Source organism: Argiope bruennichi, chromosome 8 (assembly GCF_947563725.1).
Source record: "Argiope bruennichi chromosome 8, qqArgBrue1.1, whole genome shotgun sequence".
Lineage (NCBI taxonomy): Eukaryota > Metazoa > Arthropoda > Arachnida > Araneae > Araneidae > Argiope > Argiope bruennichi.
Window position 1 is genome coordinate 2,924,584 of NC_079158.1, and position 72,089 is coordinate 2,996,672.

A 72,089-nucleotide genomic window follows, 5' to 3' on the forward strand; every position below is an offset into this window, starting at 1 on the left:
AATTCGATTATAGATATTATTATGCGCTATTTTATTGCTTTAAAATTTCTTATAATATCTATCAACAAATGCAAAATCTATTAAAATGACTTTTTATTAAATCTTTGCTGATTGTAGTAATACAAATTTTAATTAATTTTCTTTTTTTTCGGAATTTTATTTTACATCACAATTAGGGATTGCAATACCGGTATGCCGAATACCGGCATTTTGAGCCATTTGAACAAATTTGTAATACCGGTATTCACTAGTTTAAATACCGATTTTTCGGTATTTATTAGAATTTTTTTAAATTGTCTCCACTGCTTGTTCAGGGATCGCCAACATAGCAAAATAGTATAAGTTTTTGTTTTTATGTCTCCCTAACGGGCGAAATTAATTAGCTAATTAATGGCTTAATTAATTGCTTAAATCTAAATGAGCGAAACATGGATTATCCCTGAAAGACGATACTGTATCCATAACGACTCAGGGGGCAGCAATTATGAAAAAAGTTGGAAAGTTGATTGGTGCAAATCAGCAATTGTGTTATGCTCATGGAATTCAATTAGGAGTAATAGATGTATTATATCGAAAAAAAAGAAAGAACAGAAGAATTCAAATAATGTGGATATAGAAAATTCGGATTCCAAATTTGAAGAGAGTAAGAGTGAGTGATATCGACCATGAAGATAATAACAATGTAATTGTTGAAGAAGATATTGCTAATAAGAATGAAATATTTACCCATCAAGAATGCCTTCCTATAATTTATAAAGTTAGAAAAATTGATGAGATATTTAAACGTTTCCCTATAAAAAATGACATATTACTAAAATATATACTAATTGAAAATAAAACAGAATATATGTTAATATTAGATTCTAAAACACGTTGGAACAGTTTACTCCAAATGATGGAACGATTTTTGAAACTGAGAAATTCAATCCAAAAAGCAATGATCGACTTAAACATGTAAATTAATTTTTCAGAGAGTGAATTCGACTTAATATCCAGAACTATATCAGCTCTACTTCCAATAAAACTGACTATTGAGGCATTATGTCGGAGAGATTCTAATTTATTAACAGCTAATGCAACAATAAATTTCAAGTTGCAGTCACTGAAAGAACAGCGCACATCACTATTTGAAGAATTATCTATTACATTGAAAAATCGCACAGAAGAAAAGCATACCGAAATAGAAAATGTCTTATGGTATTTACATAATTATAATGATTTTAAAAATGAAAATGAAAAAGAAAAGAAAATGACCAATTCAAATCTGATTAAGTTTAGAGTAAATTTTCTTAAAACTTTTTACCCACAACCCTATCCACATTCAGAAGAATTCGGTTCAATTATCTAAGATTATGATGTCACTACTGTCGATAGTGAAAAGGAATTGTCTCTTGAACAAAAATTAGAATTAGCGATAAATAAAAAAATTTCAACGAACCAAAATACAATACAGAAATCAGCTATATCCAAAACCATCCGACGAGAAATCGATTTATTTGAAGATGAGGGATTTAGAGGTAAATACTTAGGAAAAGTATATTGCGCATTGCTAACAGTACCACCAACTAGCGTGCATTATGTTTTTTAAGATCAGATTTCAAAAAGTTGTAATAGTACTCCAGACTGAATAGTGATATTTACACTTTCTTGTGATTTAAATAAATAAGATGTTTCTTTACTTTTTGGCGATTATATACTGTTATAATTTATAAGTTAAAAATTATTTTTTGTGATATTTACACTCTCTAACAAAACTGGCAAATAAAACAAAGAAACACCTGTGTTTTCTTTCTTTTTCTAAATTTTCTAATACCGGTATTAAAACCGGTATCCTGGTATTAAGATTTAAAAAATACCGAATAATGGTATTGCAATCCCTAATTATAATTAAGAGATAGAAAAGAAAGGATAATCTAATTAAATAGGTGGTCCGAATATTTGGTTTGGGCCGTGGCAGCTGTGTATGCTTTATGAGTTCATATTGAGTAACAGTTAAAAATACACAATGCAAACAAAGCAAATTCGAACATAATGCAATCCAAATAAAAACTCTTTGTATTCCATTTTGTGTGTGTGTGTGTGTGACTAAAATATCATTTGCTGTGTACACACACACTGTTTGCTGTGTTCAAAGGATTTCATTATTGTGCATGGAATTCAATAAAGAATTTTACGAAAATGAAAACATATTAGATGTAAAATATATTACTTGCTTTAAGTTTTTCTTTTTAAATGTGGTATTCAAATGACTGTTTAATAGCACTTAAAATTACTTATTTTTTAAAATTATTAAAAAATCAGAATTCTATATTAATTATTTCAAATAGTGCATAATTAAACTAACATATTAAAATTAAATCCCAACTACAATTTCTTTAGTTTTAATTATTTTTCCTCTTGTATTCATTTCAGTCAATTTTGTTTAGTAAGGCAAATAAAGTTTTAATTATGACCTCGTCAGCTTCGAATCAACCGTATTTCTTCAAACAGGAAGCTGCATTTTAAAGGGAATCTCTATTGCAAAGTAATAGAGCATAATTCTTCTTTGAGAACTATAACATTTTAAGTTCTTTTTTATCGATAAAAATTACACATAAAGATTGAAAACTGATAAATAATTCAACACCAATTGCAATTTCGATTGATTGCAATTAAGTCAACAATTACTATTTTTATTTATGAACTAGCCGCCTTTGGCGAGCAGCCGGTTCGCCAATCTTAATGTTCTTTTATAATTTTAATAATTATATATTTTACGCTATTCCTATTTTAATAGATTCTTCATCAAAATATTAAAGCTTCAAATTTTGATAGTCATATAATTCACTCATAATATTATAAAGGCCTTCAGTTATCACGTAATATGTATAAGTCTCATTTTCTGTTAGCTCCCGTAGAATTTATGCTTTAAATTAAAGTGGAAAGAATTAATCTGCAAATAATATAATATTTTTTACTGAAACAAAGCACTTTTTTATAATATAATTACTGATAACAGAGTCACTGAGCGTTTAAACTTTAGGGCACTAAAGAATATCTTTCTTAATTTATGTAATATCTCAAGAATTTGTCAACAAAATTTCCTCAGATTCATCATGAACGGATCGATTCATTAACAATGTTTAATTTTAAATGCATCAAACAATAAGAAAATAAAATGAATCGTTTAAAATAATCGGTCGAAAACAGGTTTAAAAAACTACTTAAAAAACGATGTACTACTTAAAATTATAAGCATATGCAAATAATATATAACTAACATAAATACAATTTAATTACAAAAGCATGAAACTAACCTAAAAATAATTTAAATCAAGAATCATCCGTTGATAATATTGTCAACAATCAGAACGCAATGCGCATGCGTGAATTTTCAACGCCAGTTACGGTAACGCAAATGCGTGAATTTTTCTACGCCAGTTGGGGTAACGCTATACAGATTAGAAATTTTTAATTTCCTTTATTCTGTATTTAGAAATTATTCTGTACTTTATTCTGTAATTAAATTATTTGGAATTACCACAAAAACTAACATTTTTTACTTTAAATCTTTGAATTAAAACACCAAATACGAGTTTTATTCTTTAACTAGTTTATTAACTCTTAAAATAGAATTTCAACGAAATCATTTCAGGTATGCAGATAATACTTAAATCCCACTTCCAAAAAGACGGAGTGTGATTTCACGTCATGAATTTAAAATATTTCTACAGATTCAAATGATACTGATGAGTCGGAACCAGAAATTTTTTATGACCACGTGATATTTGCAAGAACTTTTTATTCCAAGTAGAATGTTTTGAAATTTTTATAAAAACATTGTAATTTTTTTTCCTACCAGACTTCTAGATCGCGGTTAAATATTGAAAGTATAGTAAAATTCTCAGATGAAACATTAATTATGAGAAAAATGAATTCTGTACAAATTTCTGTAGCATTTCCATAATTATGATACAAAAGAAATTTACATGAATATTTCAGTAGAATGCCTTTTGGGACCCTTCAATAAAGGCGACTCTTGCATTTCAAATGACATTCCAACAGAAAAAAAGTTACATCTAAATCTCAGAATTAAAAACCCCTGGAATATCCTTAAAAGCATATAGATTACAATTTTTCAACATTTTTGAATTAAATTCATACATTCAAAAGCAGAATTCCATTTCCAAATATTAAGGAATGAACTCTCCAATGAAAGCAATTCAATCTTATTAGTCGAAATGAATATTTGGATATATTAACATAGTCGCAAACATATTTTGAGTATTGTTTATATACATTTATTAACACTTTCAATAAAATAGTAAGCCTATATAAGAAATTGAAATGCAAAGCAGATGATATAGATAGTATTTACAATATCGTATTATTGTAGGTTAAAAGAAATAAATATGCAGGCGTTACTCATTCTAAAATTATAAACAGATTAACTCATTCAAAAAGTTGAGATTCTTAGAAACAAGATAGTTTACGTCTGAAATTCATACATTGTTAATCTTAATGATCCCGTATAGTTTAGGCAGTCATTGCAAGAATAATTAATCAAAAGAACATTTATAAATTAAAAATCGTCTGCAACCATGAAATTAAATGTTTTTAGTTGAAAATTCAATAGAAACTCATTTTATTATAATCGAATCACAAATTTGCATTTTGGAAATAATAATTTATCAAAACATGCAATACAAAAACCTTAAACAAGTAGCACAACATTCTGTTTTTTACTTGGATAATTCGATTCTCAAATATACTCATTAAAGTTTAATTTTGATAACATTATCGATTTCAAAACTTTTTTTATACGTATTATCTACGTGTACTATGAAAAGATTTTGAAATTTATTTACTTACATTGAATTGTAAACTTTTTGTGACAAATCAAATAAATATACGATAGTCGCTTATAAACAATTCCAAGGAAAAGGTTGAAAAGTGGGAAACGATAAAGTGACGAAATAGCATTTGCATACTAGAATGTCAGGTTATTCTAAAAAGATTCTGGCGTGAAATATCAGCAAATGGAAGTAAAGGTTACAGATTTTATATGATAAAATGATAATAATTTTCCTGTAATTGAGTTTAAAAAAATATTTGCCTCAGAATTAGATGAATCTGAATTACTTGCAAAAATTGCTTCAAATATTCTCTGAAAGCAGAACTATTTGATCAAAGATTTTTTTTATTATAGTGTTTGATTATAAAGTCTAAGTTTCGCGAAAAAAATACCCCCCCCCCTTTCATGATATAGAAAGTTGCCAGATGAAAATTCAACATTTTAAAGTAATTCTTATGTTTGAACGTCATAGAAGATGCTGTAAAAGATGTATCTCCAACAACTCTAACAAGATTCAAAATGACTGATGCTCAAAATTTACTCTGACAAGTAAAAATGGATACTGAGAGGGATGAAACTGATATCTAAAACAATGAAATATTATCATAAATTTTCAGACATAGTATTTTTAAAAATATTTTATTTTTCGGTACTTTTAAGATAGCCCTTTTAAAATCGATAATCTGTTCGATGTTTTGTAAATAGAAGAAATGAGTCATATCAAATTTAAGTAAACTTCCCGTAGGAAACTGGAATCTTATATGGATAATATGGCATTATAATTTTAGAGGATAAAATTTCATCTTCGCCATCGTAGAATGACAAGTGCAATTCAATTTATGATCCTGATGAATCCAATCCACCTGGGTTAAGCGTCTTCAGCTTGTGTTGGATTCAGTTTCTGCTAAAAGGATGCTTGGATCCTGTCTGCTGAACAATACTCACGATTTTGAGGTCCCAACAAAAAAGTTCATGCCTTCAAACTAGAGCTTAGATTCATTTCCATCGAGTCTAGTATTTACTTAAGAGTCATTATTTTTCTGGTGTATCGAAATTTTCAAATAAATGCAATAAATGTAAATTCTCAGAATAAAACACTTTTTCCGCGAGATAGAATATATTTTTAACACATTTTTTTTTCTTTTTTGTTTATAATAATCACTGAGGCGGGAGTGTGCGTAATTATTATATTATTATATTAATTATAATTATTATATTATTATTAATTATTATATAATTATTATATATTTATTAATATTAATTATTATATTATATACCCTTCAATATTTATAAGAATCCATTTGGGATAGTTGAACTATTCGAAATTCCTGTACACAAATAGACATTCTGCAATCAGCACATGAATAGCAGATTTGAAATAAAATATTTAAACATTTATATTTACACGATTACTCATAATAAAATGTTGTAATTATTTTTTTTATTAAAATCACGCAATCAATAACTTCCAGAGAAACTTCCAGGCAGGAACGTCATCCTCATTATAAGACCAAATTTATAAAATCAGTCCTAAAATAAGTCTCGTGTTGCATTAAAATAGTACTTCATATAATTAAATTACGGAACAGAAAAGTTAAAATAATGTATCGTCAGTTCTGTATTCTTACATTTCTTATATTTTCGATCAAATATTGGCGGTCTTCGGCTTCCTACTTTTTTGTTGGAAATATTGTGTGGCTTAGTATTAATTACATCACTTTTGTATGATCCATTCGGGAAACGGAAGAAAGAAGACGAGTAACAAAATCCAGCTAGGACGAAGACTACATAACCAGCTCTTTGAAGTATTTAATAAAGTTTTTCCGGAACATGTCAGAAAATATTAGTTAGGATTCGGAGCCAAACAGTATCATGGTGTACCTTCATTGACGCCTATGCTACTGAGTCCTCACTTTTTGATGTTCCTTAAGTGAAAATCCGCTTATAGCACATGGAATGATCACCTGTGATTGCTAGCCATTTTACAGGCTACCTTTGTTTCACTTTGCCCTCATTTTCTACAAAATCCGAAAGATTTCTTTTCAAATATATCGAAATTATTCTTGCCTATTTAAAAATATTTATATTTACTGCGTTTGCCTCTTTAGGGTTCAAATTTGGATAATTATTTTTGTAGCCCTTTTTTAATATCGGCTTGTTGAGTAGCCACCTTGCATTTATCTTTGGAAGAAGAGAAGGATTGATGAGACATTTCAAGACTCTCAAAAACCGATAAATATTCTGAAGATTTGCTACTTCTCATTTTGTTGTTCCTTGTATAAGGTTGAAGACTGATTTTGTAAATTATAGAAAATGTCTGTATATATTCGAACTCGAAAGATAATGCAATTTATTAATGTCTATGGTACTACTGAATGTTTTAAATATCCCGAAGTCTTCAGTACTAGCAGGTACCATTTTTAAAACCTGTTCACTATAGATGCTGGACTAGATGATAATGGGTAAGCTGTGTTTTTTTTCCCGAGTTCACATGAATATAATAAAGAAATACGAGTATTTTATTTACTGAAGATTCGAACACTTTTTCGACTGAAATATCCATTCTCAATAAATTTCTTTTTTCTGAACAGGTTTATTGCATTATTTTGAATGTGTATCACAATTTATATAATTAATGAGTATACCATGACTGCTGTCATTTACTAAATTGAAATGAATCAATTTAAAATGTGAAAGTTGTTCATTAACTTTATGGAATTTAATTACTATGAAGTGTAATAATATTACATAGTTTAAATTTTTGTTGAATTAGTTTCTGGATTCGGGAAATTCAACTAAAAATTCGACAATACTATTCTACTAGGATAAAGTCAAGCGTTTCAGTTTTTCTTGGGAATATTTAATTCAAAATTCTATCAAAAACGAAGAATGTTCGAGATTCATCTTATAAATAAGTGTACAAAAAATTCATATAATAGAAAATTTTAGAACTTTCTTTTTATAAAAAAATATCAGATTTGAAAAAGCACCAAACTTGACAGAGTTCTTAGTTTTCATAAAACGGAAGAAATCTGAATGGAAAGTAAATAAAAAAATCATTCAAGCTAGTTTTGTGTATAACTGTTATTGAAGTTCACGAATACTTTCAAATAACTAATTTCTATTAAAGAAATAATTTATTTTCATGACTTTGAATATGATTTAGATACAAAAAATGAGAATAATCCAGTTCATCATTTCACCATTGTCCAAGTAGTTTTACTTGTTTATTTAACTTTTTAGTGAATAATTCGTATTCTTTTCAAAGTTAAAAAAATCTATAATGTTGCAGATAGTTGTAGTTTCACTTCTATTCGAAATTACTTTGCTTTGGCACATTATTGCCTCTCGTTCAATATAAGTGTAAAAAAAAGTGGACTGTAAAATTCCCCTGAATTCAAGTCTTTTCCGCATTTCAAGTCTTTTCCGCATTTCAAGTCTTTTCCGCATTTCAAGTCTTTTCCGCATTTCAAGTCTTTTCCGCATTTCAAGTCTTTTCCGCATTTCAAGTCTTTTCCGCATTTCAAGTCTTTTCCGCATTTCAAGTCTTTTCCGCATTTCAAGTCTTTTCCGCATTTCAAGTCTTTTCCGCATTTCAAGTCTTTTCCGCATTTCAAGTCTTTTCCGCATTTCAAGTCTTTTCCGCATTTCAAGTCTTTTCCGCATTTCAAGTCTTTTCCGCATTTCAAGTCTTTTCCGCATTTCAAGTCTTTTCCGCATTTCAAGTCTTTTCCGCATTTCAAGTCTTTTCCGCATTTCAAGTCTTTTCCGCATTTCAAGTCTTTTCCGCATTTCAAGTCTTTTCCGCATTTCAAGTCTTTTCCGCATTTCAAGTCTTTTCCGCATTTCAAGTCTTTTCCGCATTTCAAGTCTTTTCCGCATTTCAAGTCTTTTCCGCATTTCAAGTCTTTTCCGCATTTCAAGTCTTTTCCGCATTTCAAGTCTTTTCCGCATTTCAAGTCTTTTCCGCATTTCAAGTCTTTTCCGCATTTCAAGTCTTTTCCGCATTTCAAGTCTTTTCCGCATTTCAAGTCTTTTCCGCATTTCAAGTCTTTTCCGCATTTCAAGTCTTTTCCGCATTTCAAGTCTTTTCCGCATTTCAAGTCTTTTCCGCATTTCAAGTCTTTTCCGCATTTCAAGTCTTTTCCGCATTTCAAGTCTTTTCCGCATTTCAAGTCTTTTCCGCATTTCGAATACATCTGTTTTTGAGCAAATTAAAAACTTGTGCATGTCTTTCGCAAGATAAAATGAGAAATAATGTTAGGTTCTTGTATCAAGGATTTGATATCCACCAGCATTCAAATGAATTCCTTAATTCAAAATAATTTAGATGACAATTATCTGTATTTATACTACTAATAAAGATGAAAATCATTAGTAAGCTGAATTAGTATACAGAAAAGAAGCGTTGTTACTATTTCTTAAAACTAAAAAAAACTTGAAAAAATGAAACACGCTGAAAAAATAGAGTATCATTGAAAAAAAAAAATTTTGATTTCGTATAAAAATAGGTTTGTTATTTGTTCCAGAATGGCTGAAGAAACATTTTTTTATTAGTAGAAATAAATATGGGAATAAATTTAAATTTTAGTTAAAAATCTAAAATATGGGGGGGGGGAGAATGAATCTTTTTGTAAATGCCACGCCTCGGTAAGTTACTATTAGCCAAATTTAATCATTTCAGGTCCAAATGTCTGCACGAAGAGCTTTACATTCAATGCATAATGAGCGTCATCAATCCTCACAATTTATGGAAAGCTTACTGGAAAATTTCTAATGAGCAGCATAATGTAGGATGTAAATTTTAACAGTCCATGCTTCTAATAGCACTAAATTAATACGTTGTATGACATGGGATTAGAGGTGACAGATCCTCGACTTGGCTGCGATGCTAAGACTGGCTCGAAGAGGTTTTCTGAAATACAAGATTTGAAAGAATATGAATCTTTATAAATTTTTACCGTTTACCATCGTAAATACAAAGCTGTGAAAAAAAAGTAATGCTATATAAAACATATCAAAGTTTTGTTTATGTTTAAAATATAAACCCTTAATTTTTTGCATTTGCATTCTATAGTTTTATTTTTTTGATAGCACATCATGCAAAACCGTTTCGTGTCGTAGTTTTCTTTAAAAAAAACACTTGAAATTGAGATTTCTATTTCTTCAATTCTATTACTATAACATTTTGTAAACGCATTCAGAGCCGTAGGCGTGACCGATGAATCTTGTGCAATAAAATTATATTATTACCACAGCTTACTTTGAAATATTATTTACAACAAGTAACATTTGTGGCATAAAACAGCTCACTGTGGTGCCACAGAAAAACCCTGTAAAACTAGTAACGCTTTCAAAGGTGCTAAGAAGAAACTCTTTAAATGTACATATGCGAAAATATATGTAGTAATGCCAATGAAAGTTATATTTCCTTCATCTTACGTAAAATGTTATTAAACGCACAGGACTGTAACATCGTTATGTTAGGGCAAGATCACGTTTTCTGCCATGCAGTGGGATGTTCATATATTTTAATATTCTATTGCGTCTTTAACATGCACGTTGCATTCTCATTTGGTGCAGCTTGGTCAGCTCTAGCCCTTGTGCAATGAAAAATTATTCATTCATTCTGTCACATTTCCTATGTTATTGTAAAGCTAAATAAAGCAACTCGAGGAGGAATGTTTACTATTATAAATAGTGGTTCGGTGGCCTAGATAAGAGACAGTGAAATTGCACTTTCTCAAGTTTAGTTCATTCCAAAATTTTATTCGTAATGCGAAATGACCGTAAAGCGAAAAAGAATTTTCGATATGAATCAATATAAAATATGTTCCAATTCGAAAAAAAATAGAAAAAATTTTCTGCAGTTTGTTTATAATTTGCGTAAATATTATAAATTGCATTTTCTCTTATAGCTCATCATTCCGCAAAGATTAAGTGTGAAGTAGAAGCGACACCTTCATCTTTATACCCAACTCTCCTGATGTGATGGATTTCATATATCGAAGTTATCGTCGCTGCCAAGTGTCGTCCTTTCGATTTCTTTTTGAAAATACAATACTGGATCCAAGCTGGTTTCGGAAAAGATCCCCATCTGAATCGCACCACACTGAACCAAGCCATTTTTAGATGGAAGAGGAAGATATTTTCTCTTGGATTTCCCATTCTATCACATTAGACTAACCAGGTATGTCTATATAATTGTGGCATCTTACCCGCTTAGAGATTACATGCATCGAATATTCAGAAAGTATCAATGTTTCTTCCCTATTCTTTCAAAATACTAGATTCAGATTTTGTTGCCTTCCAAGAATTTACAAATCGAGCAAATTTAATTCCAATCAAGATAATTTTAAAAGAACACGAAAGGCAGTTTGAATACGGAGCAATCGAATTCTTTCAAAAATGAATGAACCGCAAAGCAAGAGTAACCTGGCAATAATTAAAATTCCCAGAAGTTAAAAACGAAAATTAAATATTTTCTGATACAATAATTATTAAAATCATTAAAGGGAATTTTCCAAAATCACAGAAAATGTTGTTCATTTTTATGCCAGTAATTTTCGCTATTTTTTTCTTATTCGGATATCAAACGCTCTCTAAATATGGATTCTTCATAAAATGCTTTCATTTAAATCCCGGTTTAGTTTCATTTCGGTATATTTCTAATTAATAATTCCTGTAGTTTCTACCTAATATTCAAACGTGATCTAGGTTTGCTGATTATATGCTGTTATTCCAACTTTTGCTTATGCATTGTGATATGGTAAATCGCGGATTGAGCAGTAAAAATTAAATTTTTCATCTGGATAAATTTGTTGTCAAAGTAAATTAATATTTAATCGAAAGGGGAATTTTGATGTTGTTGCGCTTAAAATTTAATTTCATAGTTGATACTTGATGTTAGGGCCAAAGCAGAATTTAATTGAATCCAAGATTAATTGTTTTGTAAGAAAAGGAATAAAATGTTGGTACATATTTTAAAACTCCAAGCATTAAAACGATTTCCTGCACTATAGAACTGAAAAATTTCAAATTTCCTATGTTTAGAGAAATGATTTAGTGTTAAATGCTTAAGAACATTTCGAAAATTCAAGGTAAAAATATGCGTGTTGTAAATGAAACTTTTCTTCTGAATGGTAAAAATATAAAAGCAAATTGGAAAAAATACTTTAACCGATTTTTTTTTTTTTTTTTTGAAATGATAAATTTCTGAGTGATAAGGCCATTTTCCAATTCTGTTCTATTGAAATTCTGATTTCCCTAACATTTCATAGGATGTCAAATAGCATTACTTTGTAGTAGGTGTTATTGAGGATGAATGAAGTGCTTTTCGTTAATTTCGAATCCGTAGTGCCTGATATTGCCGATCGTTACCTTCAACATTCTCTCTCTGTTCGAACTAATTCTTTCTCTTTAAATTTTCTTCAATGGCACACTACTGTTTCACATTAAAATGAAATAATTCCTTTTTATTAGTAGTGTAGGTCTCCCCTTTTTATTTTGATATCATTCATGTAAGTTTATATTAATGGAAAAAATCTAAATTGCATCAACATATTTGATATTTTTGAATATTTATATACTAAGAGCTATTTGGTTAATATTGTCCGCTTTCATTTCGTTGGAATTGTCTTTATTCAATCAAATCATGAATTCTCGGACATGCTATTACTTGAAATGAGATGTTTTAACATTTCAGAGGGTGTATTTTTATCGTTTTCCGCCTGAAAATTACTTTGTTAAATAAACGTTAAAATTCAATGTTATTAGCTGAAATTTTAAAAAATACTTTGTCTTGTCATTTAAGTGCCACTAATATCTGAAATTTCAGTTTGTATGTTTTAAAGTGTAATTTTAAAGCAATTCCAAGGAAAATGTTAATAGTGCTCCATGCTTTACGTCAGATTCGTGCATCCAAATACGTGCTTTTAAATTTAAGTGTCGAACCATTCGTGTATTATCCAAAGCAAACAGCATTTTAATTAAAATTTGATTTATTCATAATGTAATTTGATTGCAATGAGCCGAATTTTTCTGAGTTCAGAGACATAATCGGGAATTGATGGAGATCAGATTTGGAGAAGCTGGTATTGAGAGAAATCCAATATTAAAATTCATAAATTGTCTGGGAAAGCCGTATAGAGTATAGGAAATATTTTTATGGAATTTCGAAAGTTAATACTCATTTGCATATGACGAATCCTGTTTTATTTACTACTAGCCACCTTTGGCGGTCAGCCGGTTCGCCAATCTTAATGTTCGTTAAAATTTAATAATTAAATATTTTATCCAATTCCTACTTTAATAGCTTCTTCATCAAAATATTTTAAAACTTCAAATTTTGATAGTCATATAATTCACTCGTAATATTATAAAGGCCTTCAGTCATAATGTAATATATATCTCTCTAATTTTCTGTTAGCTCCTCTAGAATTTATGCCTTAAATTAAACTGGAAAGGATTAATTGGCAATTAATATAACAATATTTTTTACTGAAACGAAGCATTTTTTTTATAATATGATTACTAAAAACAGTCACTGAGGGTTTAAAATTTAATGGACACTAAAAAAATACCTTTCTTAATTTATGTAATATCTCAAGAATTTGTCAACAAAATGTTCTCAGATTCATCATGAGCAAATTAATTAACAGTGCTTAATTTTAAATGCATCAAACATTAAGAAAATAAAATGAATCGTTTGAAATAATCGGTCGAAAAATCTTTAGCCTAGCCTCATTAGCATGGGAAAACTTAAGCCTTACTCATTTGGAGGTGGGGAAAATGAGAATTTTTTTTGGCGGGAAAGCAAGTTTTTAATTAATAATTAAAATTCTAATTAAAAATTCAAAAACGGGACTTCAGGTGCATACACCAAGGTATACATGTACCAAATTTGGTAGTTGTAGGTCAAACGGTCTGGCCTATAGAGCGCCAACACGCACACACACATTGAGCTTTATATAAGTATAGATTTCCCTGCTTTAGTAAATATGTAGCTCATCAAAACCATCATAAAGAAACCCTGGGTTCGGTATTTTTTAAATTCTGTTTTCGTGTTCATTTCAATGCAAAATATTTGATCTCCTTGACGCAATGAGGAGTATTGTCGTTCGTTTTGTTCTCATTTTGAAATGCATAATGCGAATGAGAAAATTGCCTAGTGCTGCACATTTTTCACGTCTCATGTTACGCACAGATATATTGTGAGGAAGAGAATTAATGCACTTTATTGGAGTATATTGTGTCTGAAGCCTAATCTTTGCAATGGCGAATTATGCAGTGAATGGAGAAAGCAATGAATACAACATAATCGAATGTGGAAAGGGTCAATGGGAAATATGAAAGCGTGGCAAGTCATTTCGCCATCTATTGTGTTGTAAAACAGAAATGATTCACTCGTCCTTATTCGGATGATGTATGTAAAATTGAGAAGCGGAAATTTATGGAGTTATCGGCATGAGTAATGGCGTGTGTGAGAGTATGGGAATTGTGGCCTGAGGCTGGTGTTAGCAGTACGTGTTGCTTTGAGAGAATCATGGAGCGGTGGAGTAGCTTGCGAATTCTGGTTTCGGAACACGGGGGGGGGGGGGGGGTGACGGCGTAGATGTGTGTGGGATTGCAATCTATTTCGAGGGTGGTGCTAGAAGCGGGTTGTGTAATTTCGAGGGTGGTGTTGGAAGCGGCGTGGGTAATGTGTGTGACTGTGGATTGTAATGTCGAGGGTGGAGTTGGAAGCGGCGTGGGTAATGTGTGTGACTGTGGATTGTAATGTCGAGGGTGGAGTTGGAAGCGGCGTGGGTAATGTGTGTGACTGTGGATTATAATGTCGAGGGTGGAGTTGGAAGCGGCGTGGGTAATGTGTGTGAGTGTGGATTGTAATGTCGAGGGTGGAGTTGGAAGCGGCGTGGGTAATGTGTGTGAGTGTGGATTGTAATGTCGAGGGTGGTGTTGGAAGCGGCGTGGGTAATGTGTGTGAGTGTGGACTGTAATGTCGAGGGTGGTGTTGGAACCGGCGTGGGTAATGTGTGTGAGTGTGGATTGTAATGTCGAGGGTGGTGTTGGAAGCGGCGTGGGTAATGTGTGTGAGTGTGGATTGTAATGTCGAGGGTGGTGTTGGAAGACTCGTGGGTAATGTGTGTGAGTGTGGATTGTAATGTCGAGGGTGGTGTTGGAAGCGGCGTGGGTAATGCGTGTGAGTGTGGATTGTAATGTCGAGGGTGGTATTGGAAGCGGCATGGGTATTGCGTGTGTAAATTGTGATTTTGAAGTTTTGGCGCAGTGTATGAAATGTGTGTGTCAGAATTGTGAAAATAGAAAATGTTAAATGGAAAAATGGTGCCGATATTGTGTATTTCATAAGAATAAGCTACTTCATCTATTTCAGCGTAGCTTAGTTTGACATTACGAACAATATTTCGATAGAACGCAAGACAATTCGAAGTAGAAAAGTAATGCGAAATGAAGCTTAACAGAATGCTTAGTCAATTCTTAAATGTTAAATCCAGTTCATTTCTGAAGGCCTTTGTTAATAATTAAAACAAAAACATTTTGAATTTGAATTCCACCAATCCAGCAGTTATGGATTTTTTTATGGGTATATGACTGATTAATAATGCCGAGTTCCCACTCTGCCTTGGAATATTCTCCCGTCAGAAGAAAGATTGAACAATCAATTAACAGATAAATCGAGTGAACTAATGAAATTTGCTTCGTGACATTATTTCCGAAAATCTCTCATAATGAGAACTCTCAGCTCAAGACAACAAATGCAATTCATAAAGATTGTAGCCAATAAATGTAGTAAATTTTTAATGGTTGAGTAGTATCGACACATAGCATTTTAATGCTTACATTCTGAGGAGCAGAAATAAATTAAATTCATATTTCGTTAAATTTGATAGGAGTCCTAAAAAAATTCGCTCTTTTCCCCATAAAATTTCAAATACTATTAAAATAAAAATATTTATTTCATGGACGTTACAGATTTTCTAGAAAATTTCTTCGAATAATACTTATTCTCATTTGGAAGGGCTTAAGAGGACTTTTAACTGGAATGAAGCTTAGGTTAATTTCAAAATTTCTATACTTTCAAGTAAGTTTATTTTAATTGTATTTTAAATTTAAACGCGCAGTTCTTGCAATATAGAACAATAATTGCTCCTTTTCCATAATGTTCAATTATGAAACATTTCGCTCTTTTAACCACCCTTCTTTCTCCGTCTTGGAATTAAAATCCCTATCTAATATGAAAAGTAATCTTGTGGGCCTCGGCTATTTAATATTCTATATATTCATTATTCTTCTAATTGATATAACAATTTCACATCCCATGAAAAAAAGTTTTGATTGAGGCTTGCATTGTCGATCAACCGTAAACTGATAAGCTATTTCTGATGTTGAAGGCATGTCATTTCTTCTGAATAGAGTAGCTCGGCTTATTTGAACTTCTCTCCTCCCAGAATTTAGAAACAATTTAGTTCGCTCCATATCGCAACAGAAAGGAAGTTTGAATAACCTCATATATCGAATGCGGGGAGAATTTCACTAACTTTCAATGAAAATAAGTAATTGGCTGGAGCATCGATAGGAAAACTTGGGTAATCGAGCTTTAGAGATAAAAAATAAACATTTTTAAATGTAGCTATTCTAATTTTATTTATACAAATTTGGTATTGAACCTCTTTGAACTTAAACATGTAAAAAAAATCATTTTCATAAAATTTTTAAAAATATGAAATGTTTTAAGACAAAGACGTAGTTTGAAAGCAACGTTGCTTGTTGTAAACAAAAAAAGCACAATTTGATCACTTTTCTGCAATTCACCTTCAAAAATTTAAAAACGGTAATCTTTACTTTCTGAATTGAATTACAGTTATGTTTTGAACCTTGAGCTTCAGCGCAGATTATCCTACAAAAGTATCTTGTACTAGAATAATATCTATATAAAAACGGTAATCGCTAGCAATGAGTTGCCGCTGAACTATTTTTAACTATTTGAAACTTTCTAAGATGAATTAAAATATACACGCTTGATGGACGCTTAGATAGAATGAGGAAGAAACATTAATAGTCTCTGGATATTCCATGCATGTGGCTTCTAAACGACGTGAGTGCCAGAATTATATGGGTTTTACATGGTAAAGGCTAATGACAGAGACAAGAACCATGGTGATTGTTTTCTTGTGCCTTTTTCTACAAATGTGCCGATTGAATGAATGTTAAGTTGGCATCTTCAATGTGTAAAAATGATTGGAACATTAGATCTTGAATTTAAACTGTTTCACTAAACCACATAGTTTCTGTTAGATTCATTACATTTTTTAATCATTTGAGTGAAATGGAAAGTCACAGAAATCATTAAAGAAGCAGATTAGCCGTTTAATGGGAACAATTGCACAACGTCATTCACCATAAGAAGAGGGAGGGACTGCCTTTACAGCTTTTGGCAAAAAGCACGGATAGTAGCTGTCCAGATGGCCAAAAAAAAATTTTGTTTCACACAAAGTAATATCGGTAAGTTATGCTATTTATGATAATTGTTATATCGAAATGAAGATTAAATAAAATCGTTTGATTTTATGCAATGGTAAAAGGAACTATAAAAATGTATTCATTTTATTGCATCATTTATTCATAGGCTGGATAACTTTTGACGCTTAATAGATACTAATTTGCGTGATAAAGATATGATGCCAAACACCGTATTTTCTCAGTTCCATACACATGTCATCTATATCAATTTTGCTGGATGCGAGGAAGTATTCGCTTAAGATACGTCTATGTATCCAAAGGCACAGTAAGTACTCGAATTTTATTAATGAAACTGACAAAACGATATGGCATTTGGAAGTTATTTTAATTTGTTCATCAAGAAAGCAAGTTTCTGGTGGGAAAAAAGATGCGAAATATAATTATTTGAAAGCATTTATCAAAATTGATTCCTCCTAGTATAAGAACTACAAGAATTTGAATATTAAATGCGTGTAATCCATGAGCCAAATTTCGATAGTTGTGTTTCCAAGTAATTACTCGCCTGAAAGGGGAGTCTGCTTGGAATGGTCATCTGCATGTCATCATCGCTAGAAAAATATTGCTTGGCCAGGAACCCTTTCAAATAACCGGTTCCAGCACCTATGAAAAGGTAAAAATATTTGTAGGTAATTTTGTATTGTTTCTGTATGGGCCAAAGTGAAACTTTCTTTCTAGTATGACCAAACGTATTGCTATTAAGAAAAATATATTAATTTTCTTTCAGATTCTTCATTTGTTGTAACAGTAGATGTTTAAGATCATTAAATTCTTGTTTAAGCATCTATTTAAGAAATTTTATAAAATTAAAATTGCAGCCTTACAAAATTAAAATTGATTTGTTTTTAAATGAAATTTCATATTTTATCTCGATGCATAATATGGCTTTTTATTAGAAGAGCATTCTAACTAAAATTCGTTTTCATATAAACCTTATGATATAAAGTATAATCAATAATTCTGCTTGAAGAATAATTAATAAACTGGATGCTCCATTTATTTTCTCTAAATGAATAGGCGTATCGCTAGAAAAAAAATAATTAGAATCGTCTTTTTTAAAAGAATAAATGAAATGGGTGGGTGAAATGTTTTACTAATGTATTTCAAATACGAAAAGATTTAAAAATTTTCAAGTCATTTTTCCTTTAACTAAAATTTTCTTAGTTAAAAAACAGTTAATTTTTTTCCATAAATAAACTCGCTGGCAAATTCTTTTCGAGAGTTTGAATTACCGGTGCAGATTAAAAGTGCAAAATTGTAATTGCATATACTCCTGCATTTCATGGTATTCTTGATGGATGGTTTCATATCTGTTGATTTAAATTATTTAATTTTTTCAGATTGACATGTTTTGACCGAAATGACCATGGCTCAACAGGAAATATCTGGAACCTACAAGTGGATTTTGGAATTTGGACCCTTTTCAAATTAAATTATGGTCAGAGATCCAACAGATATAATTGATAGTTTCAAAAGCTAGGAATATTAAACCAAGTTCAAAATGCATCGCCTTTAATACTCGCAAATTATCAAGACTTAAATTCAGTCTGCACAGTGGATTGAAAGTGAAAGGTTTATGATCTCTCCATATACCAGACAAGTGGTTTCAAAGAAACGAGGGCAAAATCATGTGGATTTAACATGTGTAATCCGTGATAGAAGAAAATAACCATGAAGATTTCTTCTTATTAAACTATGGAATCAATGTTAATTTGGAGGATTTTTTTTTTTGTGCAATGACAGCAAGAACTTGTGAGATAACATCCGTTTGCTCCAGTTTACTTGTACTTAAATACTTGGGTGAAATAGAACGTCATATAAAGCAAACAAAGATCAACTAATCTGCATTTGATTCTACAGCAGCGCACTGTGCAAAGAATACATCTGATGTCATCTATTTGAATAACGAAACCCCATCTGTGGAATGAAAGGCCTTTTCAGTTCCAGCTACAAACTCTATATACAAAGGATGTCTGGATGCACAGGAAAGAACGGTACTGAAGTGATTTCGGTAAGTTTTGCAAATTAAGATAACTGTCGTATTAAAATGAAGATTGTATCCAATCATTTGAATCGACTGTCAAATAACTAACAATGTACTTTTTCATTTTGTTAGTTATTTTAATAGGTTAGACAATTTACCGATGCAATTTTTCTGGGAAAAAACGCATCCGCACTTGGTATGTTACGACTTTTTCGATTCCATACTCACGCCCTCAATACACATTAATTGTGCTTATTTCATGGAAAATATTCTCAAGATGACATGCTAAATTCCTGAATTATAATAGAAATCTCAGATTTGACATTTGATCATTTTATTTGAGATTTTCAAGAGATATGTTGCATGGCCAGAAATCTCTTCAAACCTACGGATGTGATAAATAAGTAAAATATGTTCCAGTGTAATTTTGTTTCAAGTCTTATTTCATCCTCCAATTTAGAACGAACGAACCTCCAATTTAGAACGAATCAAACATATTGCAGTTGATATTTAAAATATTATCTTAGTTAATCGTAGTAAGTAATCGGTACATACTTGTATCAGTTAGGTTATTTTCAAGTATTTAAATAAACCAGAAAATTTCATCTACAAACCTACGAAAGAAATACTTTTCAAGCAAAACTTTGGACTATGTTTTGTCTTATGCACGAAAGCGTCTGCTTTGGAGCCTAAGTGGCTTTTGAGAACATTTTGACGACTTTGCAAAATAACCTACTGTATTCAGAAGAATAACCAGTGACGGCAGTTATTGGACGGTTGTTTCAGCATCCATTATTAGCGCCACTTCTAATCCTTGGAGAATAAACTTTTTCGGAAAATTCAGGAACGAAATATTTTTTATTTAGCTAATGATTTAAGTGAAACTTTAATATAAATGTAAATTTCAAAAAGCGAAATGGTAAGTAAGCCGAAGTGTTAATTAATCTACATTTTAAAATTTTTATTTTCATTTCTATGTATAACAAAATTGTAAGCAAATTCTTTTATGGAACAACTGGATAATTGATTTAAAATGCAAAATTAAGTCACTTCTACTCCAGAATTTAAAGATATTCTAGATATTTTCAGATATATATTAATTCAAATATTTAATATTTTCAGATATTAACAGGAGTTGGCCGAAATGATAGCGGTAAAACGGATGGCATTCAGAATCTTCATCAAGCGAATATTAGAACTCGGTGCCTTTAAAAGGAAATATTGGATGGCGATCCAACAGATGCAGCTTGTGTCTTTGGTCTGATATTAGAGCAAACCCAAAATGAGTATTTTGTGCCAATATATTATCAATGATATGCATGGTGGAAATGTATATGTAGTTAACATTACTTGAGGATATCAATACATCTCTGAAATACTTTGTTCTTCTATTTTAAGGTGTTGAATATTTATATATTTTTGGAGAATTCTTTCAATCAATGCGTAATTGTTCTTGAACTTGGAATTCTTGGAACTTGGAAAAGGTTGAAGTGCATGGAATGTAAATCGTTCAAAGCCTGTGTTTGGCATATGAATCAATATTTCTTAACTGTTCTGGAAATTGTTATGCATATGTCCATTTTAATAGCTTCTGGTACATTATATTTCCTTCAAAGTGGATATTTGTATTCTACTCTTTTAGACACAAGTATTTTTTTAAATATTATAGACATATGAAACATTTTTATGGATAAATTAAAATTTGATAGTGTGTTTGATTTTTTGCTGAATATCTAAAACCAATTTCCATCAATTTTTCTTTCAACGCGTATAAAATTGACTTCAAAATTTCATTTGTAACCATACTGTTATTAGAAGTTAACAAGTCGAACTTTTGTTACTCTCCCAGCAATATAGCCAGTGATCTCAACCACTGTCACAGAATTGAAATAAAAAATATATAACGCCTTAATTTGCATTTGACATTTCTCCATTGTCAACGGAGAATACACTTTCATGATATTGGATGATTTGTTAACATTCTTTTTCATCATCGATTGCATTATTAAAATTCTAAAAATTTAATTTTTTGTCAACCGATTAGGTGTTATTCCTTCTCATCAACATAATTGTTTGTAGACAGTTTTCAATTTTTTGACAGATTTTACAAAGTAGTCTTTCTTTATTTTCATTTATTACTGAATGTCAAAGATCGCGAAAGCAATTTCATTCCTTTTTCCTGAATAGAAATTTAAATATAGTGTCAAAGATCATTATTTGAAATTTAATTTCAACACTTTGAGAAATTTTATCACGATTTTTGTAGCTATATTAATCAAATATCTGTGCATTGCATCCATTTTCAATTATTTTTTTAAATCAAGATTCTATTCTTATTAAATTTATTAAAAATTGGTGATAATAAATGATTAATAGAACTTCACTTTGTGACTATGAAATAAGTTACCACAAACTCAGTATATTTAGTGTAATGGCTATGTGCGTATAATTCTGATTTAGGAAATATTTTTTTTTTCTATAAGGGTCTTAACATTAGCCTTTGAAATATTGTTTTATAATTTTTTTATTAAAATTTTGATCTGAAAGCAAAATTTGTGAAAATGAAATTTGCTTTAATATGTATCTGCATGTTTATCTAGTTTAAAATATATCAAAAATCACTGCTGTCAATGGCGGGAGAAACGCGTCTGTATCCTGTATGAAAGAAATGGCAAAAAAAAATGCGTTGTCCACATGTCTACTTTGTTTTCTTAAAGATTATTTGAAATTTAAATATTTTCCCATAAATATGGCTGAAATTTATGTTTGCCTACGTGAAACAGTATTGTGCATTGCAAAGATATTTTATGTTTATATATTGAATTTGGTAATATTAATTATTGGAACTGTAATTATTCTTAAATAATGCGATATGATAGTGCTTTCTTCTCTTTTCATTAACTTTCACATTTGAATAATCGTAAAATGCACAGCATTCATTTTTCCTGAACAGAAATTTAAAAACATATCAATGATCGTTAATTTGTAACCTAATTTCAATACTTTCAGAAAAATTTTAACATAGTATTTGTAATTATATTAAATAAGCATCTGTTCATTGCATCCATTTGCAGTTAGGCTTTTAAAAAATATTTTATTCTTGTTAAATTTATTTTAAGTAAATTAATGATAAATTTATTTAAAAAAAAAGTTAGCATTTCAAGTTCACCATTAATCTTATAATAAGTAATGATTTCTAAATCTCGCCATTTTGGCCTTCAATTTTACTTCCATCCGCGGATAGAGGATACTTTGATTGACTCGGCCGGCCAGCCAATCAAAATGTCCTTCGATTCTTCGAAGGCATTTGATCATTGTGCCTGATCATCACAATGATCTATGTACCTTAGAAGAAAATGATTCTCGCGCTTGATTAGCAAGAATCAAAATTTCTAAAAATCTACTCGATTATAATAAAATATTAGTTGAGGGGAAAAAAGTGAATGGATGCGATGAATGTTGAATAATGTAGGTAAGATTGCTTTCTTTTATTAATAATACGAGTAAATTAAGTTTTATGAGCTTTTCAGAAGATTTTAATTTCAATTTTTATTCCAAGTTATTTAATAAAATATTAAATTATCACTTATTCTAAATTGAATTATGCATTGGAAAAATCTTAGAATGAATGTTCAATTTATATACTATCCTTAAATAATAATTTATATAAATGTGTTTCTTTAATTACATTTTAATAATCAATGCTTGTATTAAATTTTCCATTTCAAGTATGTCAATTTTATGTTAACTGAGTACTTTTATTTTCAAAATTGTTTGAATTCCTTTTAAGCTTTTTGTATAAGACAGCAGTTTGATACCTGTTTAATTTGATATCTGTACTGAATTCTTAATTCAATGCGTTTGTCCTACTTTTTATGTTGTAGTAATTTTGTAAACGATCAATTGTTGTATATTAAACTTGCAAATAAAGTTTGTGTATTTAGAATTCATTTTGTATTTAATTGCCAAATATTCTTGTCTCCTTTCGAATAATTGTTTCGATAAACGTATTAAATTTCTTGAAAGCCACTCCTATAACAAATCCGTGAACTGAATATAAGACGTACATACATACATCCAAGTCCTTTGAAGAATATTGAGTTAATTTAAAGTAGAAAAGCACAAGATGAATGAATAGATTTGTTTCCATCCTTTACCTTAAATGATTTCATTATTTTCAAACGTAAATTAGTTGCATGTAAATCATTGGGATTTAATTCGCTAGTTTAATGAAAGAGTATAGATAAAAAGTTAGAAATAGGCCATGCTCTAGAAATGCATTAGTAGAATTTGACAAATTGGAACTTTTGTCTGCTTTTTAACAATGTGTTCATAGAAATTTCATTATGTTTGTCGTATTCATCTGCTTTCGAATTTCAAACTAAAAACTAATAGTATGTTCGTTCCTGATAGTGAAAGGGTAAATTTAAGATCTTGCTGAAGAATGCATTTTTAGGTACTTTGAACTGGTTAGATGTGAATTTTAAAGTTTGCTTTGAAGTTTCGTTGTTATTTTTCATATTAATTTATCTGAAAATAAATTAAAATGTTCTTTTATTACTTTCTTAAAATCTGTTATTAAATATTACATATAGTATATATCATTTAAATATTATTTTTAATTTGATATCCTGATTACTACTCTTTTCCGCTTTGTAAATTGTGACAGATAGCGAATTTTTATTGTAGTGAAAATTTTTTCTTTTTGTCAGTTAAAGAATTGTAATATTTTATATTATGAATATCTTCTGGTCTTCGTTCTAGATTAAATGACTAACTATTAAACGATCCTAAGAGTGCGAAATGTCACATAAATAAAAATTGCATTATTATAAACTTAAATATTTTATCAAATAATGAACAGAAAAATAATTTTATTGAATCTGGAAGTCAAAACAAAAATGGTAAATGTGCGAGGTATAGGTAGAAAATCTTTCAATGAATTGAAATCGTATTTCTATTTATAATTCATCTAAATTTTATTTTAAAAAATATTTGCAATTTTGGAGGAAAAAACTACCATTAAAGCTCTCACCGGGAACAGCTTTCTCCGAGTGTACTATTCTAAACAGCCATAAAATATCATAGGGGGAAAATAATTCGGCTTTAAATTTATACGAATGGAAGGGAGATTTCTGAAGGATTATTTCAAAGCATTTAAAGCATTTATTATGTACAAAAAATACACGGAGACATTATAGTAAATTAATTAAAAAGAAAACTGAAGAAGGTTAGGAACGGTATCGGAATGATTCTCAATAAAGAAGCATCCATGACGCAAAGGTCCAATATCTGACGCATATGCGACTTGGACAGCTTACATAATGGCAGATTTTATTTTAGGAGAAAAGGAAAATAAGAGGTTTATTTCTAATACTATGAAAATTCTATTTTGTATGCAGAATATATATATAATATACTACTACAAGAGCAAATATTTTAATTCACGAAAAAAAATGATTCCAATGTAAAAATAAATGTATGTATTAATACTACTTTAAAATATTTTCTTGTTTTGTCTTAACATTATGGACAAAAAAGTAATACCATAAAAATGTGAGATACCGAAGGGGATATTTTAGATAATTTGGAATTTAAACTGCATTCATAATTTTTATTGACATATTGAAATTGCGTTTTGCAAGTCTTCAGTTCGAATCCCGAAATCAAGGAATTTTTTTTATATTTTTAATTTCTTTTTTCTTAAATTTATTTTCGGTATTTTTATTCCCACACTTACTATGAACTTTTCCAAATCTTATACTTATAAAATAAAATTTAATGTCAAAATATTTCTATGGTCAAGAGAAATTTTAGGATTCACGTTCCCGCACATGCGCAGAATTCACTCCTATTCAAAACATTGTGCTTTTAGACCAGAATCACACCGTCTTAAAACTTTTAGTGGATAATCATAATGAGAGTCTTAGACCATTCAGACACTCTGCGGGTACGGAGCTTCGTGGCCATATCCACAGAGCGAGACGCTTAGTTTTGCTGGTCTTCAGTTTGAGTCTTGAATATGAGAATTTTTTTAATATATATGTACATTTTTTAAAATTTATTTTGGGTATTTTTATCCAATATTTCCATAATTACTATGAACTATTCCAAACCTTATACTACTAAAATAAAATTTAATGTCAAATTATTTCTATATTCAAGAGAAATTTTAGGATTCAAGTTCACGAACATGCGTAAATTCATTCCTATTTAAAGCATTGTACTTTTAGACCAGATTGACTCCGTGTTAAAACTTTCAGTGGATAATCATAATGAGAGTCTTAGACCATTCAGACGCTCACCGGGTACGAAGCTTCGTGGCCTGATAATCAGAACGAGCCGCTTAGTTTTAATGGTCTTCAGTTCGAGTTTCAAAAATGACAATTTTTTAAATATATTTTTCTTTTCTTTATAAAAAAAATTTATTTCAGATATTTTTATCCATTGTTCCCACACTTACTACGAACATTTCGAAATCTTAATACTACTAAAACAAAATTTATTGTCAAAATATTTGTATATTCAAGAAAAATTTGAGGAGTCCAGTTCACGCACCTGCTCAGAATTCATTCCTATTCAAAATATTGTTTTTTTATACCAGATTGACACCGTGTTAAAACTTTTAGTGAATAATCATAATGAGAATCTTAGACCATTCAGACGCTTAGCGCGGAAGAAGCTTCGTGGCCAGATCGGCAGTACGAGCTACATAGCTTTGCTGGTCTTCAGTTCGAGTCTCGAAAATGAGAACTTTTTAAATATATTTTTCTTTTCTTTTTTTTAAAAATTTACTTTAGATATTTTTATCCATTATTCCCACACTTACTACGAACTTTTCCAAATTTTATACTACTAAAATAAAATTTATTTTCAAAATATTTTTATATTCAAGAGAAATTTAATCAGTCAAGTTCACGCATATGCGCAGAATTCATTCCTATTCAAAACATTGTGCTTTTAGACCAGATTGACACCATGTTAAAACTTTTAGTAGATAATCATAATGAGAGTCTTAGACCATTCAGACGCTTAGCGGGTACGAAGCTTCGTGGCCAGATCGGCAGCACGAGCTAAATAGTTTTGCTGGCCTTCAGTTTGAGTCTGGAAAATTAGAACTTTTAAAATATATTTTTCTTTTCTTTTTTTTAAAATTTATTTTAGATATTTTTATCCATTATTCCCACACTTACTACGAACTTTTAAAAATCTTATACTACTAAAATAAAATTTATTGTCAAAATATTTCTATATTCAAGAGAAATTTTAGGAGTCAAAATCACGCACATGCGCAGAATTCATTCCTATTCAAAACATTGTGCTTTTAGACCAGATTGACACCATGTTAAAACTTTTAGTGCATAATCATAATGAGAGTCTTAGACCATTCAGACGCTCTGCGAGTACGAAGCTTCGTGGCCAGATCGGAAAAAGGAGCCGCCAGGTTTTGCTGGTCTTCAGTTCGAGTCTGGAAAATTAGAACTTTTAAAATATATTTTTGTTTTCTTTTTTTTTTAAATTTATTTTAGATATTTTTATCCATTATTCCCACACATACTACGAACTTTTCCAAATCTTATACTACTGAAATAAAAATTTTTTTCAAAATATTTCTATATTCAAGAGAAATTTTAGGAGTCAAAATCACGCACATTGCATCAATTTGACACCATGTTAAAACTTTTAGTAGATAATCATAATGAGAGTTTTACACCATTCAGACGCTCTGCGAGTACGAAGCTTCGTGGCCAGATCGGAAGCACGAGTCACCTAATTTTGCTGGTCTTCAGTTCGAGTCTGGAAAAAGAGAATTTTTTAAATATATTTTTCTTTTCTTTTTTTGAAAATTTATTTTAGATATTTTTATCCATTAATCCCACACTTACTACGAACTTTTCCAAATCTTATACTACTAAAATAAAATTTTTTTGTCAAAATATTTCTATTATCAAGAGAAATTTTAGGAGTCCAGTTCACGCACATGCGCAGAATTCATTCCTACTCAAAACATTGCACTTTTAGATCAATTTGACACCATGTTAAAACTTTTATTGGATAATCATAATCAGAGTCTTAGACCATTCAGACGCTCTGCGAGTACGAAGCTTCGTGGCGAGATCGGCAACGCGGGCCGCCAGGTTTTGCTGGTCTTCAGTTCGAGTCTGGAAAATTAGAACTTCTAAAATATATTTTCTTTTCTTTTTTTTAAATTTTATTTTAGATATTTTTAACCATTATTCCCACACTTACTACGAACTTTTAAAAATCTGATACTACTAAAATAAAATTTTTTGTCAAAATATTTCTATTATCAAGAGAAATTTTAGGAGTCCAGTTCACGCACATGCGCAGAATTCATTCCTACTCAAAACATTGCACTTTTAGATCAATTTGACACCATGTTAAAACTTTTATTGGATAATCATAATCAGAGTCTTAGACCATTCAGACGCTCTGCGAGTACGAAGCTTCGTGGCGAGATCGGCAACGCGGGCCGCCAGGTTTTGCTGGTCTTCAGTTCGAGTCTGGAAAATTAGAACTTCTAAAATATATTTTCTTTTCTTTTTTTTAAAATTTATTTTAGATATTTTTAACCATTATTCCCACACTTACTACGAACTTTTAAAAATCTGATACTACTAAAATAAAATTTTTTGTCAAAATATTTCTATTATCAAGAGAAATTTTAGGAGTCCAGTTCACGCACATGCGCAGAATTCATTCCTACTCAAAACATTGCACTTTTAGATCAATTTGACACCATGTTAAAACTTTTATTGGATAATCATAATGAGAGTCTTAGACAATTCAGACGGTCTGCTAGTATGAAGCTTCGTGGCCAGATCGGCAGCACGAGTCACCTAATTTTGCTGGTCTTCAGTTCGAGTCTGGAAAAAGAGAATTTTTTAAATATATTTTTCTTTTCTTTTTTTTAAAATTTATTTTAGATATTTTTATCCATTATTCCCACACTTAATACGAACTTTTCCAAATCTTATACTACTAAAATAAAATTTTTTGTCAAAATATTTCTATTATCAAGAGAAATTTTAGGCGTCCAGTTCACGCACATGCGCAGAATTCATTCCTACTCAAAACATTGCACTTTTAGATCAATTTGACACCATGTTAAAACTTTTATTGGATAATCATAATCAGAGTCTTAGACCATTCAGACGCTCTGCGAGTACGAAGCTTCGTGGCGAGATCGGCAACGCGAGCCGCCAGGTTTTCCTGGTCTTCAGTTCGAGTCTGGAAAATTAGAACTTCTAAAATATATTTTCTTTTCTTTTTTTTAAAATTTATTTTAGATATTTTTAACCATTATTCCCACACTTACTACGAACTTTTAAAAATCTTATACTACTAAAATAAAATTTTTTGTCAAAATATTTCTATTATCAAGAGAAATTTTAGGAGTCCAGTTCACGCACATGCGCAGAATTCATTCCTACTCAAAACATTGCACTTTTAGATCAATTTGACACCATGTTAAAACTTTTATTGGATAATCATAATGAGAGTCTTAGACCATTCAGACGGTCTGCGAGTATGAAGCTTCGTGGCCAGATCGGCAGCACGAGTCACACAGTTTTGCTGGTCTTCAGTTCGAGTCTGGAAAAAGAGAACTTTTTAAATATATTTTTCTTTTCTTTTTTTAAAAATTTATTTTAGATATTTTTAACCATTATTCCCACACTTACTACGAACTTTTCCAAATCTTTTACTACTGAAATAAAATTTATTTTCAAAATATTTTTATATTCAAGAGTATTTTAGGAGTCAAGTTCACGCGCATGCGCAGAATTCATTCCTATTCAAAACATTGCACTTTTGGATCAATTTGACACCATGTTAAAACTTTTATTGGATAATCATAATGAGAGTCTTAGACCATTCAGACGCTCTGCGAGTACGAAGCTTCGTGGCCAGATCGGCAACGCGAGCCTACTAGTTTTGCTGGTCATCAGTTCGAGTCTCGAAAATGAGAACTTTTTAAATATATTTTTCTTTTCTTTTTTTTTAAATTTATTTTAGATATTTTTATCCATTATTCCCACACATACTACGAACTTTTCCAAATCTTATACTACTGAAATAAAATTTATTTTCAAAATATTTCTATATTCAAGAGAAATTTTAGGAGTTAAGTTCACGCACATGAGCAGAATTCATTCCTATTCAAAACATTGTGCTTTTAGACCAGATTGACACCATGTTAAAACTTTTAGTGCATGATCATAATGAGAATCTTAGACCATTCAGACGCTTAGCGCGGAAGAAGCTTCGTGGCCAGATCGGTAGTACGAGCTACATAGCTTTGCTGGTCTTCAGTTCGAGTCTCGAAAATGAGAACTTATTAAATATATTTTTCTTTTCTTTTTTTTAAAAATTTACTTTAGATATTTTTATCCATTATTCCCACACTTACTACGAACTTTTCTAAATCTTATACTACTAAAATAAAATTTATTTTCAAAATATTTTTATATTCAAGAGAAATTTAATCAGTCAAGTTCACGCATATGCGCAGAATTCATTCCTATTCAAAACATTGTGCTTTTAGACCAGATTGACACCATGTTAAAACAATTAGTAGATAATCATAATGAGAGTCTTAGACCATTCAGACGCTTAGCGGGTACGAAGCTTCGTGGCCAGATCGGCAGCACGAGCTAAATAGTTTTGCTGGCCTTCAGTTTGAGTCTGGAAAATTAGAACTTTTAAAATATATTTTTCTTTTCTTTTTTTTAAAATTTATTTTAGATATTTTTATCCATTATTCCCACACTTACTACGAACTTTTAAAAATCTTATACTACTAAAATAAAATTTATTGTCAAAATATTTCTATATTCAAGAGAAATTTTAGGAGTCAAGTTCACGCAAATGCGCAGAATTCATTCCTACTCAAAACATTGCACTTTTAGATCAATTTGACACCATGTTACAACTTTTATTGGATAATCATAATGAGAGTCTTAGACCATTCAGACGCTCAGCGAGTACGAAGCTTCGTGGCCAGATCGGCAGCACGAGCTACCTAGTTTTGCTGGTCTTCAGTTCGAGTCTCGAAAATGAGAAATTTTTAAATATATTTTTCTTTTCTTTTTTTTTGTTAAATTTATTTTATATATTTTTATCCATTATTCCCACACTTACTACGAACTTTTCCAAATCTTATACTACTAAAATAAAATTTATTTTCAAAATATTTCTATATTCAAGAGAAATTTTAGGAGTTAAGTTCACGCATATGCGCAGAATTCATTCCTATTCAAAACATTGTGCTTTTAGACGAGATTGACACCATGTTAAAACTTTTAGTAGATAATCATAATGAGAGTCTTAGACCATTCAGACGCTTAGCGGGTACGAAGCTTCGTGGCCAGATCGGCAGCACGAGCTAAATAGTTTTGCTGGCCTTCAGTTTGAGTCTGGAAAATTAGAACTTTTAAAATATATTTTTCTTTTCTTTTTTTAAAAATTTATTTTAGATATTTTTATCCATTATTCCCACACTTACTACGAACTTTTAAAAATCTTATACTACTAAAATAAAATTTATTGTCAAAATATTTCTATATTCAAGAGAAATTTTAGGAGTCAAGTTCACGCAAATGCGCAGAATTCATTCCTACTCAAAACATTGCACTTTTAGATCAATTTGACACCATGTTACAACTTTTATTGGATAATCATAATGAGAGTCTTAGACCATTCGGACGCTCTGCGAGTACGAAGCTTCGTGGCCAGATCGGCAGCACGAGCTACCTAGTTTTGCTGGTCTTCAGTTCGAGTCTCGAAAATGAGAACTTTTTAAATATATTTTTCATTTCTTTTTTCTTTAAATTTACTTTAGATATTTTTATCCATTATTCCCACACTTGCTACGAACTTTTCCAAATCTTATACTACAAAAATAAAATTTTTTGTCAAAATATTTCTATTATCAAGAGAAATTTTAGGAGTCCAGTTCACGCACATGCGCAGAATTCATTCCTATTCAAAACATTGCACTTTTGGATCAATTTGACACCATGTTAAAACTTTTAGTAGATAATCATAATGAGAGTCTTAGACCATTCGGACGCTCTGAGAGTAAGAAGCTTCGTGGCCAGATCGGCAGCACGAGCTAAATAGTTTTGCTGGTCTTCAGTTCGAGTCTCGAAAATGAGAACTTTTTAAATATATTTTTCTTTTCTTTTTTTTTGTTAAATTTATTTTATATATTTTTATCCATTATTCCCACACTTACTACGAACTTTTCCAAATCTTATACTACTGAAATAAAATTTATTTTCAAAATATTTCTATATTCAAGAGAAATTTTAGGAGTCAAGTTCACGCACATGCGCAGAATTCATTCCTATTCAAAACATTGCACTTTTGGATCAATTTGACACCATGTTAAAACTTTTAGTAGATAATCATAATCAGAGTCTTAGACAATTCAGACGCTCTGCGAGTACGAAGCTTCGTGGCCAGATCGGCAGCACGAGCTACCTAGTTTTGTTGGTCTTCAGTTCGTGTCTCGAAAATGAGAATTTTTTAAATACATTTTTCATTTCTTTTTTCTTTAAATTTACTTTAGATATTTTTATCCATTATTCCCACACTTGCTACGAACTTTTCCAAATCTTATACTACTGAAATAAAATTTATTTTCAAAATATTTCTATATTCAAGAGAAATTTTAGGAGTCAAGTTCACGCACATGCGCAGAATTCATTCCTATTCAAAACATTGCACTTTTGGATCAATTTGACACCTCGTTAAAACTTTTAGTAGATAATCATAATCAGAGTCTTAGACCATTCAGACGCTCTGCGAGTACGAAGCTTCGTGGCCAGATCGGCAGCACGAGCTACCTAGTTTTGCTGGTCTTCAGTTCGAGTCTCGAAAATGAGAACTGTTTAAATATATTTTTCATTTCTTTTTTTTTTTTAAATTTACTTTAGATATTTTTATCCATTATTCCCACACTTGCTACGAACTTTTCCAAATCTTATACTACTGAAATAAAATTTATTTTCAAAATATTTCAATATTCAAGAGAAATTTTAGGAGTCAAGTTCACGCACATGCGCAGAATTCATTCCTATTCAAAACATTGCACTTTTGGATCAATTTGACACCTCGTTAAAACTTTTAGTAGATAATCATAATGAGAGTCTTAGACCATTCGGACGCTCTGCGAGTAAGAAGCGTCGTCGCCAGATCGGCAGCACGAGCTAAATAGTTTTGCTGGTCTTCAGTTCGAGTCTCGAAAATGAGAACTTTTTAAATATATTTTTTTTTCTTTTTTTTTTGTTAAATTTATTTTATATTTTTTTATCCATTATTCTCACACTTGCTACGAACTTTTCCAAATATTATACTACTAAAATAAAAATTTTTGTCAAAATATTTCTATTATCAAGAGAAATTTTAGGAGTCCAGTTCACGCACATGCGCAGAATTCATTCCTACTCAAAACATTGCACTTTTAGATCAATTTGACACCATGTTAAAACTTTAATTGGATAATCATAATGAGAGTCTTAGACCATTCAGACGCTCTGCGAGTACGAAGCTTTGTGGCCAGATCGGCAGCACGAGTCACCCAGTTTTGCTGGTCTTCAGTTCGAGTCTGGAAAAAGAGAACTTTTTAAATATATTTTTCTTTTCTTTTTTTAAAAATTTATTTTAGATATTTTTAACCATTATTCCCACACTTACTACGAACTTTTCCAAATCTTTTACTACTGAAATAAAATTTATTTTCAAAATATTTCTATATTCAAGAGAAATTTTAGGAGTCAAAATGCCGCACATGCGCAGAATTCATTCCTACTCAAGTCATTGCACTTTTAGATCAATTTGACACCATGTTAAAACTTTTATTGGATAATCATAATGAGAGTCTTAGACCATTCAGACGCTCAGCGAGTACGAAGCTTCGTGGCCAGATCGGCAGCACGAGGTACCTAGTTTTGGAGGTCTTCAGTTCGAGTCTCGAAAATCAGAACTTTTTAAATATATTTTTCTTTTCTTTTTTTTTGTTAAATTTATTTTATATATTTTTATCCATTATTCCCACACTTACTACGAACTTTTCCAAATCTTATACTACTAAAATAAAATTTATTTTCAAAATATTTCTATATTCAAGAGAAATTTTAGGAGTCAAGTTCACGCACATGCGCAGAATTCATTCCTATTCAAAACATTGCACTTTTGGATCAATTTGACACCATGTTAAAACTTTTAGTAGATAATCATAATGAGAGTCTTAGACCATTCGGACGCTCTGCGAGTAAGAAGCTTCCTGGCCAGATCGGCAGCACGAGCTACCTAGTTTTGGCGGTCTTCAGTTCGAGTCTCGAAAATGAGAACTTTTTAAAAATATTTTTCTTTTCTTTTTTTGTTAAATTTATTTTATATATTTTTATCCATTATTCCCACACTTACTACGGACTTTTCCAAATCTTAAACTACTAAAATAAAATTTATTTTCAAAATATTTCTATATTCAAGAGAAATTTTAGGAGTTAATTTCACGCACATGAGCAGAATTCATTCCTATTCAAAACATTGTGCTTTTAGACCAGATTGACACCATGTTAAAACTTTTAGTGCATAATCATAATGAAAATCTTAGACCATTCAGACTCTTTGCGGGGACGAAGCTTCGTGGCCAGATCGGCAGTACGAGCTACTTAGTTTTGCTGGTCTTCAGTTCGAGTCTCGAAAATGAGAACTTTTTAAATATATTTTTCTTTTCTTTTTTTTTGTTAAATTTATTTTATATATTTTTATCCATTATTCCCACACTTAATACGAACTTTTCCAAATCTTATACTACTAAAATAAAATTTATTTTCAAAATATTTCTATATTCAAGAGAAATTTTAGGAGTTAAGTTCACGCACATGAGCAGAATTCATTCCTATTCAAAACATTGTGCTTTTAGACCAGATTGACACCATGTTAAAACTTTTAGTGCATAATCATAATGAGAATCTTAGACCATTCAGACGCTTAGCGGGTACGAAGCTTCGTGGCCAGATCGGCAACGCGTGCCGCCAGGTTTTGCTGGCCTTAAGTTCGAGTCTGGAAAATTAGAACTTTTAAAATATATTTTTCTTTTCTTTTTTTAAAATTTATTTTAGATATTTTTATCCATTATTCCCACACTTACTACGAACTTTTCCAAATCTTATACTACTAAAATAAAATTTATTGTCAAAATATTTCTATATTCAAGAGAAATTTTAGGAGTCAAGTTCACGCTTATGCGCAGAATTCATTCCTATTCAAAACATTGCACTTTTGGATCAATTTGACACCATGTTAAAACTTTTAGTAGATAATCATAATGAGAGTCTTAGACCATTCGGACGCTCTGCGAGTAAGAAGCTTCGTGGCCAGATCGGCAGCACGAGCTAAATAGTTTTGCTGGTCTTCAGTTCGAGTCTCGAATATGAGAACTTTTTAAATATATTTTTCATTTCTTTTTTTTTTTAAATTTACTTTAGATATTTTTATCCATTATTCCCCCATTTGCTACGAACTTTTCCAAATCTTATACTACTGAAATAAAATTTTTTTTCAAAATATTTCTATATTCAAGAGAAATTTTAGGAGTCAAAATCACGCTCATGCGCAGAATTCATTCCTATTCAAAACATTGTGCTTTTAGACCAGATTGACACCATGTTAAAACTTTTAGTGCATAATCATAATGAGAGTCTTAGACCATTCAGACTCTTTGCGGGGACGAAGCTTCGTGGCCAGATCGGCAGTACGAGCTACCTAGTTTTGCTGGTCTTCAGTTCGAGTCTCGAAAATGAGAACTTTTTAAAAATATTTTTCTTTTCTTTTTTTTTTTGTTAAATTTATTTTATTTATTTTTATCCATTATTCCCACACTTAATACGAACTTTTCCAAATCTTATACTACTAAAATAAAATTTATTTTCAAAATATTTCTATATTCAAGAGAAATTTTAGGAGTTAAGTTCAAGCACATGAGCAGAATTCATTCCTATTCAAAACATTGTGCTTTTAGACCAGATTGACACCATGTTAAAACTTTTAGTGCATAATCATAATGAGAGTCTTTGACCATTCAGACTCTTTGCGGGGACGAAGCTTCGTGGCCAGATCGGCAACGCGAGCCGACAGGTTTTGCTGGTCTTCAGTTCGAGTCTGGAAAATTAGAACTTTTAAAATATATTTTTCTTTTCTTTTTTTAAAAATTTATTTTAGATATTTTTATCCATTATTCCCACACTTAATACGAACTTTTAAAAATCTTATACTACTAAAATAAAATTTATTGTCAAAATATTTCTATTATCAAGAGAAATTTTAGGAGTCCAGTTCACGCACATGCGCAGAATTCATTCCTATTCAAAACATTGCACTTTTGGATCAATTTGACACCATGTTAAAACTTTTAGTAGATAATCATAATGAGAGTCTTAGACCATTCGGACGCTCTGTGAGTAAGAAGCTTCGTGGCCAGATCGGCAGCACGAGCTAAATAGTTTTGCTGGTCTTCAGTTCGAGTCTCGAAAATGAGAACTTTTTAAATATATTTTTCATTTCTTTTTTTTTTAAAATTTACTTTAGATATTTTTATCCATTATTCCCCTTTTGCTACGAACTTTTCCAAATCTTATACTACTGAAATAAAATTTATTTTCAAAATATTTCTATATTCAAGAGAAATTTTAGGAGTCAAAATCACGCACATGCGCAGAATTCATTCCTATTCAAAACATTGTGCTTTTAGACCAGATTGACACCATGTTAAAACTTTTAGTGCATAATCATAATGAGAGTCTTAGACCATTCAGACTCTTTGCGGGGACGAAGCTTCGTGGCCAGATCGGCACTACGAGCTACCTAGTTTTGCTGGTCTTCAGTTCGAGTCTCGAAAATGAGAACTTTTTAAATATATTTTTCTTTTCTTTTTTTTTTTTTGTTAAATTTATTTTATATATTTTTATCCATTATTCCCACACTTAATACGAACTTTTCCAAATCTTATACTACTAAAATAAAATTTATTTTCAAAATATTTCTATATTCAAGAGAAATTTTAGGAGTTAAGTTCAAGCACATGAGCATAATTCATTCCTATTCAAAACATTGTGCTTTTAGACCAGATTGACACCATGTTAAAACTTTTAGTGCATAATCATAATGAGAGTCTTAGACCATTCAGACTCTTTGCGGGGACGAAGCTTCGTGGCCAGATCGGCAACGCGAGCCGACAGGTTTTGCTGGTCTTCAGTTCGAGTCTGGAAAATTAGAACTTTTAAAATATATTTTTCTTTTCTTTTTTTAAAAATTTATTTTAGATATTTTTATCCATTATTCCCACACTTAATACGAACTTTTAAAAATCTTATACTACTAAAATAAAATTTATTGTCAAAATATTTCTATTATCAAGAGAAATTTTAGGAGTCCAGTTCACGCACATGCGCAGAATTCATTCCTATTCAAAACATTGCACTTTTGGATCAATTTGACACCATGTTAAAACTTTTAGTAGATAATCATAATGAGAGTCTTAGACCATTCGGACGCTCTGAGTGTAAGAAGCTTCGTGGCCAGATCGGCAGCACGAGCTACCTAGTTTTGCTGGTCTTCAGTTCGAGTCTCGAAAATGAGAACTTTTTAAATATATTTTTCTTTTCTTTTTTTTTGTTAAATTTATTTTATATATTTTTATCCATTATTCCCACACTTACTACGAACTTTTCCAAATCTTATACTACTGAAATAAAATTTATTTTCAAAATATTTCTATATTCAAGAGAAATTTTAGGAGTTAAGTTCACGCACATGAGCAGAATTCATTCCTATTCAAAACATTGTGCTTTTAGACCAGATTGACACCATGTTAAAACTTTTAGTGCATAATCATAATGAGAATCTTAGACCATTCAGACGCTTAGCGGGTACGAAGCTTCGTGGCCAGATCAGCAGTACGAGCTACATAGCTTTGCTGGTCTTCAGTTCGAGTCTCAAAAATGAGAACTTTTTAAATATATTTTTCTTTTCTTTTTTTTAAAATTTATTTTAGATATTTTTATCCATTATTCCCACACTTACTACGAACTTTTAAAAATCTTATACTACTAAAATAAAATTTATTGTCAAAATATTTCTATATTCAAGAGAAATTTTAGGAGTCAAGTTCACGCACATGCGCAGAATTCATTCCTATTCAAAACATTGCACTTTTGGATCAATTTGACACCCTGTTAAAACTTTTAGTATATAATCATAATCAGAGTCTTAGACCATTCAGACGCTTAGCGGGTACGAAGCTTCGTGGCCAGATCAGCAGTACGAGCTACATAGCTTTGCTGGTCTTCAGTTCGAGTCTCGAAAATGAGAACTTTTTAAATATATTTTTCTTTTCTTTTTTTTAAAATTTATTTTAGATATTTTTATCCATTATTCCCACACTTACTACGAACTTTTAAAAATCTTATACTACTAAAATAAAATTTATTGTCAAAATATTTCTATATTCAAGAGAAATTTTAGGAGTCAAGTTCACGCACATGCGCAGAATTCATTCCTACTCAAAACATTGCACTTTTAGATCAATTTGACACCATGTTAAAACTTTTAGTAGATGATCATAATGAGAGTCTTAGACCATTCGAACGCTCTGCGAGGACAAAGCTTCGTGGCCAGATCGGCAGTACGAGCTACCTAGTTTTGGCGGTCTTCAGTTCGAGTCTCGAAAATGAGAACTTTTTAAATATATTTTTCTTTTCTTTTTTTTGTTAAATTTATTTTATATATTTTTATCCATTATTCCCACACTTACTACGGACTTTTCCAAATCTTATACTACTAAAATAAAATGTATTTTCAAAATATTTCTATATTCAAGAGAAATTTTAGGAGTTAAGTTCACGCACATGAGCAGAATTCATTCCTATTCAAAACATTGTGCTTTTAGACCAGATTGACACCATGTTAAAACTTTTAGTGCATAATCATAATGAGAATCTTAGACCATTCAGACTCTTTGCGGGGACGAAGCTTCGTGGCCAGATCGGCAGTACGAGCTACCTAGTTTTGCTGGTCTTCAGTTCGGGTCTCGAAAATGAGAACTTTTTAAATATATTTTTCTTTTCTTTTTTTTTGTTAAATTTATTTTATATATTTTTATCCATTATTCCCACACTTAATACGAACTTTTCCAAATCTTATACTACTAAAATAAAATTTATTTTCAAAATATTTCTATATTCAAGAGAAATTTTAGGAGTTAAGTTCACGCACATGAGCAGAATTCATTCCTATTCAAAACATTGAGCTTTTAGACCAGATTGACACCATGTTAAAACTTTTAGTGCATAATCATAATGAGAATCTTAGACCATTCAGACGCTTAGCGGGTATGAAGCTTCGTGGCCAGATCGGCAACGCGTGCCGCCAGGTTTTGCTGGCCTTAAGTTCGAGTCTGGAAAATTAGAACTTTTAAAATATATTTTTCTTTTCTTTTTTTAAAATTTATTTTAGATATTTTTATCCATTATTCCCACACTTACTACGAACTTTTCCAAATCTCATACTACTAAAATAAAATTTATTGTCAAAATATTTCTATATTCAAGAGAAATTTTAGGAGTCAAGTTCACGCACATGCGCAGAATTCATTCCTATTCAAAACATTGCACTTTTGGATCAATTTGACACCATGTTAAAACTTTTAGTAGATAATCATAATGAGAGTCTTAGACCATTCGGACGCTCTGCGAGTAAGAAGCTTCGTGGCCAGATCGGCAGCACGAGCTAAATAGTTTTGCTGGTCTTCAGTTCGAGTCTCGAAAATGAGAACTTTTTAAATATATTTTTCTTTTCTTTTTTTTAAAATTTATTTTAGATATTTTTATCCATTATTCCCACACTTGCTACGAACTTTTCCAAATCTTATACTACTAAAATAAAATTTTTTGTCAAAATATTTCTATTATCAAGAGAAATTTTAGGAGTCCAGTTCACGCACATGCGCAGAATTCATTCCTATTCAAAACATTGCACTTTTGGATCAATTTGACACCATGTTAAAACTTTTAGTAGATAATCATAATCAGAGTCTTAGACCATTCAGACGCTCTGCGAGTACGAAGCTTTGTGGCCAGATCGGCAGCACGAGCTACGTAGTTTTGCTTGTCTTCAGTTCGAGTCTCGAAAATGAGAACTTTTTAAATATATTTTTCATTTCTTTTTTTTAAAAATTTGCTTTAGATATTTTTATCCATTATTCCCACACTTGCTACGAACTTTTCCAAATCTTATACTACTAAAATAAAATTTTTTGTCAAAATATTTCTATTATCAAGAGAAATTTTAGGAGTCCACTTCACGCACATGCGCAGAATTCATTCCTACTCAAAACATTGCACTTTTAGATCAATTTGACACCATGTTAAAACTTTTAGTAGATAATCATAATGAGAGTCTTAGACCATTCGAACGCTCTGCGAGGACGAAGCTTCGTGGCCAGATCGGCAGTACGAGCTACCTAGTTTTGGCGGTCTTCAGTTCGAGTCTCGAAAAAGAGAACTTTTTAAATATATTTTTCTTTTCTTTTTTTTGTTAAATTTATTTTATATATTTTTATCCATTATTCCCACACTTACTACGGACTTTTCCAAATCTTATACTACTAAAATAAAATGTATTTTCAAAATATTTCTATATTCAAGAGAAATTTTAGGAGTTAAGTTCACGCACATGAGCAGAATTCATTCCTATTCAAAACATTGTGCTTTTAGACCAGATTGACACCATGTTAAAACTTTTAGTAGATAATCATAATGAGAGTCTTAGACCATTCAGACGCTTAGCGGGTACGAAGCTTCGTGGCCAGATCGGCAGCACGAGCTAAATAGTTTTGCTGGTCTTCAGTTCGGGTCTCGAAAATGAGAACTTTTTAAATATATTTTTCTTTTCTTTTTTTTTTGTTAAATTTATTTTATATATTTTTATCCATTATTCCCACACTTAATACGAACTTTTCCAAATCTTATACTACTAAAATAAAATTTATTTTCAAAATATTTCTATATTCAAGAGAAATTTTAGGAGTTAAGTTCACGCACATGAGCAGAATTCATTCCTATTCAAAACATTGAGCTTTTAGACCAGATTGACACCATGTTAAAACTTTTAGTGCATAATCATAATGAGAATCTTAGACCATTCAGACGCTTAGCGGGTATGAAGCTTCGTGGCCAGATCGGCAACGCGTGCCGCCAGGTTTTGCTGGCCTTAAGTTCGAGTCTGGAAAATTAGAACTTTTAAAATATATTTTTCTTTTCTTTTTTTAAAATTTATTTTAGATATTTTTATCCATTATTCCCACACTTACTACGAACTTTTCCAAATCTTATACTACTAAAATAAAATTTATTGTCAAAATATTTCTATATTCAAGAGAAATTTTAGGAGTCAAGTTCACGCACATGCGCAGAATTCATTCCTATTCAAAACATTGCACTTTTGGATCAATTTGACACCATGTTAAAACTTTTAGTAGATAATCATAATGAGAGTCTTAGACCATTCGGACGCTCTGCGAGTAAGAAGCTTCGTGGCCAGATCGGCAGCACGAGCTAAATAGTTTTGCTGGTCTTCAGTTCGAGTCTCGAAAATGAGAACTTTTTAAATATATTTTTCTTTTCTTTTTTTTAAAATTTATTTTAGATATTTTTATCCATTATTCCCACACTTGCTACGAACTTTTCCAAATCTTATACTACTAAAATAAAATTTTTTGTCAAAATATTTCTATTATCAAGAGAAATTTTAGGAGTCCAGTTCACGCACATGCGCAGAATTCATTCCTATTCAAAACATTGCACTTTTGGATCAATTTGACACCATGTTAAAACTTTTAGTAGATAATCATAATCAGAGTCTTAGACCATTCAGACGCTCTGCGAGTACGAAGCTTCGTGGCCAGATCGGCAGCACGAGCTACGTAGTTTTGCTTGTCTTCAGTTCGAGTCTCGAAAATGAGAACTTTTTAAATATATTTTTCATTTCTTTTTTTTAAAAATTTGCTTTAGATATTTTTATCCATTATTCCCACACTTGCTACGAACTTTTCCAAATCTTATACTACTAAAATAAAATTTTTTGTCAAAATATTTCTATTATCAAGAGAAATTTTAGGAGTCCACTTCACGCACATGCGCAGAATTCATTCCTACTCAAAACATTGCACTTTTAGATCAATTTGACACCATGTTAAAACTTTTAGTAGATAATCATAATGAGAGTCTTAGACCATTCGAACGCTCTGCGAGGACGAAGCTTCGTGGCCAGATCGGCAGTACGAGCTACCTAGTTTTGGCGGTCTTCAGTTCGAGTCTCGAAAAAGAGAACTTTTTAAATATATTTTTCTTTTCTTTTTTTTGTTAAATTTATTTTATATATTTTTATCCATTATTCCCACACTTACTACGGACTTTTCCAAATCTTATACTACTAAAATAAAATGTATTTTCAAAATATTTCTATATTCAAGAGAAATTTTAGGAGTTAAGTTCACGCACATGAGCAGAATTCATTCCTATTCAAAACATTGTGCTTTTAGACCAGATTGACACCATGTTAAAACTTTTAGTGCATAATCATAATGAGAATCTTAGACCATTCAGACTCTTTGCGGGGACGAAGCTTCGTGGACAGATCGGCAGTACGAGCTACCTAGTTTTGCTGGTCTTCAGTTCGAGTCTCGAAAATGAGAACTTTTTAAATATATTTTTCTTTTCTTTTTTTTAAAAATTTACTTTAGATATTTTTATCCATTATTCCCACACTTACTACGAACTTTTCTAAATCTTATACTACTAAAATAAAATTTATTTTCAAAATATTTTTATATTCAAGAGAAATTTAATCAGTCAAGTTCACGCATATGCGCAGAATTCATTCCTATTCAAAACATTGTGCTTTTAGACCAGATTGACACCATGTTAAAACTTTTAGTAGATAATCATAATGAGAGTCTTAGACCATTCAGACGCTTAGCAGGTACGAAGCTTCGTGGCCAGATCGGCAGCACGAGCTAAATAGTTTTGCTGGCCTTCAGTTTGAGTCTGGAAAATTAGAACTTTTAAAATATATTTTTCTTTTCTTTTTTTTAAAATTTATTTTAGATATTTTTATCCATTATTCCCACACTTACTACGAACTTTTAAAAATCTTATACTACTGAAATAAAATTTATTGTCAAAATATTTCTATATTCAAGAGAAATTTTAGGAGTCAAGTTCACGCAAATGCGCAGAATTCATTCCTACTCAAAACATTGCACTTTTAGATCAATTTGACACCATGTTACAACTTTTATTGGATAATCATAATGAGAGTCTTAGACCAATCAGACGCTCAGCGAGTACGAAGCTTCGTGGCCTGATCGGCAGCACGAGCTACCTAGTTTTGCTGGTCTTCAGTTCGAGTCTCGAAAATGAGAAATTTTTAAATATATTATTCTTTTCTTTTTTTTTTGTTAAATTTATTTTATATATTTTTATCCATTATTCCCACACTTACTACGAACTTTTCCAAATCTTATACTACTAAAATAAAATTTATTTTCAAAATATTTCTATATTCAAGAGAAATTTTAGGAGTTAAGTTCACGCATATGCGCAGAATTCATTCCTATTCAAAACATTGTGCTTTTAGACCAGATTGACACCATGTTAAAACTTTTAGTAGATAATCATAATGAGAGTCTTAGACCATTCAGACGCTTAGCGGGTACGAAGCTTCGTGGCCAGATCGGCAGCACGAGCAAAATAGTTTTGCTGGCCTTCAGTTTGAGTCTGGAAAATTTGAACTTTTAAAATATATTTTTCTTTTCTTTTTTTAAAAATTTATTTTAGATATTTTTATCCATTATTCCCACACTTACTACGAACTTTTAAAAATCTTATACTACTAAAATAAAACTTATTGTCAAAATATTTCTATATTCAAGAGAAATTTTAGGAGTCAAGTTCACGCAAATGCGCAGAATTCATTCCTACTCAAAACATTGCACTTTTAGATCAATTTGACACCATGTTACAACTTTTATTGGATAATCATAATGAGAGTCTTAGACCATTCGGACGCTCTGCGAGTACGAAGCTTCGTGGCCAGATCGGCAGCACGAGCTACCTAGTTTTGCTGGTCTTCAGTTCGAGTCTCGAAAATGAGAACTTTTTAAATATATTTTTCATTTCTTTTTTCTTTAAATTTACTTTAGATATTTTTATCCATTATTCCCACACTTGCTACGAACTTTTCCAAATCTTATACTACAAAAATAAAATTTTTTGTCAAAATATTTCTATTATCAAGAGAAATTTTAGGAGTCCAGTTCACGCACATGCGCAGAATTCATTCCTATTCAAAACATTGCACTTTTGGATCAATTTGACACCATGTTAAAACTTTTAGTAGATAATCATAATGAGAGTCTTAGACCATTCGGACGCTCTGAGAGTAAGAAGCTTCGTGGCCAGATCGGCAGCACGAGCTAAATAGTTTTGCTGGTCTTCAGTTCGAGTCTCGAAAATGAGAACTTTTTAAATATATTTTTCTTTTCTTTTTTTTTGTTAAATTTATTTTATATATTTTTATCCATTATTCCCACACTTACTACGAACTTTTCCAAATCTTATACTACTGAAATAAAATTTATTTTCAAAATATTTCTATATTCAAGAGAAATTTTAGGAGTCAAGTTCACGCACATGCGCAGAATTCATTCCTATTCAAAACATCGCACTTTTGGATCAATTTGACACCATGTTAAAACTTTTAGTAGATAATCATAATCAGAGTCTTAGACAATTCAGACGCTCTGCGAGTACGAAGCTTCGTGGCCAGATCGGCAGCACGAGCTACCTAGTTTTGTTGGTCTTCAGTTCGTGTCTCGAAAATGAGAATTTTTTAAATACATTTTTCATTTCTTTTTTCTTTAAATTTACTTTAGATATTTTTATCCATTATTCCCACACTTGCTACGAACTTTTCCAAATCTTATACTACTGAAATAAAATTTATTTTCAAAATATTTCTATATTCAAGAGAAATTTTAGGAGTCAAGTTCACGCACATGCGCAGAATTCATTCCTATTCAAAACATTGCACTTTTGGATCAATTTGACACCTCGTTAAAACTTTTAGTAGATAATCATAATCAGAGTCTTAGACCATTCAGACGCTCTGAGAGTAAGAAGCTTCGTGGCCAGATCGGCAGCACGAGCTAAATAGTTTTGCTGGTCTTCAGTTCGAGTCTCGAAAATGAGAACTTTTTAAATATATTTTTATTTTCTTTTTTTTGTTAAATTTATTTTATATATTTTTATCCATTATTCCCACACTTACTACGAACTTTTCCAAATCTTATACTACTGAAATAAAATTTATTTTCAAAATATTTCTATATTCAAGAGAAATTTTAGGAGTCAAGTTCACGCACATGCGCAGAATTCATTCCTATTCAAAACATTGCACTTTTGGATCAATTTGACACCATGTTAAAACTTTTAGTAGATAATCATAATCAGAGTCTTAGACAATTCAGACGCTCTGCGAGTACGAAGCTTCGTGGCCAGATCGGCAGCACGAGCTACCTAGTTTTGTTGGTCTTCAGTTCGTGTCTCGAAAATGAGAATTTTTTAAATACATTTTTCATTTCTTTTTTCTTTAAATTTACTTTAGATATTTTTATCCATTATTCCCACACTTGCTACGAACTTTTCCAAATCTTATACTACTGAAATAAAATTTATTTTCAAAATATTTCTATATTCAAGAGAAATTTTAGGAGTCAAGTTCACGCACATGCGCAGAATTCATTCCTATTCAAAACATTGCACTTTTGGATCAATTTGACACCATGTTAAAACTTTTAGTAGATAATCATAATCAGAGTCTTAGACAATTCAGACGCTCTGCGAGTACGAAGCTTCCTGGCCAGATCGGCAGCACGAGCTACCTAGTTTTGGCGGTCTTCAGTTCGAGTCTCGAAAATGAGAACTTTTTAAATATATTTTTCTTTTCTTTTTTTGTTAAATTTATTTTATATATTTTTATCCATTATTCCCACACTTACTACGGACTTTTCCAAATCTTAAACTACTAAAATAAAATTTATTTTCAAAATATTTCTATATTCAAGAGAAATTTTAGGAGTTAATTTCACGCACATGAGCAGAATTCATTCCTATTCAAAACATTGTGCTTTTAGACCAGATTGACACCATGTTAAAACTTTTAGTGCATAATCATAATGAAAATCTTAGACCATTCAGACTCTTTGCGGGGACGAAGCTTCGTGGCCAGATCGGCAGTACGAGCTACTTAGTTTTGCTGGTCTTCAGTTCGAGTCTCGAAAATGAGAACTTTTTAAATATATTTTTCTTTTCTTTTTTTTTGTTAAATTTATTTTATATATTTTTATCCATTATTCCCACACTTAATACGAACTTTTCCAAATCTTATACTACTAAAATAAAATTTATTTTCAAAATATTTCTATATTCAAGAGAAATTTTAGGAGTTAAGTTCACGCACATGAGCAGAATTCATTCCTATTCAAAACATTGTGCTTTTAGACCAGATTGACACCATGTTAAAACTTTTAGTGCATAATCATAATGAGAATCTTAGACCATTCAGACGCTTAGCGGGTACGAAGCCTCGTGGCCAGATCGGCAACGCGTGCCGCCAGGTTTTGCTGGCCTTAAGTTCGAGTCTGGAAAATTAGAACTTTTAAAATATATTTTTCTTTTCTTTTTTTAAAATTTATTTTAGATATTTTTATCCATTATTCCCACACTTACTACGAACTTTTCCAAATCTTATACTACTAAAATAAAATTTATTGTCAAAATATTTCTATATTCAAGAGAAATTTTAGGAGTCAAGTTCACGCTTATGCGCAGAATTCATTCCTATTCAAAACATTGCACTTTTGGATCAATTTGACACCATGTTAAAACTTTTAGTAGATAATCATAATGAGAGTCTTAGACCATTCGGACGCTCTGCGAGTAAGAAGCTTCGTGGCCAGATCGGCAGCACGAGCTAAATAGTTTTGCTGGTCTTCAGTTCGAGTCTCGAAAATGAGAACTTTTTAAATATATTTTTCTTTTCTTTTTTTTAAAATTTATTTTAGATATTTTTATCCATTATTCCCACACTTGCTACGAACTTTTCCAAATCTTATACTACTAAAATAAAATTTTTTGTCAAAATATTTCTATTATCAAGAGAAATTTTAGGAGTCCAGTTCACGCACATGCGCAGAATTCATTCCTATTCAAAACATTGCACTTTTGGATCAATTTGACACCATGTTAAAACTTTTAGTAGATAATCATAATCAGAGTCTTAGACCATTCAGACGCTCTGCGAGTACGAAGCTTCGTGGCCAGATCGGCAGCACGAGCTACGTAATTTTGCTTGTCTTCAGTTCGAGTCTCGAAAATGAGAACTTTTTAAATATATTTTTCATTTCTTTTTTTTAAAAATTTGCTTTAGATATTTTTATCCATTATTCCCACACTTGCTACGAACTTTTCCAAATCTTATACTACTAAAATAAAATTTTTTGTCAAAATATTTCTATTATCAAGAGAAATTTTAGGAGTCCACTTCACGCACATGCGCAGAATTCATTCCTACTCAAAACATTGCACTTTTAGATCAATTTGACACCATGTTAAAACTTTTAGTAGATAATCATAATGAGAGTCTTAGACCATTCGAACGCTCTGCGAGGACGAAGCTTCGTGGCGAGATCGGCAGTACGAGCTACCTAGTTTTGGCGGTCTTCAGTTCGAGTCTCGAAAAAGAGAACTTTTTAAATATATTTTTCTTTTCTTTTTTTTGTTAAATTTATTTTATATATTTTTATCCATTATTCCCACACTTACTACGGACTTTTCCAAATCTTATACTACTAAAATAAAATGTATTTTCAAAATATTTCTATATTCAAGAGAAATTTTAGGAGTTAAGTTCACGCACATGAGCAGAATTCATTCCTATTCAAAACATTGTGCTTTTAGACCAGATTGACACCATGTTAAAACTTTTAGTGCATAATCATAATGAGAATCTTAGACCATTCAGACTCTTTGCGGGGACGAAGCTTCGTGGACAGATCGGCAGTACGAGCTACCTAGTTTTGCTGGTCTTCAGTTCGAGTCTCGAAAATGAGAACTTTTTAAATATATTTTTCTTTTCTTTTTTTAAAATTTATTTTAGATATTTTTATCCATTATTCCCACACTTACTACGAACTTTTCCAAATCTTATACTACTAAAATAAAATTTATTGTCAAAATATTTCTATATTCAAGAGAAATTTTAGGAGTCAAGTTCACGCACATGCGCAGAATTCATTCCTATTCAAAACATTGCACTTTTGGATCAATTTGACACCATGTTAAAACTTTTAGTAGATAATCATAATGAGAGTTTTAGACCATTCAGACACTCTGCGAGTACGAAGCTTCGTGGCCAGATCGGCAGGACGAGTCGCTTAGTTTTGCTGGTCTTCAGTTCGAGTCTGGAAAAAGAGAACTTTTTAAATATATTTTTCATTTCTTTTTTTTTTAATTTACTTTAGATATTTTTATCCATTATTCCCCCATTTGCTACGAACTTTTCCAAATCTTATACTACTGAAATAAAATTTATTTTCAAAATATTTCTATATTCAAGAGAAATTTTAGGAGTTAAGTTCAAGCACATGAGCAGAATTCATTCCTATTCAAAACATTGTGCTTTTAGACCAGATTGACACCATGTTAAAACTTTTAGTGCATAATCATAATGAGAGTCTTAGACCATTCAGACTCTTTGCGGGGACGAAGCTTCGTGGCCAGATCGGCAGTACGAGCTACCTAGTTTTGCTGGTCTTCAGTTCGAGTCTCGAAAATAAGAACTTTTTAAATATATTTTTCTTTTCTTTTTTTTTGTTAAATTTATTTTATATATTTTTATCCATTATTCCCACACTTAATACGAACTTTTCCAAATCTTATACTACTAAAATAAAATTTATTTTCAAAATATTTCTATATTCAAGAGAAATTTTAGGAGTTAAGTTCAAGCACATGAGCAGAATTCATTCCTATTCAAAACATTGTGCTTTTAGACCAGATTGACACCATGTTAAAACTTTTAGTGCATAATCATAATGAGAGTCTTAGACCATTCAGACTCTTTGCGGGGACGAAGCTTCGTGGCCAGATCGGCAGTACGAGCTAACTAGTTTTGCTGGTCTTCAGTTCGAGTCTCGAAAATGAGAACTTTTTAAATATATTTTTCTTTTCTTTTTTTTTGTTAAATTTATTTTATATATTTTTTTCCATTATTCCCACACTTAATACGAACTTCTCCAAATCTTATACTACTAAAATAAAATTTATTTTCAAAATATTTCTATATTCAAGATAAATTTTAGGAGTCAAAATCACGCACATGCGCAGAATTCATTCCTATTCAAAACATTGCACTTTTGGATCAATTTGACACCATGTTAAAACTTTTAGTAGATAATCATAATGAGAGTCTTAGACCATTCGGACGCTCTGCGAGTAAGAAGCTTCGTGGCCAGATCGGCAGCACGAGCTAAATAGTTTTGCTGGTCTTCAGTTCGAGTCTCGAAAATGAGAACTTTTTAAATATATTTTTCATTTCTTTTTTTTTTTAAATTTACTTTAGATATTTTTATCCATTATTCCCCCACTTGCTACGAACTTTTCCAAATCTTATACTACTGAAATAAAATTTATTTTCAAAATATTTCTATATTCAAGAGAAATTTTAGGAGTCAAAATCACGCACATGCGCAGACTTCATTCCTATTCAAAACATTGTGCTTTTAGACCAGATTGACACCATGTTAAAATTTTTAGTGCATAATCATAATGAGAGTCGTAGACAATTCAGACTCTTTGCGGGGACGAAGCTTCGTGGCCAGATCGGCAGTACGAGCTACCTAGTTTTGCTGGTCTTCAGTTCGAGTCTCGAAAATGAGAACTTTTTAAATATATTTTTCTTTTCTTTTTTTTTTTGTTAAATTTATTTTATATATTTTTATCCATTATTCCCACACTTAATACGAACTTTTCCCAAACTAATACTACTAAAATAAAATTTATTTTCAAAATATTTCTATATTCAAGAGAAATTTTAGGAGTTAAGTTCAAGCACATGAGCAGAATTCATTCCTATTCAAAACATTGTGCTTTTAGACCAGATTGACACCATGTTAAAACTTTTAGTGCATAATCATAATGAGAGTCTTAGACCATTCAGACTCTTTGCGGGGACGAAGCTTCGTGGCCAGATCGGCAGTACGAGCTAACTAGTTTTGCTGGTCTTCAGTTCGAGTCTCGAAAATGAGAACTTTTTAAATATATTTTTCTTTTCTTTTTTTTTGCAAAATTTATTTTATATATTTTTATCCATTATTCCCACACTTAATACGAACTTTTCCAAATCTTATACTACTAAAATAAAATTTATTTTCAAAATATTTCTATATTCAAGAGAAATTTTAGGAGTTAAGTTCAAGCACATGAGCAGAATTCATTCCTATTCAAAACATTGTGCTTTTAGACCAGATTGACACCATGTTAAAACTTTTAGTGCATAATCCTAATGAGAATCTTAGACCATTCAGACTCTTTGCGGGGACGAAGCTTCGTGGCCAGATCGGCAGCACGAGCTACCTAGTTTTGTTGGTCTTCAGTTCGTGTCTCGAAAATGAGAATTTTTTAAATACATTTTTCATTTCTTTTTTCTTTAAATTTACTTTAGATATTTTTATCCATTATTCCCACACTTGCTACGAACTTTTCCAAATCTTATACTACTGAAATAAAATTTATTTTCAAAATATTTCTATATTCAAGAGAAATTTTAGGAGTCAAGTTCACGCACATGCGCAGAATTCATTCCTATTCAAAACATTGCACTTTTGGATCAATTTGACACCTCGTTAAAACTTTTAGTAGATAATCATAATCAGAGTCTTAGACCATTCAGACGCTCTGAGAGTAAGAAGCTTCGTGGCCAGATCGGCAGCACGAGCTAAATAGTTTTGCTGGTCTTCAGTTCGAGTCTCGAAAATGAGAACTTTTTAAATATATTTTTCTTTTCTTTTTTTTGTTAAATTTATTTTATATATTTTTATCCATTATTCCCACACTTACTACGAACTTTTCCAAATCTTATACTACTGAAATAAAATTTATTTTCAAAATATTTCTATATTCAAGAGAAATTTTAGGAGTCAAGTTCACGCACATGCGCAGAATTCATTCCTATTCAAAACATTGCACTTTTGGATCAATTTGACACCATGTTAAAACTTTTAGTAGATAATCATAATCAGAGTCTTAGACAATTCAGACGCTCTGCGAGTACGAAGCTTCGTGGCCAGATCGGCAGCACGAGCTACCTAGTTTTGTTGGTCTTCAGTTCGTGTCTCGAAAATGAGAATTTTTTAAATACATTTTTCATTTCTTTTTTCTTTAAATTTACTTTAGATATTTTTATCCATTATTCCCACACTTGCTACGAACTTTTCCAAATCTTATACTACTGAAATAAAATTTATTTTCAAAATATTTCTATATTCAAGAGAAATTTTAGGAGTCAAGTTCACGCACATGCGCAGAATTCATTCCTATTCAAAACATTGCACTTTTGGATCAATTTGACACCATGTTAAAACTTTTAGTAGATAATCATAATGAGAGTCTTAGACCATTCGGACGCTCTGCGAGTACGAAGCTTTGTGGCCAGATCGGCAGCACGAGTCACCCAGTTTTGCTGGTCTTCAGTTCGAGTCTGGAAAAAGAGAACTTTTTAAATATATTTTTCTTTTCTTTTTTTAAAAATTTATTTTAGATATTTTTAACCATTATTCCCACACTTACTACGAACTTTTCCAAATCTTTTACTACTGAAATAAAATTTATTTTCAAAATATTTCTATATTCAAGAGAAATTTTAGGAGTCAAAATGCCGCACATGCGCAGAATTCATTCCTACTCAAGTCATTGCACTTTTAGATCAATTTGACACCATGTTAAAACTTTTATTGGATAATCATAATGAGAGTCTTAGACCATTCAGACGCTCAGCGAGTACGAAGCTTCGTGGCCAGATCGGCAGCACGAGGTACCTAGTTTTGGAGGTCTTCAGTTCGAGTCTCGAAAATCAGAACTTTTTAAATATATTTTTCTTTTCTTTTTTTTTGTTAAATTTATTTTATATATTTTTATCCATTATTCCCACACTTACTACGAACTTTTCCAGATCTTATACTACTAAAATAAAATTTATTTTCAAAATATTTCTATATTCAAGAGAAATTTTAGGAGTCAAGTTCACGCACATGCGCAGAATTCATTCCTATTCAAAACATTGCACTTTTGGATCAATTTGACACCATGTTAAAACTTTTAGTAGATAATCATAATGAGAGTCTTAGACCATTCGGACGCTCTGCGAGTAAGAAGCTTCCTGGCCAGATCGGCAGCACGAGCTACCTAGTTTTGGCGGTCTTCAGTTCGAGTCTCGAAAATGAGAACTTTTTAAATATATTTTTCTTTTCTTTTTTTGTTAAATTTATTTTATATATTTTTATCCATTATTCCCACACTTACTACGGACTTTTCCAAATCTTAAACTACTAAAATAAAATTTATTTTCAAAATATTTCTATATTCAAGAGAAATTTTAGGAGTTAATTTCACGCACATGAGCAGAATTCATTCCTATTCAAAACATTGTGCTTTTAGACCAGATTGACACCATGTTAAAACTTTTAGTGCATAATCATAATGAAAATCTTAGACCATTCAGACTCTTTGCGGGGACGAAGCTTCGTGGCCAGATCGGCAGTACGAGCTACTTAGTTTTGCTGGTCTTCAGTTCGAGTCTCGAAAATGAGAACTTTTTAAATATATTTTTCTTTTCTTTTTTTTTGTTAAATTTATTTTATATATTTTTATCCATTATTCCCACACTTAATACGAACTTTTCCAAATCTTATACTACTAAAATAAAATTTATTTTCAAAATATTTCTATATTCAAGAGAAATTTTAGGAGTTAAGTTCACGCACATGAGCAGAATTCATTCCTATTCAAAACATTGTGCTTTTAGACCAGATTGACACCATGTTAAAACTTTTAGTGCATAATCATAATGAGAATCTTAGACCATTCAGACGCTTAGCGGGTACGAAGCCTCGTGGCCAGATCGGCAACGCGTGCCGCCAGGTTTTGCTGGCCTTAAGTTCGAGTCTGGAAAATTAGAACTTTTAAAATATATTTTTCTTTTCTTTTTTTAAAATTTATTTTAGATATTTTTATCCATTATTCCCACACTTACTACGAACTTTTCCAAATCTTATACTACTAAAATAAAATTTATTGTCAAAATATTTCTATATTCAAGAGAAATTTTAGGAGTCAAGTTCACGCTTATGCGCAGAATTCATTCCTATTCAAAACATTGCACTTTTGGATCAATTTGACACCATGTTAAAACTTTTAGTAGATAATCATAATGAGAGTCTTAGACCATTCGGACGCTCTGCGAGTAAGAAGCTTCGTGGCCAGATCGGCAGCACGAGCTAAATAGTTTTGCTGGTCTTCAGTTCGAGTCTCGAAAATGAGAACTTTTTAAATATATTTTTCTTTTCTTTTTTTTAAAATTTATTTTAGATATTTTTATCCATTATTCCCACACTTGCTACGAACTTTTCCAAATCTTATACTACTAAAATAAAATTTTTTGTCAAAATATTTCTATTATCAAGAGAAATTTTAGGAGTCCAGTTCACGCACATGCGCAGAATTCATTCCTATTCAAAACATTGCACTTTTGGATCAATTTGACACCATGTTAAAACTTTTAGTAGATAATCATAATCAGAGTCTTAGACCATTCAGACGCTCTGCGAGTACGAAGCTTCGTGGCCAGATCGGCAGCACGAGCTACGTAATTTTGCTTGTCTTCAGTTCGAGTCTCGAAAATGAGAACTTTTTAAATATATTTTTCATTTCTTTTTTTTAAAAATTTGCTTTAGATATTTTTATCCATTATTCCCACACTTGCTACGAACTTTTCCAAATCTTATACTACTAAAATAAAATTTTTTGTCAAAATATTTCTATTATCAAGAGAAATTTTAGGAGTCCACTTCACGCACATGCGCAGAATTCATTCCTACTCAAAACATTGCACTTTTAGATCAATTTGACACCATGTTAAAACTTTTAGTAGATAATCATAATGAGAGTCTTAGACCATTCGAACGCTCTGCGAGGACGAAGCTTCATGGCGAGATCGGCAGTACGAGCTACCTAGTTTTGGCGGTCTTCAGTTCGAGTCTCGAAAAAGAGAACTTTTTAAATATATTTTTCTTTTCTTTTTTTTGTTAAATTTATTTTATATATTTTTATCCATTATTCCCACACTTACTACGGACTTTTCCAAATCTTATACTACTAAAATAAAATGTATTTTCAAAATATTTCTATATTCAAGAGAAATTTTAGGAGTTAAGTTCACGCACATGAGCAGAATTCATTCCTATTCAAAACATTGTGCTTTTAGACCAGATTGACACCATGTTAAAACTTTTAGTGCATAATCATAATGAGAATCTTAGACCATTCAGACTCTTTGCGGGGACGAAGCTTCGTGGACAGATCGGCAGTACGAGCTACCTAGTTTTGCTGGTCTTCAGTTCGAGTCTCGAAAATGAGAACTTTTTAAATATATTTTTCTTTTCTTTTTTTAAAATTTATTTTAGATATTTTTATCCATTATTCCCACACTTACTACGAACTTTTCCAAATCTTATACTACTAAAATAAAATTTATTGTCAAAATATTTCTATATTCAAGAGAAATTTTAGGAGTCAAGTTCACGCACATGCGCAGAATTCATTCCTATTCAAAACATTGCACTTTTGGATCAATTTGACACCATGTTAAAACTTTTAGTAGATAATCATAATGAGAGTTTTAGACCATTCAGACACTCTGCGAGTACGAAGCTTCGTGGCCAGATCGGCAGGACGAGTCGCTTAGTTTTGCTGGTCTTCAGTTCGAGTCTGGAAAAAGAGAACTTTTTAAATATATTTTTCATTTCTTTTTTTTTTAATTTACTTTAGATATTTTTATCCATTATTCCCCCATTTGCTACGAACTTTTCCAAATCTTATACTACTGAAATAAAATTTATTTTCAAAATATTTCTATATTCAAGAGAAATTTTAGGAGTTAAGTTCAAGCACATGAGCAGAATTCATTCCTATTCAAAACATTGTGCTTTTAGACCAGATTGACACCATGTTAAAACTTTTAGTGCATAATCATAATGAGAGTCTTAGACAATTCAGACTCTTTGCGGGGACGAAGCTTCGTGGCCAGATCGGCAGTACGAGCTACCTAGTTTTGCTGGTCTTCAGTTCGAGTCTCGAAAATAAGAACTTTTTAAATATATTTTTCTTTTCTTTTTTTTTGTTAAATTTATTTTATATATTTTTATCCATTATTCCCACACTTAATACGAACTTTTCCAAATCTTATACTACTAAAATAAAATTTATTTTCAAAATATTTCTATATTCAAGAGAAATTTTAGGAGTTAAGTTCAAGCACATGAGCAGAATTCATTCCTATTCAAAACATTGTGCTTTTAGACCAGATTGACACCATGTTAAAACTTTTAGTGCATAATCATAATGAGAGTCTTAGACCATTCAGACTCTTTGCGGGGACGAAGCTTCGTGGCCAGATCGGCAGTACGAGCTAACTAGTTTTGCTGGTCTTCAGTTCGAGTCTCGAAAATGAGAACTTTTTAAATATATTTTTCTTTTCTTTTTTTTTGTTAAATTTATTTTATATATTTTTTTCCATTATTCCCACACTTAATACGAACTTCTCCAAATCTTATACTACTAAAATAAAATTTATTTTCAAAATATTTCTATATTCAAGATAAATTTTAGGAGTCAAAATCACGCACATGCGCAGAATTCATTCCTATTCAAAACATTGCACTTTTGGATCAATTTGACACCATGTTAAAACTTTTAGTAGATAATCATAATGAGAGTCTTAGACCATTCGGACGCTCTGCGAGTAAGAAGCTTCGTGGCCAGATCGGCAGCACGAGCTAAATAGTTTTGCTGGTCTTCAGTTCGAGTCTCGAAAATGAGAACTTTTTAAATATATTTTTCATTTCTTTTTTTTTTTAAATTTACTTTAGATATTTTTATCCATTATTCCCCCACTTGCTACGAACTTTTCCAAATCTTATACTACTGAAATAAAATTTATTTTCAAAATATTTCTATATTCAAGAGAAATTTTAGGAGTCAAAATCACGCACATGCGCAGACTTCATTCCTATTCAAAACATTGTGCTTTTAGACCAGATTGACACCATGTTAAAATTTTTAGTGCATAATCATAATGAGAGTCGTAGACAATTCAGACTCTTTGCGGGGACGAAGCTTCGTGGCCAGATCGGCAGTACGAGCTACCTAGTTTTGCTGGTCTTCAGTTCGAGTCTCGAAAATGAGAACTTTTTAAATATATTTTTCTTTTCTTTTTTTTTTTGTTAAATTTATTTTATATATTTTTATCCATTATTCCCACACTTAATACGAACTTTTCCCAAACTAATACTACTAAAATAAAATTTATTTTCAAAATATTTCTATATTCAAGAGAAATTTTAGGAGTTAAGTTCAAGCACATGAGCAGAATTCATTCCTATTCAAAACATTGTGCTTTTAGACCAGATTGACACCATGTTAAAACTTTTAGTGCATAATCATAATGAGAGTCTTAGACCATTCAGACTCTTTGCGGGGACGAAGCTTCGTGGCCAGATCGGCAGTACGAGCTAACTAGTTTTGCTGGTCTTCAGTTCGAGTCTCGAAAATGAGAACTTTTTAAATATATTTTTCTTTTCTTTTTTTTTGCAAAATTTATTTTATATATTTTTATCCATTATTCCCACACTTAATACGAACTTTTCCAAATCTTATACTACTAAAATAAAATTTATTTTCAAAATATTTCTATATTCAAGAGAAATTTTAGGAGTTAAGTTCAAGCACATGAGCAGAATTCATTCCTATTCAAAACATTGTGCTTTTAGACCAGATTGACACCATGTTAAAACTTTTAGTGCATAATCCTAATGAGAATCTTAGACCATTCAGACTCTTTGCGGGGACGAAGCTTCGTGGCCAGATCGTCAGTACGAGCTACCTAGTTTTGCTGGTCTTCAGTTCGAGTCTCGAAAATGAGAACTTTTTAAATATATTTTTCTTTTCTTTTTTTTTGTTAAATTTATTTTATATATTTTTATCCATTATTCCCACACTTAATACGAACTTCTCCAAATCTTATACTACTAAAAAAAAATTTATTTTCAAAATATTTCTATATTCAAGATAAATTTTAGGAGTCAAAATCACGCACATGCGCAGAATTCATTCCTATTCAAAACATTGCACTTTTGGATCAATTTGACACCATGTTAAAACTTTTAGTAGATAATCATAATGAGAGTCTTAGACCATTCGGACGCTCTGCAAGTAAGAAGCTTCGTGGCCAGATCGGCAGCACGAGCTAAATAGTTTTGCTGGTCTTCAGTTCGAGTCTCGAAAATGAGAACTTTTTAAATATATTTTTCATTTCTTTTTTTTTTTAAATTTACTTTAGATATTTTTATCCATTATTCCCCCACTTGCTACGAACTTTTCCAAATCTTATACTACTGAAATAAAATTTATTTTCAAAATATTTCTATATTCAAGAGAAATTTTAGGAGTCAAAATCACGCACATGCGCAGACTTCATTCCTATTCAAAACATTGTGCTTTTAGACCAGATTGACACCATGTTAAAATTTTTAGTGCATAATCATAATGAGAGTCGTAGACAATTCAGACTGTTTGCGGGGACGAAGCTTCGTGGCCAGATCGGCAGTACGAGCTACCTAGTTTTGCTGGTCTTCAGTTCGAGTCTCGAAAATGAGAACTTTTTAAATATATTTTTCTTTTCTTTTTTTTTGTTAAATTTATTTTATATATTTTTATCCATTATTCCCACACTTAATACGAACTTTTCCCAAACTAATACTACTAAAATAAAATTTATTTTCAAAATATTTCTATATTCAAGAGAAATTTTAGGAGTTAAGTTCAAGCACATGAGCAGAATTCATTCCTATTCAAAACATTGTGCTTTTAGACCAGATTGACACCATGTTAAAACTTTTAGTGCATAATCATAATGAGAGTCTTAGACCATTCAGACTCTTTGCGTGGACGAAGCTTCGTGGCCAGATCGGCAGTACGAGCTAACTAGTTTTGCTGGTCTTCAGTTCGAGTCTCGAAAATGAGAACTTTTTAAATATATTTTTCTTTTCTTTTTTTTTGCAAAATTTATTTTATATATTTTTATCCATTATTCCCACACTTAATACGAACTTTTCCAAATCTTATACTACTAAAATAAAATTTATTTTCAAAATATTTCTATATTCAAGAGAAATTTTAGGAGTTAAGTTCAAGCACATGAGCAGAATTCATTCCTATTCAAAACATTGTGCTTTTAGACCAGATTGACACCATGTTAAAACTTTTAGTGCATAATCATAATGAGAGTCTTAGACCATTCAGACTCTTTGCGGGGACGAAGCTTCGTGGCCAGATCGGCAGTACGAGCTACCTAGTTTTGCTGGTCTTCAGTTCGAGTCTCGAAAATGAGAACTTTTTAAATATATTTTTCTTTTCTTTTTTTTTTGTTAAATTTTTTTTATATATTTTTATCCATTATTCCCACACTTAATACGAACTTTTCCAAATCTTATACTACTAAAATAAAATTTATTTTCAAAATATTTCTATATTCAAGAGAAATTTTAGGAGTTAAGTTCAAGCACATGAGCAGAATTCATTCCTATTCAAAACATTGTGCTTTTAGACCAGATTGACACCATGTTAAAACTTTTAGTGCATAATCATAATGAGAGTCTTAGACCATTCAGACTCTTTGCGGGGACGAAGCTTCGTGGCCAGATCGGCAGTACGAGCTACCTAGTTTTGCTGGTCTTCAGTTCGAGTCTCGAAAATGAGAACTTTTTAAATATATTTTTCTTTTCTTTTTTTTTTGTTAAATTTATTTTATATATTTTTATCCATTATTCCCACACTTAATACGAACTTTTCCAAATCTTATACTACTAAAATAAAAATTATTTTCAAAATATTTCTATATTCAAGAGAAATTTTAGGAGGTAAGTTCAAGCACATGAGCAGAATTCATTCCTATTCAAAACATTGTGCTTTTAGACCAGATTGACACCATGTTAAAACTTTTAGTGCATAATCATAATGAGAGTCTTAGACCATTCAGACTTTTTGCGGGGACGAAGCTTCGTGGCCAGATCGGCAGTACGAGCTAACTAGTTTTGCTGGTCTTCAGTTCGAGTCTCGAAAATGAGAACTTTTAAAATATATTTTTCTTTTCTTTTTTTTAATATTTATTTTAGATATTTTTATCCATTATTCCCACACTTACTACGAACTTTTCCAAATCTTATACTACTAAAATAAAATTTATTTTCAAAATATTTCTATATTCAAGAGAAATTTTAGGAGTTAAGTTCAAGCACATGCGCAGAATTCATTCCTATTCAAAACATTGTGCTTTTAGACCAGATTGACACCATGTTAAAACTTTTAGTGCATAATCATAATGAGAGTCTTAGACCATTCAGACTCTTTGCGGGGACGAAGCTTCGTGGCCAGATCGGCAGTACGAGCTACCTAGTTTTGCTGGTCTTCAGTTCGAGTCTCGAAAATGAGAACTTTTAAAATATATTTTTCTTTTCTTTTTTTTAATATTTATTTTAGATATTTTTATCCATTATTCCCACACTTACTACGAACTTTTCCAAATCTTATACTACTAAAATAAAATTTATTTTCAAAATATTTCTATATTCAAGAGAAATTTTAGGAGTTAAGTTCAAGCACATGCGCAGAATTCATTCCTATTCAAAACATTGTGCTTTTAGACCAGATTGACACCATGTTAAAACTTTTAGTGCATAATCATAATGAGAGTCTTAGACCATTCAGACTCTTTGCGGGGACGAAGCTTCGTGGCCAGATCGGCAGTACGAGCTACCTAGTTTTGCTGGTCTTCAGTTCGAGTCTCGAAAATGAGAACTTTTTAAATATATTTTTCTTTTCTTTTTTTTTGTTAAATTTATTTTATATATTTTTATCCATTATTCCCACACTTAATACGAACTTTTCCAAATCTTATACTACTAAAATAAAATTTATTTTCAAAATATTTCTATATTCAAGAGAAATTTTAGGAGTTAAGTTCAAGCACATGAGCAGAATTCATTCCTATTCAAAACATTGTGCTTTTAGACCAGATTGACACCATCTTAAAACTTTTAGTGCATAATCATAATGAGAGTCTTAGACCATTCAGACTCTTAGCGGGGACGAAGCTTCGTGGCCAGATCGGCAGTACGAGCTACCTAGTTTTGCTGGTTTTCAGTTCGAGTCTCGAAAATGAGAACTTTTTAAATATATTTTTCTTTTCTTTTTTTTTTGTTAAACTTATTTTATATATTTTTATCCATTATTCCCATACTTACTACGAACTTTTCCAAATCTTATACTACTGAAATAATATTTATTTTCAAAATATTTCTATATTCAAGAGAAATTTTAGGAGTCAAAATCACGCACATGCGCAGAATTCATTCCTATTCAAAACATTGTGCTTTTAGACCAGATTGACACCATGTTAAAACTTTTAGTGCATAATCATAATGAGAGTCTTAGAACATTCAGACACTTAGCGGGGACGAAGCTTCGTGGCCAGATCGGCAGTACGAGCTACCTAGTTTTGCTGGTCTTCAGTTCGAGTCTCGAAAATGAGAATTTTTTAAATATATTTTTCTTTTCTTTTTTTTTAAATTTATTTTAGATATTTTTATCCATTATTCCCACACTTACTACGAACATTTCCAAATCTTATACTACTAAAATAAAATTTATTTTCAAAATATTTCTATATTCAGGAGAAATTTTAGGAGTCAAAATCAGGTACATGCGCAGAATTCATTCCTATTCAAAACATTGCACTTTTGGATCAATTTGACACCATGTTAAAACTTTTAGTAGATAATCATAATGAGAGTCTTAGACCATTCAGACGCTCTGCGAGTACGAAGCTTCGTGGCCAGATCGGGATCACGAGCTACATAGTTTTGCTGGTCTTCAGTTCGAGTCTCGAAAATGAGAACTTTTTAAATATATTTTTCTTTTCTTTTTTTTTTGTTAAATTTATTTTATATATTTTTATCCATTATTCAAACACTTACTACGAACTTTTCCAAATCTTATACTACTGAAATAAAATTTATTTTCAAAATATTTCTATATTCAAGAGAAATTTTAGGAGTCAAAATCACGCACATGCGCAGAATTCATTCCTATTCAAAACATTGTGCTTTTAGACCAGATTGACACCATGTTAAAACTTTTAGTGCATAATCATAATGAGAGTCTTAGACCATTCAGACTCTTTGCGGGGACGAAGCTTCGTGGCCAGATCGGCAGTACGAGCTACCTAGTTTTGCTGGTCTTCAGTTCGAGTCTCGAAAATGAGAACTTTTTAAATATATTTTTCTTTTCTTTTTTTTTTGTTAAATTTATTTTATATATTTTTATCCATTATTCCCACACTTAATACGAACTTTTCCAAATCTTATACTACTAAAATAAAATTTATTTTCAAAATATTTCTATATTCAAGAGAAATTTTAGGAGTTAAGTTCAAGCACATGAGCAGAATTCATTCCTATTCAAAACATTGTGCTTTTAGACCAGATTGACACCATGTTAAAACTTTTAGTGCATAATCATAATGAGAGTCTTAGACCATTCAGACTCTTTGCGGGGACGAAGCTTCGTGGCCAGATCGGCAGTACGAGCTAACTAGTTTTGCTGGTCTTCAGTTCGAGTCTCGAAAATGAGAACTTTTAAAATATATTTTTCTTTTCTTTTTTTTAATATTTATTTTAGATATTTTTATCCATTATTCCCACACTTACTACGAACTTTTCCAAATCTTATACTACTAAAATAAAATTTATTTTCAAAATATTTCTATATTCAAGAGAAATTTTAGGAGTTAAGTTCAAGCACATGCGCAGAATTCATTCCTATTCAAAACATTGTGCTTTTAGACCAGATTGACACCATGTTAAAATTTTTAGAGCATAATCATAATGAGAGTCTTAGACCATTCAGACTCTTTGCGGGGACGAAGCTTCGTGGCCAGATCGGCAGTACGAGCTACCTAGTTTTGCTGGTCTTCAGTTCGAGTCTCGAAAATGAGAACTTTTTAAATGTATTTTTCTTTTCTTTTTTTTTTGTTAAATTTATTTTATATATTTTTATCCATTATTCCCACACTTAATACGAACTTTTCCAAATCTTATACTACTAAAATAAAATTTATTTTCAAAATATTTCTATATTCAAGAGAAATTTTAGGAGTTAAGTTCAAGCACATGAGCAGAATTCATTCCTATTCAAAACATTGTGCTTTTAGACCAGATTGACACCATCTTAAAACTTTTAGTGCATAATCATAATGAGAGTCTTAGACCATTCAGACTCTTAGCGGGGACGAAGCTTCGTGGCCAGATCGGCAGTACGAGCTACCTAGTTTTGCTGGTTTTCAGTTCGAGTCTCGAAAATGAGAACTTTTTAAATATATATATTTTTTTTTTCTTAAATTTATTTTATATATTTTTATCCATTATTCCCACACTTACTACGAACTTTTCCATATCTTATACTACTGAAATAATATTTATTTTCAAAATATTTCTATATTCAAGAGAAATTTTAGGAGTCAAAATCACGCACATGCGCAGAATTCATTCCTATTCAAAACATTGTGCTTTTAGACCAGATTGACACCATGTTAAAACTTTTAGTGCATAATCATAATGAGAGTCTTAGAACATTCAGACACTTAGCGGGGACGAAGCTTCGTGGCCAAATCGGCAGTACGAGCTACGTAGTTTTGCTGGTCTTCAGTTCGAGTCCCGAAAATGAGAACTTTTTAAATATATTTTTCTTTTCTTTTTTTTAAAATTTATTTTAGATATTTTTATCCATTATTCCCACACTTACTACGAACATTTCCAAATCTTATACTACTAAAATAAAATTTATTTTCAAAATATTTCTATATTCAGGAGAAATTTTAGGAGTCAAAATCAGGTACATGCGCAGAATTCATTCCTATTCAAAACATTGCACTTTTGGATCAATTTGACACCATGTTAAAACTTTTAGTAGATAATCATAATGAGAGTCTTAGACCATTCAGACGCTCTGCGAGTACGAAGCTTCGTGGCCAGATCGGGATCACGAGCTACATAGTTTTGCTGGTCTTCAGTTCGAGTCTCGAAAATGAGAACTTTTTAAATATATTTTTCTTTTCTTTTTTTTTTGTTAAATTTATTTTATATATTTTTATCCATTATTCAAACACTTACTACGAACTTTTCCAAATCTTATACTACTGAAATAAAATTTATTTTCAAAATATTTCTATATTCAAGAGAAATTTTAGGAGTCAAAATCACGCACATGCGCAGAATTCATTCCTATTCAAAACATTCTGCTTTTAGACCAGATTGACACCATGTTAAAAATTTTAGTAGATAATAATAATGAGATTCTTAGACCATTCAGACTCTCTGCTTGTGCGAAGCTTCGTGGCGAGATCGGCAGCACGAGCTACCTAGTTTTGCTGGTCTTCAGTTCGAGTCTCGAAAATGAGAACTTTTTAAATATATTTTTCTTTTCTTTTTTTTTTTTGTTAATTTTACTTTAGATATTTTTATCCATTATTCCCACACTTACTACGAACTTTTCCAAATCTTATACTTCTAAAATAAAATTTATTGTCAAAATATTTCTATTATCAAGAGAAATTTTAGGAGTCAAGTTCACGCACACACGCAGAATTCATTCCTATTCAAAACATTGCACTTTTGGATCAATTTGACACCATGTTAAAACTTTTAGTAGATAATCATAATGAGAGTCTTAGACCATTCAGACTCTCTGCTTGTACGGAGCTTCGTGGCCAGATCGGCAGCACGAGTGACCTAGTTTTGCTGGTCTTCAGTTCGAGTCTCGAAAATTAGAACTTTTTAAATATATTTTTCTTTTCTTTTCTTTTTTTAAAATTTATTTTAGATATTTTTATCCATTATTCTCACACTTACTACGAACTTTTCCAAATCTTATACTACTGAAATAAAATTTATTTTCAAAATATTTCTATATTCAAGAGAAATTTTAGGAGTCAAAATCACGCACATGCGCAGTATTCATTCCTATTCAAAACATTGCACTTTTGGATCAATTTGACACCATGTTAAAACTTTTAGTAGATAATCATAATGAGAGTTTTAGACCATTCAGACGCTCTGCGAGTACGAAGCTTCGTGGCCAGATCGGCAGGACGAGTCGCTTAGTTTTGCTGGTCTTCAGTTCGAGTCTGGAAAAAGAGAACTTTTTAAATATATTTTTCTTTTCTTTTTTTTAAATTTATTTTAGATATATTTATCCATTATTCCCACACTTACTACGAACGTTTCCAAATCTTATACTACTAAAATAAATTTTTTGTCAAAATATTTCTATTATCAAGAGAAATTTTAGGAGTCCAGTTCACGCACATGCGCAGAATTCATTAATATTCAAAACATTGTGCTTTTAGACCAGATTGACACCATGTTAAAACTTTTATTTGATAATCATAATGAGAGTCTTAGACCATTCAGACGCTCTGCGAGTACGAAGCTTCGTTTCGAGATAGGCAATGCGAGACGCTAGGTTTTGCTGGTCTTCACTTCGAGTCCGGAAAATTAGAACTTTTAAAATATATTTTTCTTTTCTTTTTTTTAAAATTTATTTTAGATATTTTTATCCATTATTCCCATACTTACTACGAAGTTTTAAAAATCTTATACTACTAAAATAAAATTTATTGTCAAAATATTTCTATATTCATGAGAAATTTTAGGAGTCCAGTTCACGCAAATGCGCAGAATTCATTAATATTCAAAACATTGTGCTTTTAGACAAGATTGACACCATGTTAAAACTTTTAGTAGATAATCATAATGAGAGTCTTAGACCATTCAGACGCTCTGCGAGTACGAAGCTTCGTGGCCAGATCGGCAACGCGAGCTACGTAGTTTTGCTGGTCTTCAGTTCGAGTCTGAAAAATTAGAACTTTTAAAATATATTTTTCTTTTCTTTTTTTTTTAAATTTATTTTAGATATTTTTATCCATTATTCCCACACTTACTACGAACTTTTAAAAATCTTATACTACTAAAATAAAATTTATTGTCAAAATATTTCTATATTCAAGAGAAATTTTAGGAGTCAAGTTCACGCACAAGCGCAGAATTCATTCCTATTCAAAACATTGCACTTTTTGATCAATTTGACACCATGTTAAAACTTTTAGTAGATAATCATAATGAGACCATTCAGACGCTCTGCGAGTACGAAGCTTCGTGGCCGGATAGGCAGCACCAGCTACCTAGTTTTGCTGGTCTTCAGTTCGAGTCTCGAAAATGAGGACTTTTTAAATATATTTTTCTTTTCTTTTTTTTTGTTAAATTTATTTTATATATTTTTATTCATTATTCCCACACTTACTACGAACTTTTCCAAATCCTATATTACTAAAATAAAATTTATTTTCAAAATATTTCTTTATCAAGAGAAATTTTAGGAGTCAAGTTCACGCACATGCGCAGAATTCATTCCTGTTCAAAACATTGTGCTTTTAGACAAGATTGACACCATGTTAAAACTTTTAGTGCATAATCATAATGAGAGTCTTAGACCATTCAGACGCTCTGCGAGTACGAAGCTTCGTGGCCAGATCGGCAGCACGAGTCACAAAGTTTTGCTGGTCTTCAGTTCAAGTCTGGAAAAAGAGAATTTTTTAAATATATTTTTATTTTCTTTTTTTTTAAATTTATTTTAGATATTTTTATCCATTATTCCCACACTTACTACGAACTTTTAAAAATCTTATACTACTAAAATAAAATTTACTGTCAAAATATTTCTATATTCAAGAGAAATTTGATGAGTCAAGTTCACGCACATGCGCAGAATTCATTTCTATTCAAAACATTGCACTTTTGGATCAATTTGACACCATGTTAAAACTTTTAGTAGATAATCATAATGAGACCATTCAGACGCTCTGCGAGTACGAAGCTTCGTGGCCGGATAGGCAGCACCAGCTACCTAGTTTTGCTGGTCTTCAGTTCGAGTCTCGAAAATAAGGACTTTTTAAATATATTTTTCTTTTCTTTTTTTTTTGTTAAATTTATTTTATATATTTTTATTCATTATTCCCACACTTACTACGAAATTTTCCAAATCCTATACTACTAAAATAAAATTTATTTTCAAAATATTTCTTTATCAAGGGAAATTTTAGGAGTCCAGTTCACGCACATGCGCAGAATTCATTCCTATTCAAAACATTGTGCTCTTAGACCAGATTGACACCATGTTAAAACTTTTAGTTTATAATCATGATGAGAGTGTTACACCATTCAGACGCACTGTTGGTAAGAAGAGTCGTGGCCAGATCGTCAACGCGAGCCACCTGGTTTTGCTGGTCTTCAGTTCGAGTCTCAAAACTGAGAACTTTTTCCATATATTTTTCTTTTCTTTTTTAAAAATTTATTTTAGATATTTTTATCCATTATTCCCACACTTACTATGAACTTTTCCAAAACTTTCACTACTAAAATAAAATTTTATGTTAAAATATTTCTATATTCAAGAGAAATTTTAGGATTCAAGTTCATGCACATGCGCAGAATTCATTCCTATTCAAAACATTGTGCTCTTAGACCAGATTGACACCATGTTAAAACTTTTAGTTTATAATCATGATGAGAGTCTTACACCATTCAGACGCTCTGTGTGTACGAAGCTTCGTGGCCAGATCGGCATCACCAGTCTCTTTGTTTTGCAGGTCTTCAGTTCGAGTCTCGAAACTGAGAACATTTTCAATATATTTTTCTTTTCTTTTTTAAAAATTTATTTTAGATATTTTTATCCATTATTCCCACACTTACTATGAACTTTTCCAAAACTTTCACTACTAAAATAAAATTTTATGTTGAAATATTTTTATATTCAAGAGAAATTTTAGGAGTCAAGTTCATGCACATGCGCAGAATTCATTCCTATTCAAATCATTGTGCTCTTAGACCAGATTGACACCATGTTAAAACTTTTAGTTTATAATCATAATGAGAGTCTTACACCATTCAGAAGCTCTGAATGTGCGAAGCTTCGTGGCCAGATCGGCATCACCAGTCTCTTTGTTTTGCTGGTCTTCAGTTCGAGTCTCGAAACTGAGAACATTTTCAATATATTTTTCTTTTCTTTTTTTAAAAATTTATTTTAGATATTTTTATCCATTATTCCCACACTTACTATGAACTTTTCCAAAACTTTCACTACTAAAATAAAATTTTATGTTAAAATATTTCTATATTCAAGAGAAATTTTAGGAGTCAAGTTCATGCACATGCGCAGAATTCATTCCTATTCAAATCATTGTGCTCTTAGACCAGATTGACACCATGTTAAAACTTTTAGTTTATAATCATAATGAGAGTCTTACACCATTCAGAAGCTCTGAATGTGCGAAGCTTCGTGGCCAGATCGGCATCACCAGTCTCTTTGTTTTGCTGGTCTTCAGTTCGAGTCTCGAAACTGAGAACATTTTCAATATATTTTTCTTTTCTTTTTTTAAAAATTTATTTTAGATATTTTTATCCATTATTCCCACACTTACTATGAACTTTTCCAAAACTTTCACTACTAAAATAAAATTTTATGTTAAAATATTTCTATATTCAAGAGAAATTTTAGGAGTCAAGTTCATGCACATGCGCAGAATTCATTCCTATAAAAAACATTGTGCTCTTATACCAGATTGACACCATGTTAAAACTTTTAGTTTATAATCATGATGAGATTGTTACACCATTCAGACGCACTGTTGGTAAGAAGAGTCGTGGAAAGATCGGCAGCGCGAGCCACCTGGTTTTGCTGGTATTCAGTTCGAGTCTGGAAAATGTGAACTTTTTAAATATATATATATTTTTTAAATTTATTTTAGATATTTTTATCCATTATTACACACTTACTACGAACATATCCAAATCTTATACTACTAAAATAAAATTTATTTTCAAAATATTTCTATATTAATGAGAAATTTTAGGAGTCAATTTCATGCAAATGCGCAGAATTCATTCCTATTCAAAACATTGTGCTTTTAGACCAGATTGACACCATGTTAAAACTTTTGGTGGATAATCATAAAGAGAGTCTTACACCATTCATACGCACTGTTGTTACGTAGCGTCGTGGCAAGATCGGCAGCGCGAGCTACCTAGTTTTGCTGGTCTTCAGTTTGAGTATCGAAATTGTGAATTTTTTAAATATATATTTTTAAAAAAAATTTATTTTAGATATTTTTATCCATTATTCCCACACATACTACGAAGTTTTCCAAATCTTATACTACTTAAATAAAATTTATTGTCAAAATATTTCTATATTCAAGAGAAATTTTAGGAGTCAAGTTCACGTACATGAACAGAATTCATTCCTATTCAAAACATTGTGCTTTTAGACCAGATTGATACCATGGTAAAACTTTTGGTGGATAATCATAATGAGAGTCTTAGAGCATTCAGACGCTCTGCGGTTATGACGCGTCGTGGCCAGATAGGCAGCACGAGCTGTATAGTTTTGCTGGTCTTCAGTTCGAGTCTGGAAAAAAAGAACTTTTTAAATATATTTTTCTTTTCTTTTTTTTAAAATTTATTTTAGATATTTTTATCCATTATTCCCACACTTACTACGAACTTTTCCAAATCATATACTACTAAAATGAAATTTATTGTCAAAATATTTCTATATTCAAGAGAAATTTCAGGAGTCAAGTTCACGTCCATGCACAGAATTCATTCCTATTCAAAACATTGTGCTTTTAGACCAGATTGATACCATGGTAAAACTTTTGGTGGATAATCATAATGAGAGTCTTAGAACATTCAGACGCTCTGCGGTTATGAAGCATCGTGGAAAATCGGCAGCACGAGCCAACTAGTTTTCCTGGACGGCAGTTCGAGTCTCGAAAATGATAAATTATTAAATATATTTCTCTTTCCTTTTTTTAAAAATTTATTTTAGATTTTTTTATCCTTTATTCCCACACTTACTACGAACTATTCCAAATCATATATTACTAAAATGAAATTTATTGTCAAAATATTTCTATATTCAAGAGAAATTTTAGGAGTCAAGTTCACGTCCATGCACAGAATTCATTCCTATTCAAAACATTGTGTTTTTAGACCAGATTGATACCATGGTAAAACTTTTGGTGGATAATCATAATGAGAGTCTTAGAACATTCAGACGCTCTGCGGTTATGAAGCGTCGTGGCTAGATCGTCATCACGAGCCAACTAGTTTTCCTGGACGGCAGTTCGAGTCTCGAAAATGATAAATTATTAAATATATTTCTCTTTCCTTTTTTTAAAATTTATTTTAGATTTTTTTATCCTTTATTCCCACACTTACTACGAACTTTTCTAAATCATATACTACTAAAATGAAATTTATTGTCAAAATATTTCTATATTCAAGAGAAATTTTATGAGTCAAGTTCACGTACATGCACAGAATTCATTCCTATTCAAAACATTGTGCTTTTAGACCAGATTGATACCATGGTAAAACTTTTGGTGGATAATCATAATGAGAGTCTTAGAACATTCAGACGCTCTGCGGTTATGAAGCATCGTGGCCAGATCCGCAGCACGAGCCAACTAGTTTTCCTGGACGGCAGTTCGAGTCTCGAAAATGATAAATTATTAAATATATTTCTCTTTCCTTTTTTTTAAAATTTATTTTAGATTTTTTTATCCTTTATTCCCACACTTACTACGAACTTTTCCAAATCATATACTACTAAAAAGAAATTTATTGTCAAAATATTTCTATACTCAAGAGAAATTTTAGGAGTCAAGTTCACGTCCATGCACAGAATTCATTCCTATTCAAAACATTGGTCTTTTAGACCAGATTGATACCATGGTAAAACTTTTGGTGGATAATCATAATGAGAGTCTTAGAACATTCAGACGCTCTGCGGTTATGAAGCGTCGTGGCCAGATCGGCATCACGAGCCAACTAGTTTTCCTGGACGGCAGTTCGAGTCTCGAAAATGATAAATTATTAAATATATTTCTCTTTCCTTTTTTTAAAAATTTATTTTAGATTTTTTTATCCTTTATTCCCACACTTACTACGTACTTTTCCAAATCATATACTACTAAAATGAAATTTATTGTCAATATATTTCTATATTCAAGAGAAATTTTAGGAGTCGAGTTCACTTCCATGCACAGAATTCATTCCTATTCAAAACATTGTGCTTTTAGACCAGATTGATACCATGGTAAAACTTTTGGTGGATAATCATAATGAGAGTCTTAGAACATTCAGACTCACTGCGGTTATGAAGAGTCGTGGCCTGATCGGCAGCACGAGCCAACTAGTTTTCCTGGACGGCAGTTCGAGTCTCGAAAATGATAAATTATTAAATATATTTCTCTTTCCTTTTTTTAAAAATTTTTTTTAGATTTTTTTATCCTTTATTCCCACACTTACTACGAACTTTTCCAAATCATATACTACTAAAATGAAATTTATTGTCAAAATATTTCTATATTCAAGAGAAATTTTAGGAGTCAAGTTCACGTCCATGCACAGAATTCATTCCTATTCAAAACATTGTGCTTTTAGACCAGATTGATACCATGGTAAAACTTTTGGTGGATAATCATAATGAGAGTCTTAGAACATTCAGACGCTCTGCGGCTATCAAGAGTCGTGGCCCGATCGGCAGCACGAGCCAACTAGTTTTCCTGGACGGCAGTTCGAGTCTCGAAAATGATAAATTATTAAATACATTTCTCTTTCCTTTTTTTTAAAAATTTATTTTAGATTTTTTTATCCTTTATTCCCACACTTACTACGAACTTTTATAAATCTTATTCTATTAAAATAAAATTTATTGTCAAAATATTTCTATATTCAAGACAAATTTTAGGAGTTAAGTTCACGCACATGCGCAGAATTCATTCCTATTCAAATCATTGTGCTCTTAGACCAGATTGACACCATGTTAAAACTTTTAGTTTATAATCATAATGAGAGTCTTAAACCATTCAGAAGCTCTGAATGTACGAAGCTTCGTGGCCAGATCGGCATCACCAGTCTCTTTGTTTTGCTGGTCTTCAGTTCGAGTCTCGAAACTGAGAACATTTTCAATATATTTTTCTTTTCTTTTTTAAAAATTTATTTTAGATATTTTTATCCATTATTCCCACACTTACTATGAACTTTTCCAAAACTTTCACTACTAAAATAAAATTTTATGTTAAAATATTTCTATATTCAAGAGAAATTTTAGGAGTCAAGTTCATGCACATGCGCAGAATTCATTCCTATTCAAATCATTGTGCTCTTAGACCAGATTGACACCATGTTAAAACTTTTAGTAGATAATCATAATGAGAGTCTTAGACCATTCAGACGCTTAGCGGGTACGAAGCTTCGTGGCCAGATCGGTAGCCCGAGCCACCTAGTTTTACTGGTCTTCAGTTCGAGTCTCGAAACTCAGAACTTTTTTAATATATTTTTCTTTTCTTTTTTAAAAATTTATTTTAGATATTTTTATCCATTATTCGCACACTTACTACGAACTTTTATAAATCTTATTCTATTAAAATCAAATTTATTGTCAAAATATTTCTATATTCAAGACAAATTTTAGGAGTTTAGTTCACGCACATGCGCAGAATTCATTCCTATTCAAATCATTGTGCTCTTAGACCAGATTGACACCATGTTAAAACTTTCAGTTTATAATCATAATGAGAGTCTTAAACCATTCAGAAGCTCTGAATGTACGAAGCTTCGTAGCCAGATCGGCATCACCAGTCTCTTTGTTTTGCTGGTCTTCAGTTCGAGTCTCGAAACTGAGAACATTTTCAATATATTTTTCTTTTCTATTTTAAAAATTTATTTTAGATATTTTTATCCATTATTCCCACACTTACTATGAACTTTTCCAAAACTTTCACTACTAAAATAAAATTTTATGTTAAAATATTTCTATATTCAAGAGAAATTTTAGGAGTCAAGTTCATGCACATGCGCAGAATTCATTCCTATTCAAATCATTGTGCTCTTAGACCAGATTGACACCATGTTAAAACTTTTAGTAGATAATCATAATGAGAGTCTTAGACCATTCAGACGCTTAGCGGGTACGAAGCTTCGTGGCCAGATCGGTAGCCCGAGCCACCTAGTTTTACTGGTCTTCAGTTCGAGTCTCGAAACTGAGAACTTTTTTAATATATTTTTCTTCTCTT

General features: G+C 31.0%; 1 long non-coding RNA gene across 1 annotated transcript; it reads left to right on the plus strand.

Moving 5' to 3' along the window:
* Positions 1–15,018: 15,018 nt before the first annotated feature.
* On the plus strand, positions 15,019–20,671 carry LOC129980528 (uncharacterized). The gene is made up of 4 exons (XR_008785244.1): positions 15,019–17,356; positions 17,481–17,639; positions 18,712–19,382; positions 20,478–20,671. It is a non-coding gene; the product is annotated as an uncharacterized LOC129980528 (long non-coding RNA).
* The last annotated feature ends 51,418 nt before the right edge of the window (positions 20,672–72,089 follow it).